Source organism: Zootoca vivipara, chromosome 5 (assembly GCF_965207765.1).
Source record: "Zootoca vivipara chromosome 5, rZooViv2.hap1.1, whole genome shotgun sequence".
Lineage (NCBI taxonomy): Eukaryota > Metazoa > Chordata > Lepidosauria > Squamata > Lacertidae > Zootoca > Zootoca vivipara.
In genome coordinates, this window is record NC_142588.1 from 78,199,030 (window position 1) to 78,259,977 (window position 60,948).

General features: G+C 41.2%; 4 protein-coding genes, 1 long non-coding RNA gene and 1 other non-coding gene across 8 annotated transcripts in view; 3 read left to right on the forward strand and 3 right to left on the reverse strand.

Annotated features, from left to right (window-relative positions):
- Positions 1 to 6,631, forward strand: part of SMC4 (structural maintenance of chromosomes 4) — a 31,286-nt gene extending 24,655 nt beyond the window's left edge. The window contains exons 16-19 of the mRNA XM_088669152.1: positions 424 to 606; positions 2,353 to 2,585; positions 2,998 to 3,181; positions 6,168 to 6,631. Of these exons, the coding sequence (XP_088525278.1) occupies positions 424 to 606; positions 2,353 to 2,585; positions 2,998 to 3,181; positions 6,168 to 6,332 (765 nt within the window). The 3' untranslated portion in view covers positions 6,333 to 6,631. The remainder of the gene's footprint in view (positions 1 to 423; positions 607 to 2,352; positions 2,586 to 2,997; positions 3,182 to 6,167) is intronic.
- Positions 6,632 to 8,044: 1,413 nt separating this feature from the next.
- TRIM59 (tripartite motif containing 59) lies at positions 8,045 to 19,371 on the reverse strand. Of its 3 annotated transcripts, none has more exons than XM_060274420.2 (4): positions 19,209 to 19,371; positions 16,225 to 16,298; positions 12,177 to 12,349; positions 8,045 to 11,220 (listed from the first exon to the last, which is right to left on the reverse strand). In XM_060274420.2, the coding sequence occupies exon 4, from the start codon at positions 11,215 to 11,217 to the stop codon at positions 9,994 to 9,996; it is 1,224 nt and encodes a 407-aa protein (XP_060130403.1). In that variant the 5' UTR covers positions 11,218 to 11,220; positions 12,177 to 12,349; positions 16,225 to 16,298; positions 19,209 to 19,371; the 3' UTR covers positions 8,045 to 9,993. The 3 variants fall into 3 exon arrangements, with proteins under 3 accessions (XP_060130403.1, XP_060130405.1, XP_088525280.1); XM_060274422.2 differs by having other exon boundaries at positions 12,238 to 12,349; positions 19,209 to 19,339; XM_088669154.1 differs by lacking the exon at positions 12,177 to 12,349 and having other exon boundaries at positions 19,209 to 19,350.
- A 6-nt stretch (positions 19,372 to 19,377) lies between these two features.
- On the forward strand, positions 19,378 to 23,149 carry LOC148685744 (uncharacterized). The gene is made up of 2 exons (XR_015949889.1): positions 19,378 to 19,485; positions 22,781 to 23,149. It is a non-coding gene; the product is annotated as an uncharacterized LOC148685744 (long non-coding RNA).
- Positions 23,150 to 24,993: 1,844 nt separating this feature from the next.
- LOC148685745 (uncharacterized) lies at positions 24,994 to 29,660 on the forward strand. The gene has a single exon (XM_088669158.1). The coding sequence runs from the start codon at positions 26,412 to 26,414 to the stop codon at positions 27,327 to 27,329; it is 918 nt and encodes a 305-aa protein (XP_088525284.1). The 5' UTR covers positions 24,994 to 26,411; the 3' UTR covers positions 27,330 to 29,660.
- Positions 29,661 to 30,374: 714 nt separating this feature from the next.
- KPNA4 (karyopherin subunit alpha 4) lies at positions 30,375 to 58,210 on the reverse strand. The gene is made up of 17 exons (XM_035132891.3): positions 57,877 to 58,210; positions 49,460 to 49,504; positions 47,381 to 47,470; positions 47,272 to 47,301; positions 47,139 to 47,191; positions 44,940 to 45,035; positions 44,760 to 44,845; positions 42,987 to 43,073; positions 41,495 to 41,664; positions 41,369 to 41,413; positions 40,263 to 40,394; positions 38,139 to 38,267; positions 35,901 to 36,005; positions 34,870 to 34,941; positions 33,182 to 33,344; positions 32,858 to 32,952; positions 30,375 to 32,297 (listed from the first exon to the last, which is right to left on the reverse strand). Exons 1-17 carry the CDS (start codon positions 57,943 to 57,945, stop codon positions 32,199 to 32,201), a joined length of 1,566 nt encoding a protein of 521 aa, XP_034988782.3. The 5' UTR covers positions 57,946 to 58,210; the 3' UTR covers positions 30,375 to 32,198.
- LOC118094122 (small Cajal body-specific RNA 7) lies at positions 36,866 to 37,170 on the reverse strand. The gene has a single exon (XR_004693731.1).
- Positions 58,211 to 60,948: the final 2,738 nt, after the last annotated feature.

Genomic DNA, 60,948 nt, shown 5'->3' on the forward strand with positions numbered 1-60,948 from the left:
AAATTAATTTCTTCTGTGTCTTGTAAAATAGGGAGGACATGCCTTGCATTGTTACAATGTCTGTTTGATATAGTTAAAACTCCATACTATCCAAAATTTTATTGTTTGTTTTCTGACTTGAAATGGATCATTATTCTTATTTGGATCAACACTCAAATAGTGCTTATATCAAGTTTGTTAAATCATAAAGTTGTTTAGTTATTTCTTACCACTAGGCTGCTTTTTCATCAGAAGACCTTTAAAGTGACTACATGTATAAATCTTAAAATATCAAATAAAAACGCACAATTTCTAGATGGATGTGTGACTAAGAATGCAAACTTGTTCTATTAGCATACAGTTAAGGTACAAGAAAGTTCCTTAAAGTGTACCTGTAGAAATGTGAATATGACTTGTTCATTAACTACTTAAAATGCATTTTAGATATCAAAAATATCACTGCATTCTCTGGAAGATGAACAAGTGGAAGAACTTCCAGTGCTCATCCAGGAAGAACTTGAGGCTATAAGAAACCCGGATAGTATAACCAATCAGATAGCTCTTTTAGAAGCACAATGTCATGAAATGAAACCAAACTTGGATGCCATTGCTGAATATAAAAAAAAGGTAATCATACTTTTTAAAAAGCAGTTTCTTGAATTCGTACAAGCAATTACAGATCTGTGGCAAGACTGTTACCTGAAATGCTTGTTCGACTAGTATTTCTTTTTTGTCATTGAGAGAACCTCTCCTTATAAAGAGCTAAGTGGCATTACTTCTTGAGGAAATTTTAAAATTTATAGATTCCTTACAAGTGCTCACTTCAGCTTGCATGCTTTAGCAGGAAGAGATTGGATGAATCCCATACAGTGGTGCCTCGCTAGACGAATTTAATTCGTTCCACAGGTCTTTTCTTATAACGAAAAATTTGTCTAGCGAATCCCATAGGAATGCATTGAATTTTTTTTTTTTGCCCATAGGAACACATTAATTGAATTTCAATGCATTCCTATGGGAAACCGTGATTCGCTAGACGAGTTTTTCGTAAAACGCATTCGTCTAGCTCTAGCGAGGCAACCTCCGCTAGAAAAAACCTTTCGTTAAGCGGAAATTTCGTTAAGCAGGGCATTCGTTAAGCGAGGCACCACTGTACTAGAAACATTTCCAAAGGAAATTGTTATGTGAATTCTTACCTACGATTTTCAGGAGAGTGCATTGTGTTCAGGAAGCAGGACCTGTGTGTATAGCCCAGGCATAGGCAAACTAGGCCCTCCAGATGTTTTTGGCCTACAACTCCCATGATCCCTAGCTAACAGGACCAGTGGTCAGGGATGGTGGGAATTGTAGTCCCAGAACATCTGGAGGGCTGTGTTTGCCTATGCCTGGTATAGCCCAACTTCTAGATACCTTCTCAGAAAGTATCTTCTTTCGCACTTTTTGTATGGAGCATTAATTGATGGAAGGGGAATGCTAGGACAGCCTGCTTATGTCCTTCCTTTGCACAGGTGCCAAACATACAATAATAATAATAATAATAATAATAATTTATTATTTATACCCCGCCCATCTGGCCGGGTTCCCCCAGCCACTCTGGGCGGCTTCCAACAAAACAGAAATTCTAAAATACAGAGATCCATCAAACATTAAAATACAGAAATCCATCAAACATTAAAAGCTTCCCTAAACAGGGCTGCCTTGAGATGCCTTCTAAAGGTCTGGTAATTGTTGTTCTCTTTGACCTCTAGTGGGAGGGCATTCCACAGGGTGGGTGCCACTACCGAGAAGGCCCTCTGCCTGGTTCCCTGTAACTTGGCTTCTCGTAGTGAGGGAACCGCCAGAAGGCCCTCGGAGCTGGACCTCAGTGTCCGGGCAGAACGATGGGGGTGGAGACGCTCCTTCAGGTATACCGGACCGAGGCCTTATGAAGTCAGTTACTTCATAATCAATGTTTGAAACTCCCATTGTTCTAGACACATTTGTGACAGTGAATTTCATCAGCGTGAGCACTTTCTGAGTTCTGGGTGCAGTACTGCACCTGAGATTTCAGTTTAAAACTGCAGAGTGGAAGGAAAGGAGGACCTTTTTCTGCCTCCCCACTCTCTGAAGACTGGATCCTCTGAAGAGACCCTCTTAAGAATATTAGGGGGTGGGGTGGGCCAGAGAAGGAGTAGACCATGTGAAAAATGAACTTAATATTTTAACTGCAGTTCATTTTCAGCTTTGTATTCTTGTTATTTAAAAAGTGAGCCTAGACATTTCGTTATTGCACCCATAACCTATGTTTAAGGTTCCATTTAGCTCCTAGTTTTCATATCTCAGTTTCTAAGACTGTTCACAATGGCAACAGAAACTCACCTTACGTTCAATTTTTAGGAGGAACTGTACTTGAAACGTGTGGGAGAGTTGGATGAAATAACCAATATGAGAGACAAATTTAGGGAAGCTGAAGAAGGTCTTAGAAAACAAAGACTTCATGAATTTATGGCAGGATTTAATGTAATAACAAATAAACTAAAGGAAAACTACCAAATGCTTACATTGGGAGGAGATGCAGAACTGGAGCTTGTAGATAGTCTGGATCCTTTCTCTGAAGGAATCATGTTCAGGTAGGCATTTTCTGTAAATATCTTGAAAGTATTTTGATGGTCCTTTTACGACCTATATGTGGTATATTTATGCTCATTAAATGTCTCCAGAACTAACCAAACTTGGCTGACTCACATGTAATGCTAAATTATAGTTTAGTAGCATTAGAAGGATTGTAGCCCCCTCCACTGGTCTACATAGTTGTTAAGATTGTGAACTAAGATAAAATTCACTAAACTTACTTTTTGTATATAGAGCAGCCATCAAATCCTAATTCGAAATACTGAAGTGGCATAATAGTGCTCTATCAAACATCACTGTTGTAAAATTTCTGATATAATGTATATAGCATATACTTCTAACCTGCTTTTAAAAGCTTGGTTGTGGAGATTGTAAATTGTAAGCTCATGAATATATTACTCTTTCTTTCAGTGTTCGCCCACCAAAGAAAAGCTGGAAGAAGATTTTCAACTTGTCAGGTGGCGAGAAGACACTTAGCTCGCTGGCTTTGGTGTTTGCTTTACATCATTACAAACCAACTCCTCTTTACTTCATGGATGAAATTGATGCAGCCCTTGATTTTAAAAATGTATCCATCGTAGCATTTTACATATACGTAAGTAGTACAGAAGCCAATAACCAAATTTTACATTTTTAGTATCAAATTAATGCTAGTTTTGTGTAAAATAATTAGAAAAGGTCTTGGGTATGTCTGCTTCTGGTGCATGTCAATGAAGAGCAGTGTTTCTCTGACTGAAGTGAAGTTACCCAAAAGCAAAAGGGTTAAAGTCCCAGTACTGTCCACAAAAATAAGGAAAACGTCATTAAGTCTTTGAATTTACATCTTGCTTGGAGTCTTCCGCAGTTTGCGCTTGCCTTTACTCCAGGACAGCTTTTTTCACAAGCTCTTTTCTTCAGCGTTTGACAATACTTGCATGTTACTCCTTGGCTGCCTATCTCTAAAGAATTCGCTTCCTCAGCTTTCTGCATTCCAGAAAAAAAATCTTCAGCATCTTCCTTTCTCTATGGCACTACATTGAAAAGACAGCATCTTAGGGTGATCAAATAAGCAAGCCTAAAGAATGCTGTGGAGCCTAAACCTAGGACTTTCCAATTCCCTCCTATCAGTCATTTAATGCAACTGTTGTCTGCTGCCATTTTCAATCCTCCACACAGCAACAATGCAGATTGCAAACAAAACTTGACTATTCATTCACTATGAAGAGAACCACACATGGCAAATCTTTTGTCCCCTTCTACTCATCCCAGGTCAGAGATTCAACAGGGGCCCTACTTAAATAGTCTGACTGCGTAACTTATCAGACCAACAACACATTAGATGAACCAGATCTCTGGAACCAACCTGTCTGCTGCCAGTAGCCTCAAAACAGGCTCCAAACTCTAGGTCATTTATCCATAATTCTTCTTCTTAATTAACTACTTAATGCCATCAGTTCTTTGACAACCTAGAAAAATAGGAAGGAGAAAATTCTGGCAGCATCACTGAAGAGCAGTCAACCACTTGACATGTTCATAGATTTGTAGAGTTATAAGGGAGTCTGAGGATCATTTAGTCCAACCCCCTGCTTTGCAGTACTATGCAACTGGGGATTGAACCTGCAACCTTGGTGTTATCAGCACCATGCTCTAACAAGCTGAGCTATCCTTTAATCATTATAGTGATTCTTTTGTAGCTTTACTCTCAAAAACTATTTCTTGCTACCAGTGATTCTCCAGGGCAACATAGAAAGCCACTTTATAATGAGTCATAGCATTGGTCCATCTTGCCCAGTATCATATACCCTGACAGGCAGTGGCTTTCCAGGGTTTCAGATAGGAGTCTCTTTGAGTCTTACCTGGAGATGCCTGAGACCTTCTCCATGTAAACCAGTTGTTCTACCTCTGAGCTAGGGCTCTTTCCCCAACTTCTGTATTTCCAGAATCCAGGTCAGCTCCTAAAGAGGTTTCCTTCCCATCCCAACAGGAAAGGCAGAATGGTTTACTCGCATCAGAATAAGAAATCTTCACAGATAGCACAAAGGCTTTACATATTCCCCTCTCGACCAGTGGAGGATCTCAAAGACCTAGTGGTAGACGTCCCAGTAGAAACCTTCCTTTCTGGTGCAGTTCAGTCTATAAAGTTCATGCTCCCTAAAGAGAACCCAATGATAAAAATGAGGTTCTTTCATTAATAAAGTCTCAAAGCTTCTGTCCTCAACCTTAGGACCCTGCTTCCACTTTCTTTCCTTCCTATGTCTAGAGGATTTACTTTTTAACAAAGACCGAGATGACATAACTCATCATAGATTATTGTCTAGACTTTCTAAAGCTTCTGTCTCTATTCCTGATGCCAGTCCTCAAAATTGCTGCGGAACCCAACCAACCTTGGCTAGGGCACTACTCTAGGAATTTGACAAGTCATCTCAAACAATGGAAGAGATTCAGGCAGGTAGCCGTGTTTGTCTGACACAGTAAAAATATATTAAAATAATAATAATTGTCCAGTAGCACCTTAAGAGACTAACTAAGTTTGTTCTTGGTATGAGCTGTCGTGTGTATGCACACTTCTTCAGATAAAGTCAGACCTTTATATATAGTGAGAAGGTGGGGGGGGGATATTACTCAGAAGGGTGGTGGGGATGGGTGATTGCCTGATAGGTGTGGTTGACGACTGTTAACAACTGCAATTGGTCTTTGAGATCTTGTAAAGAATGCCCTGGGAGATTGAAGTGTTCACCTACTGGACATAAATCTGACATCAGGAATCACAAGACAGAGAAACCAGTAGGAGAACACTTCAATCTCCCAGGACATTCTATACAAGAGCTCAAAGTAGCTGTCATATTACCAAAAAAAAATCAGAAATAGACTAGAAAGAGAAGTTGCTGAATTACAACTTACCAAACTTAAAACCATGGAGAGACCTGGTCTGAATAGAGACATTACATTCTTATCTCATTATATATGATAAAACTACCGTGTTTCTCATATTATAAGACACGTCTTATATTTATTTTTTCCTCAAAAAAACACACTATGGCTTATTTTCAAGGGATGTCTTATTTTTTTCCTCCTCCTCCTGCCGCGGCCGGCATTGCTGCTGCTCCTATCACTATGTCTTATTTTCGGGGTATGGCTTATATTCCTTGAATGCTTAAAAATCCTGCTATGGCTTATTTTATGGGGATGCCTTAAAATATGAGAAACAGGGTATTTGGCCATCTCATCCCTTGCTTTTTCCTCTAAGACCAATTGTAGTCGTTAACAGTCGTCAACCGGTTTACCACACCTATCAGCCAATAATACCCCTCCCCACCCTCTCACTATATATATACTGTATAAGGGTCTGGTGACTTCTGTTTCAGTGTATCTGAAGAAGTGTGCATGCACACGAAAGCTCATACCAAGAACAAACTTAGTTGGTTTCTAAGGTGCTACTGGACAATATTTTAATTTATATATATATTTCTAATGGAAGAGAATGTACTAGTCTTGATGGTTGTTAATTACTAGCACTACTGCTGGAAAAAACGGGGAAACTATTGTTTGTTTTTTGCCAGCCTCATTACAAATCCTAATTGAAAATATATTTCAATTTCTAGGAACAAACAAAAAATGCACAATTCATCATCATCTCTCTGAGAAACAACATGTTTGAAATTGCGGATAGACTAATTGGGATTTACAAGACTTTCAATACCACAAAAAGTGTTGCAACAAATCCCAAAGTAATTGCATTGAAAGGACTTGCTGAACTTGGTTCCTGAATACAGAAATTACTTCTATTTAACCAGTAGACTTTTCTAATGAACATTTCCTAATATGCATTTTTCACCAGTTTGTGTTTTTAAATGTGTTTAGCAACTTTTTCAAAGCTAACATGTTGAAAGAAAGAAAAGGAAGTTCTAAACTGCAACTAGATGTACCGTAGTAGTGTCTGTGGTGCTTAGCAATCACAGTCACCATTCCATGCCAGTACACTTTATTTTTGAGGTAAAGGCTGTAATTGTTTTTAAACCATTTAATGCTGTTTTTATTTGTTAAAATAAAACCATAAATTGACTGAGCTGTGATTTCCTTGTACTCTTCCAAGGGTAGTTATTACATATATACTAACTTCTAAAGAAAACTGAAATGCGTGAAAACTATAGATTCATATTACATATACATACAGTTGCAGAAGCCCTCACCTCCTTAGCATTGTAAGGTTGCCAAGTTGCTTGTATTCTCCAGCGTTTCTGTGCTGCAGCAGTCTGCTTCTGGACAAATGCTGGCCATGGTTAATAGGGTGGCTTCCAGCAACACTTTTGGAAGTTAAAATGCTGTATAAATTTTACTTCAGTTTATTTCTCTTATGGGACAGAGGCACCATTTCAAGCCTCATTTTTGTTGTGTGACAAAAAGAGCATCCCTGACTAGAGATGGTCTCTTTCTCCTGGTTATACCTTCCTGCACTTAGCTTCCTCCTCTAACAGAGTGGAAAAGGAGCTTCTGCCACAGAACAATTTAAATGTGTATCCCTTTTGTACTACCCAAACGATTTGCTCCTGGAGCAGCTGAAGGTTTGTCTGGGTACAGAGGCTACATCTGAAACATGAAAATGAGAGTTCTAGTTTCTTTGTTTTTAATAAAAATATTAACTGAAGGTGTGCAAGCACAGTTCAAAATTTTTGGTCCTCCACTATAACCATTAGCAAGACTGTTGCTAATGACACCCTCAGGTCCACGAGATGTGTTTACTTGCAGGCTTCAATCTCAATGAGAATCCATTGTTGAGGTGCTGGAGGATATCTTAACACCACCACCCTTTCCCCCTCTGGTTGGGAATGGGATGAACTCCACCAAAACAGGTCTCATAAAAAGATATTTTGTTTTGAACAATTGATGTTTTCTTCCCTGGTATGGGTGAGGCTCAGGAAAGCAGACATGACTTTCTTGAAAGAAGGCAGATGCAGCAAACCACATGTAGTGCAAGACTGTAGGTAGGGGGTGAAGTTCTCCTGGTTGTCACTGAATAGTTGACAACCCTCCACCTCCTGGGAGATGTATTAATTACATTTAAGCCTCTGCTGAATGTATTTTTTCCTTTTGACCTAGATTACTAGGTACCTTAAAAAGATCTGAGGTACAGGCCCATACGGCACAAATAAGTGCTACTGATTTCAATGAGATTTATTCCCAAAGTACTCAATATATGTCCAGTGGCAAGAACATTTATAGATTCTTACTTGTTCATTTTACTCTGAATATACCCTTTGCAACCCAATGATATGGATATGATCATTGGTCTTATGGGAACCTGAAATTTACAGGCCTCTCTGTTTCCTAAGTGGAATGTTTCCTGACTACATTATATGTGCACAACTGATTTTGAAATGGCTGAAGCCTTTCTGGAAAATTTTATCCTTAATCACACACACACACACACACACACACACACACACACACACACCATAGTGTGAATGGTATACAAGGGCAGCAGAGTTAAGTTTTTTATTTTATTTAAAATACCTTCAGAAGTAGGTTTGCGATAGAGATGTGGCAATTGTCAGCAAACGTTTGCTGTAATGAAGATTAAGATATTAGTACATGGAAAGTACAAATTCTGCAATCCGAAAAACTGGAAAAACAACTTCAATACTTTTTTTTTTACATTTTAAAAGCATGAAACTGAATACGTAATAAAAAGCCCCACAATTCTTAGGAAGTAAATTACAGGTACAAGTTACATAAGGCCATGGTGGGTGAACAACCAAAATATAAATCCCATAGGGACTGCTCCACTAGGCAAGGTATCGATGTGTAGCTGCCCACCATCCAAGTCCTAAGCATTGTAAGTTTAGTTTTCAGTTCCCATTTGGCTCTTGTGATGTGGTCCAAAGTAAAGTAGAGCAATATATTTGGCACCAACATGGATGCAGGAGTTGCCAGAAAGAAGCGTACAAGGCGCCGCCACCTCCTACAGATACCATATTGGCCCGAATATAAGCTGCACCCAAATATAATCCACACCTTTAAAAGTCAAGGGGGAATAGACAATACCTGACTATAAGCCTATCATCAAAGCCAGCTTTTGTAAGGTTGTGAATTCATGCCACACTCTTTTTACGGTTGGAATTTGGGGAAAACGTGAGGCTTATATTCAGGCCAATACAGTATTCTGCAAGGCAAGGATTTAGTATGTCTTCCTTCTCCCAGGTGGGCTGCCTTCCCAGGTCGATGAGCCACATTTGCCCCTCAATTCTCCCTCTACAGCAACATGCAAAAAAAACAAAACAAAAAAACCTTCTTGACCATTGGACCTACTATTGGTCTCATCCGCTCAATCCACTGCAGCCTGTCTTTGCATGCAGGGATAGTACGGAGGGGACCGTGAGTTGGCAAACTACCCCAGGAGCATGACGTCCCCCACCAGAAGTACTACCCCTCACCTAACACCCTATAGATATGGAATAGCTTATACCAAATGCAGCAGTGCCTATTTAAACATACAATCCACATCCAGGTGTGTGCTGAAAACTTTAGATGATCAGTGCAGGACACATATATACACTTGTCCAAAGGAACATTCATTTCCTGTAACTTACACATTTGGAGTGACATGACATCTTGGAACTTAGATGGGGCTGTTGCCTGTAGGGGTTATGTCTAGTCTTGAATCTCAACAGGAGGCACTTCTAAGGTATTTATAAGAAAAATGTTCCAGCGCCCTTCTTAGAACTGACTCGTTCAAACCTCTGTTGAGCCATAAAGGTAGAAATCCTGTGAGATTTGTAATAGATTATGATCAGCCCACTCTGTAATGCAAACACCTTCTAATGTTCCCAGACATGCTGTTTTGACGCTTTGGGATTTATTGGCAGCTATTTTTCATACGAGTTAATAATTAACTTTGTTTTCCAGGAAAAAATGCATTTTGAAATCTTTGGTACTTAAAACATTAAACACAGATGGGACAACTAAGAAAATTAGTGGAAGGTTATAGGGTACTTAAGATTAATGTGTCACTAAAATACTATGACATTCATTCCAGCTCTTTTTGTACTAAATAATACTTTGGAAGTAGCGTTTATAAAATCTGTAAAAGTGTAAGACAAACGAGGATTGAAGGTCACAAAGATGTGATAGCAGAGGATGCCAATTCAAGGGAAAGTCTACTATAGCTCCCAGACTGCCTTTACAGGACCCTTTAATCTTTCCTACTTCTTTTTTTAATACATTATTTACACTTTAATCTTTACTTATATCAGTCTGTGAACATAATCTGAGACCAGAAATTCCCAGGTATTGGTTTCATTTTAATAAAAATTTCATCCCCTTATTATAAATTGTTGCTGGTAAATCGGCCAGTAGGCTCAATCATCTGATCTTAACGGCTACCATTCTAATATAGACCCTTAATATAGCACAGGTTTCTACTTGAAATATTCACATGGAAGTAGGAAATATTCTGTATAGGTATTCAAGTAGAAAATTGGAGGTATACCACAGGTTTTCCACCACTATCTGAAACCTCTTACTAAAATCTTGATAGACTGTTTCCAAGGAATCCATAACAAAGGGGAATGCTACTTCCTTTACAAATGGAAAGAAATGTTGGCTAAAGATAATAGTAGCCACAACTAAGGAAGTCAGTATAACTGCCAGAGGTTTTAAGGTCCTGAAGAATTCTTTACGTGGTTTCTTCTCCTTTTCATAGCCATGGCTGCATATTTTTTCTTTTGAAATTAGCTTTATTTTGGGAATGAGAATCTTGTTGACCTGACTAATTTCACTTTTGGACCACACATCTTTCAGCACCTGCCCTATTCGCGGGTAGATTTCAACAGGCTTTATATTTGGTAACTGCTTTTCCTTCAAAGCTTTAACACGCTGGCGAATATCATCAACCTTCTCCAGAAATAAGAGGGGAGATTCCTCCTCCTGAATGGCTGTATTCAGTGACATCAATTCAAGTTGTTCTTCCCGAATGCCCTTCATATTTTCAATTAGAGGTTCGTATTCTGTCTCAATTTGCATGTTCACTTCTTCCAAAGCTGCAAGCAAAGCTTGTTTTTTATGATCAAGTAAATCACTGAGTCTCTTGAAATATTGCAAGACAGTTTTTTTATCCTCCTGGACAATGCTCTCACATTGAGCTTTATGTTCTTCCAGGTTTTCAATAAGTAAACACACTTCACTCCAGTGTTTATCTGTCAGCTGCTCAAGGAGTTTGCCAGGAGTTTCCTTTTCTTTCATGTAGGCACTTTGAAGGTCGTCTATGGGATGGCCATGGTGTTTTCCTATTGTAAGACAATGGCCACATACCAGTTTTTTGTCTTGAAGACAGTAAACATTTAGAGGTTGTCTATAATGTTCACTACACGTAGCAACATCTGGATGGTCCTCTTGCTGATACTTTTCAATTATAGCCTTTAATACAAAGTTGACAGGCAAAGATTCTGTGCCAGTCGGTGGAATTTCAACAATGCTTCTACAATTGGGACACTTCAGTGGAAGTCTTAAGGGTCTCCATATGGAAAAGCTGCCTGATAACTGAAGAACACTTTCCAAACAGTTTCTACAAAAAGTATGTGAACATGGCAGTACACGAGGGTCATCAAATATACTATAGCAAATGGAACAAGTTAGTTCCTCTTCAAAATGATGCATTTCCTAAAAATAAAGGGAAACGTTTTTCAAATTATATATATGTAAAATCTATTGAATCAAGTCAGTTTAATTAATCTACAGTTTTTATCACATGTCTATTTCAACATGGACGTGGGTGGTGCTACATAGTTTAAGAAAATAATAAAGAAATTATTTTTTCTTTTTAAAAAATGTGGAATTGGCCAAAGACTAATCAGTTATATATTACGGATTCCCACTTACTCTATAAAACGATGTGTTGCCAAGCTATAATCAGCACAACCCTCTAATGAAGCAAGAAAGGGGTTTCTGTCAAACCATCATACATGGACCATATGATCAGATAAATCAGTGCTGCTTATGACCTATAAAGTATATATCTAAATTATACCCCCCACTCATACATACAGTTTACCATATATAGGGCTAATGTCATAGGTTTTCTATATATATTTTTAGTCAAGTACATTTCTGTTCTTAAATAAAAGTATACATTAGCTATGCAAAAAGACACTTAGAAAACATTTCCTCTTAAGCAATGGATGTATTACCACAGATAAACTAAAGAGTGTATTGAGGTTCATTTATGTCATCAGCAACATTTAAGCCATAAATGCACTTGTTCATCATTGCAGGACTTTTCTTGTCAGACTAGGGCTGCCTACTCATGTTCAAATCCCTACTCAGCCATGAAGCTGAGTGGGTGGCCTTGTGCTGGTCACCAATTCTCAGCCTAACCTACCTAGATCACTTATAAGGATAAAATTAAAATGAGATGCTATATGCCCAACTAAACTGATTAGAAGGGAATAATAATAAAAAGGTAATAAAGCTGCAAGCTTTAAAGGAAACAATATGTTTTAAATAACTTTCCCACACTGATCTGTATTAAAACTGAAGACATAGTTCACTCAGACTCAAATAAGGCTTCCTTTTAGAGAATGTTAGGATAAAGATTTCTCACTCTTAGAGGAGCCCACCTCTTGAATTTCTGCAGGAGCTAATGATCAGTATATGCTACCAACTTGGAAGGAAGCAAGCCTGGAGCAGTGACTCAAGAGATGCAACAGTACCCTCCTTCAAGTGCAAGTAGTTCTGCTCTCTTTCTGAATCAAGAGTGATGGAGTGGCCCAAGTATACTCAGTGCAGCAGACTGAATAATAGGAAACAAAACGGTAAATCATACAGAGTCAATCAAAGGAGGTATCTATTCCTTATAGCATACCAGCAGGAACAGCACACACTTTGGAGATGACTACTTCAAAAAGCTATATAGAACTGTTTTCTGGGAAGGAGTGCTTAAAGAAGAAAATAAAACAAATGCCATAAGGTAACAAAATGTTTCTTTTTAATTTCCGCTCAAGGAGGATTTATGTGAAACTGGAAAGCAAGAGATGAAGTATATTAACCCAATAAATAGTATTGTTCACTTTAAAATAGGTTTGTATCTCCTTCAATGGGCAAAGGGAGAAGTAGGACAGGCAGGATCAGGCATCCCCAAACTGAGGCCCTCCAGATATTTTGGCCTACAACTCCCATGATCCCTAGCTAACAGGACCAGTGGTCAGGGATGATGGGAATTGTAGTCCAAAACATCTGGAGGGCCGAAGGTTGGGGATGCCTGGGCAAGACAAAACAGACATTTCCCACAGCTCACCCATCCAGTCAGCCAGTGTTGTGTAGTGGTTACAGCAGGAGTGCACAAACTGCGGCCCGCCAAATGTTTCTGGACTACAACTCCCATCAGCCCCAGGCAGCATAGTGATCAGGGATGATGGGAGGTGTAGTTCAACATCTGGAGGGGCCACAGGTTGTGCATCCCTGGGTTAATGTTGGACTAGGGCGTAGGAGACCAGGGCTCAAATCCCTGCTTGGCCTTGAAGTTCACTGAGTGATCTTGGGCCAGTCGCTGCCTGACCTACTTCACAGGGTGGCTGCAGGGATTCAAAGAGGAAGTGGAGAACCATGTACACCACCTTGAGCTCCTTTGAGAAAAAGGTGGGATACAAAAGCAGTAATAATAACAACAAGCAGGCCAGTGACACTGGTGACAAGGTCCTTGAGGCACTGCCAGTCTAAAGGTGCTGCAAAGGTCTTTGGGATGGGAGGCTGGAGCTGCAGGAATCTATTCTGTCATGAAGTAAGACAAGGTTTACATGATTGCAGAACACTTCAACTGTAACTATGATTAACTATGTTTTAGCCTTTTCTATTTTATCTGTAAACTATCTTCAGTCCCAGTCTGGGGGAAAGGCTGTATGTGAATAAATGTAAGAACAACTACTATGGTTACCACCAAACATGGCTTAGTGCTGAATGTTGGGAAAGCCTTTGAAATGTACCTTGCCAGGAAAAATCAGTATTGAAAATGACATGTTCATTGGCATTGATTGTTTAGAAAGGAGGAATCCTTCAGAGGTGGTGCCATGTTAAGTGTCAGCTTCAGCATCCTGCAACCTTGAAGTTTGTTTTTTATCACAAGGTTTTAAATATATAGAGCAAGATCACTTATTTTTGGTCAGTCGTGATTTGTGAACATTCCTCTGACCTCTGCTCCATCCAGAGAACAGCAGGTTGATAAATTACCTTCTCTTAACTGTGTTTCCTTCAGGCAAGGAAGGGAGCTCGAGTTAAGCAGCTATTCTCTATCCCATGGCCACACCCCTTCTCCAAAGAGTCTTTTGGTCTTGCAAATAGTCTAGTTGTCCTGTGATTGAAGTATGGAACTTAATCCACAAACCATTGAGTCTGACTTCTCTCCTGGTGTTCCAGAGGAAATGCTTCATCCTCACTGCTGAGAAACAACATTGCACGTTTACCATTGTCATCTGAGCAGTGATCAGGAATCTTGGCAATGGGGTAATTTGCTGCAATGTTGTCTCCAGCTTGCTCCCTGAAAGCTTGTGCAGGAATGTAAACACAGTTTTGTGACTGCAGAATTCTTGCCTCTTGCACAAGATAGAAAGCCCAGCCTTCATCCCATAGTAATGGAACAGGCTTCAACAGCTTCATTAAGTGCCTGTTGCAAGAAACTCAAGTTATATACTAGAAACAAAATCCCTTGTACAGGTGTTACACCAAATGATCAGTAAATACAGATATTCTTTTGCATGTGCAATGATGTCTGAGGTGTCTGTTGCAACTTGATCAGGATTCTCCTTTGTTTTGCTTCTGGGAAGCTGAGATTGCCAGAGTTAACTCAGAGAACAAGCTTTTAATGGAATCTGACTGACGTGATGATGCTCATAAAATCTGAAAAAGTCAAGCTGTTCTCTGGAGTTAACTGAAGTGAATATCCACGAGTCATAATTCTGAAAAACAGGTACAAAAGGTACAGGAACTTGCTCCTACCTGGCCTCCCAGATTGTGCTGTTATCAATATGTTTTCTTTCAAAAATATTAAATTAGTGTCAGTCTCTTCCCAAATACTACATTCATTGTTAAGAAGTTAAAGTTCCAGCATGTCCAAGATAATCTGAGGATTCTTCTTCTTGCAACACCCTCCAAAACCGCATTCCTTTTTGTTCTGCTGGCAAAGAATGCCAGGAAACAAAACAAAAAAGGTCTGAAAATCACTTATTTGATTTGTAAAGCTGTTGGTTTTATCACAAGTTCACTTGAAGGGCACAGCTATGAACATACTGGGCAGCAGAATATATGTCCTAGATCCTCTTCTGCATTCCTATGTGCTCCCCACAAATTCTGATTGCCCCATTGGAGCTCTGAACAAAGAGTTGCTGCTTGTTACGTCTCCTCCCAATACATCTCTTTCAGCTGCTAACGCACAACTATAACAACAGTATTCCTTCAGTGTGAATCCATTGAACCAACATTGGTTGCGTCCCCCATTTCAATAGTCAGAAAATGACTTTAAATCATCACAAAAAGCTTTCTGACTTCTGTTTAATATGATGCTTCACCAGCATCTATATGCAGTCAAGCATATTGTTTCTTTCACAGACCTTAGAACACTCTGGAACTATGAACGTGAAGTTCCATGGATGAGTCAATGGACGTCCAAAGAGTAAATATTAGTTGAATACAACCATGGATTTCCTGAATCCGGCAGGCAGAATTCAACACTGCACTTTTCCAATTGTTCCGTATGCACAAACACCCCACTTCCTCCTGAGCACTGTTCTGAACGTTCTCCCACACCTCCTCCTGGAGGCAAATTTCAGGGGACATGCAGTGGGGGAAGAGAGCTGGGTAGAGCTCCATGGTACAAGTGGAAATCCTTGCACACGACTTCCACCAGTGGGACTGGTTAGGTAAATTCTGCCTTGTGTCTTGTCATGACCACTAAGCATCAGTTAAAAAGCACCCAGAAAGGCTATTTCTGTTGTTCTTTTCATGATTGCGCTCTCTTACACACAGTTGCCTTTGTCCACCAAAGAACATAAGAAGTGTCACACTATGCTTCAAGGAGGGACAACTGTAGATTTTGGCCATCTGCGGCTGCCATGGGTGCTTTAGTTGAGATTCCTGCATTGCAGGGGGTTGGACTAGATGACCCTCTATGTCCTTCCAACTCTACAATTCTATGATTTACATCTCCCCAACAATCTGGCTTAAGGTTTGTTTGTTGCTGGCTTGCAAATGATGGCTTGTTAGGGAGCCACAAACTAGAGTCCCTGCATTGCATATCCCACACATGCAAGGGGAAGAGCGAAACAGGAGTAATCAGGCAGAGCGTACCAACATGCTGCTCATTCACAATAAGCCACGGGTCATAAAGTTTGGTTTGTCATTCATGTGAACACAGCTATTGTTTAGGAAACATATGATGTAGTATCAGCGGGACACAACTGAAATCAATGCTTTAAATTTGCATTTTTTTTCTGATTTAAGTAACTGACTTGATATGACTCAATTTTAATCAATCCACACTGGTTGCATGGCTAAGGAAACAGTAGTAATGTACATTAAAAATGTAAACAAAACTCATAGGATTTGGAGAAAATTCCATTAGATCCTACAGAAAAATATAATAAATACAAACAGCAAAGTACAATATTCAATACTCACCGAGAAGATATAGTGAAGTAGTATTTGTCAGCCCTGGGATTGGTATATTCTAGAAATAACAGTTTTCTATTTATCTGGAATAAAAAGTAAAGAATTTGGCAATTATGTTTTCCAAGCTAGACATTTAGGGGTGATAATAAGCAGTAAGGCATATTTTCTGAGCTGAAGTAGTGATGCAGAAATCCTATAATTATAATTTATTCACAATGGGCTGAACCTGTCTAAGAAAGGCAAAAAGTTTGTTCTCAGCAGGGAAACCTTTACCTCCAATCCTTAGTTCTCTACCACTCTGATGACTACTAATTATATGAAAGGGAAAATGCACTCCTACTTACAAAATTTTATTGCCCAATCACTGATGTTTCTCAGCAAATAAAACAAAGAACTTCTTTCACAATGACCTGTAACTCCAGCATCAGTGAAACTTGTTTTAAAAAGAAAATGCTATGTATTGCATGGATATTTGTTGCACATCACACAAAATAATATGAGTAGTCTTCCAATGATTATAATACAATTTCTTCATAAATTAGGAAAGGGGTGTGGCTCAGTGGTGCACATTTCTAGCAAGCAAAAGGACCCAGGTTTAAACAGCAAAAGCCTCATTTGAAATCCTGACAAGGTACTGCCAGTCAGTGTAGACCAGGCTTCCTCAACCTCGGCCCTCCCGATGCTTTTGGCCTACAACTCCCATGATCCCTAGCTAGCAGGACCAATGGTCAGGGATGATGGGAATTGTAGTCTCAAAACATCTGGAGGGCCGAAGCTGAGAAAGCCTGGTGTAGACAATACTAAACCACTGAGCCTCTTGGACTTGCCGATCACAATTTGAACGTGTGTGATAGGGTGAACTCCCGTTGCTTTGTCCCAGCTCCTGCCAAACTAGCAGTTCAAAAGCATACCAGCACAAGTAGATAAATAGGTACCACTGCTGCAGGAAGGTAAATGGTGTTTCTGTGTGTTCTGGTACTTGTAATGGTGTCCCGTTGCACCAGAAACGGTTTAGTCATGCCGGCCACATGACCCAGAAAGCTGCGGACAAATGCCGGCTCCCTCAACCTGAAAGTGCAGCTGAGCACCGCGCCCCATAGTCTAATTTGACTGGTTGTCCAGGGGTCCTTTACCTTTACCAATGGGCTAATGCTCTAGCATGGTACAAGGTACTGTAGTTTCCAATATTCTTATTATACTGACCCTGGGAGTGGAGCCAATTTTTTTTCTAGCAGATTTTTCCTTTGTCTCGATTCATGTTTCTAAAAAATCTAATATTGTGCCTATTCTTCACAGATGTTCCTTCCTATGTTTCTGAGAATTCTCCTGTGAAACCCACTTGGAAACACATAGGAATTGCCATAGATGTGTAAAAAATACCCAGTTAATTGCTACTATGGTCATTTGAATTTAAAAGTATACAAATTATAGTTCCCTTATCAGATATCCATCTAGGAAATGATGCCAGGTTATAAAAAAATGTGACTATAAACCAAACACTATATAGCTGGAAAGTTCAGCTGGTTGCATGGGGCTGACAGTGCCAATGTTGCAGGTTTAATGCCTGTAAGGGAGAGCTGGATATTCCTGAATTGCAGGGGAATGAAGATGATCCTCAGGGTCCCTTCCAACTCTTATGATTCCATGAGATATCTGCTTAAAATGGTTTAAGTCACTGAAAGACAGGCAAGCTTATTTAACTCAAGCTTTTATTATTCTGGTATGTGTCAAGCATCCACAAGTTCAAATGTAGGAAAGGATGTAGGTGAACAGAAGTGAAATACTTTATGGAAGAAATACAAAACCGAATCTGAACTGAGTTTAAGATGGAAAGGAGAGATCAGTTCCCTGGTACTTGTTTCTTTTTAAACACAAGTTTGCAAACAAAGTCTAAGAGTTTCTCAATATTTATAAATGCAAGTCAATGTGAACTACTAACATTTTATATTCTTAATCAGAAATGAATATAAAGGGATTTAAAGTTAAGGAAGTTTAAATAAGGTCAAGCTGTATATGCTTTAGAGCTGGAAGCCTCTGGTCATTTATTTGCCAAGCAGCCCCGCTCTTGAGTAATGGTATTGTTTAGATACAAATAGCTGGAGGATCGGGACCCAAGAACAGTCACCAGAAGGGGCATTTACAACTTAAGGGATAAATCAGTATAGCAAGAAGTTTTGAGTTTTCTGGGTCTTAGGACAGCTATATTGTTCCGATTTCCGATTTCCTTCAGAATGGATAGGTTTGATATTCTTGCAGTTGAGAGTCCCATGGACTGCAAGAAGATCAAACCTATCAATTCTGAAGGAAATCAGCCCTGAGTGCTCACTGGAAGGACAGATCGTGAAGCTGAGGCTCCAATACTTTGGCCACCTCATGAGAAGAGAAGACTCCCTGGAAAAAACCCTGATGTTGGGAAAGATTGAGGGCACTAGGAGAAGGGGACGACAGAGGACGAGATGGTTGGACAGTGTTCTCGAAGCTACGAACATGAGTTTGACCAAACTGCGGGAGGCAGTGGAAGACAGGAGTGCCTGGCGTGCTATGGTCCATGGGGTCACGAAGAGTCGGACACGACTAAACAACAACATTGTTCCGATATGCATCCAAATGCCAGAGTAGAGTGGTACTAACAAAAATGCCACAAAGTTCTTGGTGGTCACACTGTTTTCCCCCTCCCAAAAAGAGTTATCTTTACTGTTGCTCTTCTTTTTACCTACACGAAAAAGGAGCACTTTTCAAGGCTCTCTCCGCCACTCCCTTAATTTCTCCCAAAACACTTCGGCGACGGGGCAGTCACGATGGCAACGACCTAGTACCATAGCTGCCAAGTTATCCCGTTTTTTAAGGGATTTTCCCTCATGCTGAATAGGCTTCCTCGCGAGAAAAGGGAAAACTTGGCAGCTATGCCTAGTACGCCCATAAAAGCCTTACCCCGCGCCCTCCATTTTTATTCTTATTCAGAATAATACACGTATCCAGCATTACAGGCTCACCTCCACCTGCAGCAGCAGATCGCTCGCTCCCCGTAAATTCCTCTCAGCTTCCACTGAATGGATCCCGGCCGGGGGCTGCTAAACCCTTCTTCCCCTCCTCCTCCAATCAGAATCGCCGGAAAGGAGGAAAGGGAAGCAGCCACGGTAGCTCGCTGCTGCGCATGCGCTTGGACAAGCCGGCTGTCTCGAGCCAATCAACCGCTTCGGAAGATTCAGTTCAAAAGTAAACGGCCGGACGAGGGAGAATTTTATGAACACGGTACAACCGTTCCCTCAGGTCAGCCGTTAGCGGTTGCTGGAGCGGGCTGCGTTTTAGAACATATTCTGTGTATTTTTGCCCTTTCTGTTTCTTTCTCATCCCCAGCCCCGCTAAAAAACTTTTGATTTCTCTTCCATAAACGGTGGCTTTTTTTAAAAAAAGAGAGAAATTAAAAATTAAAACCTTACCAGTCAGGCATACTTTTCAAAATGATGTGATTTTAAGAGGGGGGGGGAAGAGTCAACAGAATATCGGCAACCTAACCCTAGGCATGCAAGTTCAAGCCACCCCAAATTAAACACTGCTAGGCCCCATTGATTTCAGTAGTAGGTATGTGCTAATAACTATGAATTATTGCACTAAGGTTTTGTCTGGGTTTGAAATATATATATATATTTTTTAAAAAATTGTCCAGTAGCACCTTGGTATAAGCTTTCATGTGCATGCACACTTCTTCATATGCATATGGTTTGTCTGGGTTGTGCCTAAAAGCAAAAGCTCCTGATTAGGGGAAAATGAGCACTTGTGCCATCTATCTAAAAATACAGAAATTCACATTTGCAACCAGTTGTCAATGTAGAATCTCAATCTTCCAGAATTGTCTGACATAACCAAGAAATGAACCCTATGCTACTATAAGCTTAGCTCACTAGCTAATTCACAACTAATTAGTTAGCAAGTTCACAGGCTGTGCTCGCTCATAATGCTAAATCAAACTAGCTTACCTGTGTGTTACCAGAGCAGAGATTTCACCCACTGTTCCCACACTACCAGATGCTAAGCCATGGATTGGTTTACCACTACACCTGGACCCAGGCTTGTGGTTTATCTCCCCTAGATAAGCCACATGTAGGAAAATAAGGACAAACTCTTAGATAAGTGAGCACTGTTCAACATTTGCACTAAAACAGTGCTCACTAACAGTTTCTCGCCATCCTGGAAAAAAGTGACAAGTGGGGTGCCATAGGGCAGCGTTTCTCAACCGCTGTTCCGCGGCACACTAGTGTGCCGCGAGACGCTGGCTGGTGTGCTGCGACGTGCGGCGACGAGAAGGGCAATTTGCATTGTCACGTGCCTGGCGGCTGCCAATAAGAAGCGCTGACCCGCCGGAAAGCAATATTTCTCCTCTTTCCCAAGGCTCAGTGCAAACGAGCCTGGCGGCCGCCAATGAACAGCACTAACCCGCCGGAAAGCAATATTTGGCAAGTGTTTCTTACAGTCATAATTATAATATAGGGCGGCACAGAGTTAAATTTTTTAACTTTTTTAATGGTGGTGTGCCTCGTGATTTTTTTCACGGAACAAGTGTGCCGTGGCCCAAAAAAGGTTGAGAAACACTGCCATAGGGTTCTGTGCTGGGTCCATTGCTGTTCAATGTCTCATAAACAATTTGGATGATGGAATTAAGGAAATGCTCATCCAGTCTGCAGATGACACAAAAACTAGGATGGGTAGCTAATGTCACAGAAGACAGAATCGAGAATCAATATTCAGGATGACCTTAACAGATTGGAGAACTAGGCTAACAAACTAACAAAATGAATTACAATAGAGACAAATGTAAGGTTCAGCACTTAGGAAGAACCAGTTGCACACCTTGATGGGGAACACATGGCTCACCAGGACTAGATGTGAAAAGGATCTAGAGGTCTTGGCAGACCACAACTTTAACGTGAGTCGACAGTGTGATGCAGTAGCAAAAAAAGCTATTGCTATTCTAGGCTGCATCAACAGCAAAGTTTAGTGCCCAGCTCAAGGGAAGACAAAGCACCTCTCTAGTCTACCTTGGGCAGACCACACGTAGAGTACTGTGTCCAGTTCTGCTTTCCACAATTTAAGAAGGATATTGACAAGCAGGAACGTGTGCAGATGAGGGCAACAAAGATTAATGTCTGGAAACCAAGCCTTATGAGGAATGGTTGAGGAAGCTGGGTTTGTTTAGCATGTAAATGAGGAGACAGAGGAGATATGATATGATAGCCATCTTCAAATATCTAAAAGGCTGTCAAGATGAAGCATGCTCATTTTCTCCTACTCTGGAAAGTGGGGCATGAACCAATGTATTCAAGTTACAAGAAAAGAGATCACAACTGAACATCATCAAGAACTTTCTGACAGCAAGAGCTGTTTGACAGTGGAACAGACTCCCACAAGAAGTTGTGGACTCTCCTTCCTTGGAGGTTTTTAAGCAGAGGCTGGAAAGCCATCAGCCATTAATTATCTAGTTGAGATTCCTGCACTTCAGGAGGTTGGAGTAGATGACCCTTAGGGTCCTTTCCAACTACAATTCTATGATTTATGATTCTAAGTTTCCAAGCACCTTGTTAAAGATATGTTAACTGAGCATTAACAGCAGCATACTGATGTCACATGATCCCAAAGATACAGATTACTTTTGTGATCTTCAAATATATATTAGACAGCATCAGTAACACAATCTCTGATTATGGCTTACGTTAAGTCAAGTCAAGACCTGACCTGATAAAAGATTTGACTATGTAGATAAATCTCACTAATGACCTGGGCTAATCTAATATAGATATTGGGCTGGCATGGCAGCTGGCTGGTTTATAATCCAATCTCACAATTTCAAAATGTACATTTGTCAATAGAAAATACTTACCTACTTCTACAACACAAAGTGTCAGAAGTTATACTTTGGACACTGTTAAGAGAGGACAATACTGCAGCCAGACAGTCCTGCAGTCAGGGACTAATGCCTGGAGGGAGGGGCTTCAAATAACCACTGGCAGATAGTGATATCATTACGCGTAAAACAAAGAAATATTATGTCATACGGGCTACATAACATGATTTGGTCTTAATATTTTACTGAGAATGATTCACACAACCATTATAGAGGCATGGTGGTTGCATAGAGTTGGTTTCAAAAGTGACATTTTTCTCAGACAGTACTGAATTAAATCCCGAATCCTGTGGCTGTGTTGTTAAGACCAAACACCCTTACAAGATATGTAACTGTGTGAGACTATAGTTTAATAGAATCACAGTTAGTTGTTCTGCTCCCCAAAAGGGAATTCTGGTTTAATTTCAGTTTACTAACCAGGACCTTAAACTTCAGACTATAAATTAAGGTCCTGGTTAGTAAACTGACATTAAAACACAGCTCCCCATTTTGGATGTAATGGGTAACTGTGGTTTAATTAAACCAAGAGTTAAGTCCTGAGAAAGAAAAGGAGGGGGAGCATGTGGTCTTCTTGCTTGTCCTGCTTGCTAAATTAGCAAGCCTGGAAATGAATGCCTTAACCAGGTCAGTACCATACTCTCACCACCTTTTCACTCTTTTCTTCAGGTGGCAGTGAAGATTCTGATTTCTAAACAAGCAACCCTGTTCAACATCTGCACTAGACTGTCCTGGATAGAAAACCAAAGAAAATAATGCAAAACACTCCCTCTTTTGGACACTAGAAAAAATTGATTTCAACAATGAAGTGGATATGTTATATAGCATTGAGTGATTGACATTGTGATCCACCATCTGTTCCACAGATAATCCTCAAGACTTCATAAGTGAAAGAGCTCATGTATATTTTCCTATGAACTAGAGTATTTATAATTTATTGAGTCATGCTGAAGTAAAAATTCAAACATACTGAGATATGTCTGATAAAGTAAGCTTGAAAAAGCAAATAATGATATAAATTTGCCACTGTGTCATAAATAACGTTATGCTTATCTTTCCAGGAGACGTAAACATCTGTCTATCCTGATAAAATTAAATTTATATTTTACAGCCTCTCGTGTAAACATCTGGGAAATGTCTGGAATTGTGTCTGGAAAGATAAAATCCCATTCCCTGCCTCCCTAAATTATACACAAACTTTGACAATACAAGCCTTCCCTCCCTCTAATCAGTGTTGCTTCCAACAGTTTTTTCCCCTTTAGGTGACTTTATATGAAACCAAATGCATTAAATTAGTTTTCAACTCATCATCACATAGCAGAATGAAACAGTGAGCGTATTTCACATAAAATCAGGAATGGAGCCATTCTTATTAATTTTTTATACATGTCTGTACACCCACTTTACATAAATTCCTTAAATGAATAATCTAGTCACAGGTGCCAAGTTTCCATTATCATGGTGGCATTTTTTTAAGCCACTGCAATCATTGGAATCAGTAGTTTCACATTTTGTTATTCCATATGAATCATGGATAATCCAGGGGCCAGATAGCTTGTGTGTTGAAAACATGTGTAACCCTTGCTTTTTGTTTTGTTTAAATACTTTAGATCATGGTATGAGGGTCTTATTGTGCTGGAATCCAAACTGGCATTTGTAAAAAGGTGCCAACCTGGATTCCAGCAATAGTGGTGAAAATAATACCGGAGCCTTAAGAACACTTCTTTGAAAGTTGGTAACAGTTTGATTGCAAAGGTCTGGAGCAGGTTTTTGCTTTGCAGGGAGGTAAGGTAAAGGTAAAGGGAGCCCAGACCATTAGGTCCAGTCGTGACTGACTCTGGGGTTGTGGCGCTCATCTCGCTCTATTGGCCAAGGGAGCTTCCAGGTCATGTGGCCAGCATGACTATGCCGCTTCTGGCGAACCAGAGCAGCGCATGGAAATGCCGTTTTGCAGGGAGGTAGACCTGACCAAGATGCAATGGCACAAGTTACTGCTTGTGCCATTATCCACTTGGCCTATCAACAATATCGAATCATGTTACATTAACTGCTCACTCAACATTCTGTAATAAACCTTAACAAGAGAGAACAGAGTAGATTAAACTTTCAATGGGGAAATACCTTATTACTGTTTTCCACATTCCATTTTATGTCATACTAAATATGGTAGTCATGTGCTGTTATATTTTTCCATATATACACTTTTAATGTGTAAAGTATTCAATATCAGGCTCACCTTGGAGCAGTATGATAGCAATGCTACCAATAAAAACAAAAGTAAAATCATGCCATGGCTAGAAGTATATTTATTTGATTATCAATTTATAGTTTAGCAAATATAGACTGAGCTTGCAAAGCTGCTTGCAAAGTTCAGGCCAGCTGAAAGTGCACTGCTTGTATTATTTTTATTAATTAAATGTCTATACTGCCCATCTGAGTAAAACAGGGTGATTTACAACATGCAGTGTCTCTAGCTGTTACAACACAACTACTGTGCAATCCTTAATATAGCCTTACCTTGTATTGTTCAATGTCTGTTGAAGAATGGTCACAAGTTTGGATCTCTTTCTGCTGAAGGGGTGTGGGTTTAAATTATTTTAAGCAAAGTACATTTGAGATTAGGAGAAGGGGACGACAGAGGACGAGATGGTTGGACAGTGTTCTCGAAGCTACGAACATGAGTTTGACCAAACTGCGGGAGGCAATGGAAGACAGGAGTGCCTGGCGGGCTATGGTCCATGGGGTCACGAAGAATCGGACACGACTAAACGACTAAACAACAACACATTTGAGATTGCCAAGAACCAGCTAAGACAAACAGATACAGAAAACAGTGTGATGTAAGCCGAGAATGGAAAACATGAATTATACATCGTCAGTGAAAGAAAGCATTTCATTTAATCAATATTTTTTTTGGGGGGGAGTGTTAACATAGTCTTGAATAAGCACCCATTTGTCCACATTGCACAGGGCTCCCAATACTGTTAGAGTGCACTTACTAATGTGTGTGACAAAATTTGTAACTTTATAAATCTGCTTTTGTAAATTTACAATAGGACACTACAGTACTAATTTTCTGAGTGTTTGACACTGGTGTCCTTAATGGAATTTAAGGAGCTTTCCCTTCTCATTAACTCTGGTAGTTGTCAGTACATTGCCTCATCTTTAATAGTGGCTCTCATGGTTTGTTCTTTCTAAAATTGTAACTTTCATATAAGAACAAAAAATTCTCAACTGTATTTAATTACTAAAAGGCAGGATGCCAGATCAGATGCCTGACAACAAATCACACTCTGTCCCTAGAAAGCAGTTAAGTTTTTCATCCTATATGTGTGAGCTACCATTAGTCAAGGATGGTAGGAGATTCTGCACATGTGTGTTGGAACATGTTCACAACATGTTAATGAATGAACTCTAGCAGTGTAAAATGTTCTGGATGAAAGAGCTCTGGAAAACCGAGTTTTCTCCTCCCTCCCAATCGGTTTTTGTTTTGCATAGTGTCTTTTCAGATTTGAAGTTTAAGGGGAGGCCCCAGTTTGTTTGTTTTTTTTGGTTATAAACTGCCCTCAGAAGTTTTTTAGGCCGAAGAATTGGATTTTAAGGGGGACGACGACACCCAAACACTGCCTTTGGCACTGGGGACAACACATAGTCCTGATGACTAGTAGCTTTTGACAGCCTTATCTTTAATGAATTTGGCCAATCCCCTTTGAAAGCTGGTGGCCTTCACCACAGCTTTTGAGAACAAATCCTTTAGCTTTAACTACCGGTATGTGCTTCATTTCTTCTAACGGGATGGCTCCGGATTCCGACACAACGTCGATTAATAATAATAATAATAATAATAATAATAATTTATACCCCGCCCATCTGGCTGGGTTCCCCCTGGGCGGCTTCCAACAAAACATTAAAATACAGAAATCCATCAAACATTAAAAGCTTCCCTAAACAGGGCTGCCTTAAGAGGGAGAAAAAAGCTGAGGGAGAAAAAAAAGTTATCCCTTATATACACACATTCGCCACACAGTGCATTATTTTACACACCTGCGTGGCGTGTGTTTTACCTTTTAACAAAACGCTCGAGCCCTCAGAAAAATCAGGCGGGAAAAGCAGGGCGCCATTTTTGCGCCTCGCGCCCCCCTCCCCTCCCCACCCCAACCGTCAACTACCCTTACGAGACTAACGGGTCTCGGTTCCCTCAGAGGCAAGCGAGGGCAGAAGCCGCCCCTGAGGACACTGGCCGTCCTAGGCGAGGCTCCCAAAGTTTTTCGCCTCGGCGCGTCTCCCGAAGTTTGTCGCCATGGAGAAGGCCAGCCTCGGGGAGTCGAAGATCATCCGGCTCATGCTGCTGAGGCGAAACCGGCTCCGGCGCAAAGGGAGCCTGGCGGCGGCGCTGGCTCAGAGCATGGCGCTGGCGGTGCTGGGCACGGCAGCCGCCTACCCCATCTGGGTGCTGGTGGAAGACAAGAAGAGGAGGGCGATTGTGCTCGGGGCGTCCTGGGCGATACGGCAGGACAACCCGGCTCCGGGCACGCCGCTGCTGGGCCCGTCCGGTGGCCCGATCATGCTGGCCATCGCCGCCTGCTGCTTCTTCAGCGTGCTGACGGGCTCGTTGGCTCTGGCGCTGGACTTCATCGGGGCGCGCGCGTGCCGCTCGCTGGCGCCCCTCTTGCACTGCCTCACCGCCATGATGATCGCGTGCACGGCGGCGCTGGGCTCGTGCCTCTTGGCGCTGATACGCGAGCGGCTGCACAACGAGCCAGAGCTGAAAGGCTTGTCGGCCAGCCCCGGGCAGAGCCTCTTCTTGGCTTTCCTGTCGTGCACTTTGGCTTCCACCGCCACCGGATTCAGCTGCGTGTCGCCGGCCCGGCTGGAGCCAATGCAATCGTCGTGGGACATTGGGAGGGCCAAGTCCTTCCACGGCCCGTCCGCCACTTCCCTGCCGCCGGTGCACGACGAAATCCACCCCTCGGTTCCGAAGCGCGGGCACGCGAGCAAAGTGCAGTGGCGCGAGTACGTGAACCAGCTGCCGCCCATCTTCCGGGAGGAGCTGAGAAGGCGGCAGCAGCATCAGCAAGCAGAGCATGGGCACAGCTCAGGGGAGCAGAAGGGCAACGTGGAACAGGGAGAGGCCTTGTCCAGCGCGGGGGGCGCCACACGCCAGGCACACATGAACGAATCGAACGAATCGCATGCAGACACTCTGTTTCTAGGGTGAACGACCTCAAGCATCCAAGCCCAGCAGGAGAACGAACGCCAGCGGGAAAGGGCAACAAGAAAACAGTTGCAAACTACCTGTCGATTTCCTTAAGATGGTGCTGCTGCGAATAAAGGAGCACCTTAAGATGACTAGTTATACTAAAACAGGGTTGGTTGGTTAGTTAAGAGAGTGACTGCCTTATTTCTTTCGAAGCTGTCATCCCCCTTCCTCTCACTAAAGGAATATCCTTAGTTTAACCTAGGAAAAACCTGCATAAAACATTTATTTACATGTAGGTATCAAACTGTAACCCTGGAAAGGAATGCTGAAATAACGTTGCTTTTAGTTGCCCCTTATTGCACAGTGAAACTTCATTCATATTGCTACTAGGATGCCTTAATGTTTCAGCACAGTCTGTTCTCAAACCTGAAACATCTATGGAAGGGGGAAACAAAATTCATGACCTCTATATTAGAAACCATCTTCAAAAGCAGGGGATAAGGAACCTATGGGCCACTAGATGTTTGAATCCTAGTCTTAAAAAGCACAGGTAGCATAACCACTGGTCAAGGATGACTGCTGTAGCCTTTCTTGCAATGCATTATCCATGATGGTTGCTTATGTGCTGAAGCCTTCATCCAAAATTCCCCCAAAAAGTTTGTTGCCATTTGCTCCTGGCATTTGCTCCTGGCTATTTTAGCCTCCTTGCATACTTTCTACCATAATTGCTCCTTTAATTCACCCATGCCTTAAAACAAGTGTGGTGGGGGAAATCTCTAATGAAAATTACAAAGGACAACTAAATGCAAAATTCCCCAAATAAGCCTGTTTTACAAAATGCTGGAAAAGTTTGGACATTTAAAAATGTTTTGTTTGTATTAAGTTTAGTGCAGTTGCTTCAGCTGAACAAGTCTAGATGTGCAAGGACTTAGCCATTTAAAATGGCAGCCAAACTCTAGATATGCACATGCAAATTACATTTTTAGATTAGATTGTGGCTACTGTGCATAACACCACAGAACCATTTATAAATTCTAAGATGAAGCAATATTATTGTATAGTTTAAAACAAAAAAATTGCTAGTTCTTTCCTAAACCCTTAATAAAAATCCTTACCTCTCAAATATTATTATAGTTTGTATGTATAATTTAGAATAGGAATAATTGACTGGTCTACAAGTTCTTCTAGATAACTACACATTCCAAAGCTTCACTAGTGTTGAGCATTTCCAAGCCATAATAGGAATATACATAATAGGAATATACTATTCTTGATGTCCTTTTAGGCCAAGAAGTTGTTTTCAACCCCTGCATTTCTTGCAATGCATTATCCATGATGGTTGCTTATGTGCTGAAGCCTTCACCCAAAATTCCCCCAAAAAGTTTGTTGCCATCTTTTACTTTCTTCACAACATTTGCTCCTGGCTATTTTAGCCTCCTTGCATACTTTTTACCATAATTGCTCCTTTAATAGAACACCACTAAGGTGAACAGGATGCTCCACAATTTGCAGTGGACCCAATTCTCTGCAATTCAGTGTCTTAAAATCCAGAACTTGTGACATGTAGCTTCAATGCATTCAGGACGGTACTGCTCATACCCAACTTCAGAACTGTACCGGTTTTTGAAATGGGTATTTTGATTAACTATGTTATTTGTGCTTATCTGTGTACCACTAGAAACATTTATAAAATGGTGGTGGTATTCCCCACCCCACCCCCCAAACCCTTTTTTCTCTGCTTTCAATTCTTGCTTGTGCCTGAAACTAACTTAGAAGTGTTTCCCATCTTTTCTTAAGTTACCCAGTACCCAAGAAGTTAGTACATGAAGGTTAGCAGGACTAATGCACTTCCCCTCTGCTTCTGTCCCAATTCCTCTCCCTCTTTTCCTGGCTTGAAAAACCGTAGCTTGCCACCCAAAATGACTGTGATTTACCTAAAACTGAAAAAGGAGAGGGAATTGCCATGCACAGGCACATGTGTTGGCATTATGTTTGAACAACGCCAATAAATTGTTTCTGGAACCTGCTTACTACGCATTAAACACAAGCATCAGCAACGCATACAATTTCACACCTAGTCATTCCACAAAGAATAGTTTTAAGAAAAACTGAAGCTTAGAGAAAGACATGTCAGATGAGAATTACTATTTGTTGTAGAGTATCTTCTGGTAGAAATAACACTTTGAAACCCAAACAATTTCAGTAGTTTCTTATTAAGGGAAACAATACTGCTAAAGTGTTCCCTGTGGGAAGGGATAGTTGTGAAAGTTCTAGGACAACGGCTATGTACGGTATGTGACAATGCATTTTTACAATTGATTCAGTAATAAAGGAGCAGAAAGGAGAGTATTTCATTGCAGATGTTTTTCCTTGCTTTAATAATTTGTGGAAGGCATGGTCTCAGGCCTAAAGAGGAAAAGAACATATTGAAACTATGTTGCTGAGTGAATGGGACAGAGGGTCTACATCAGGGGTCCCCAGACTACGGCCCGGGGGCCGGATGCGGCCCAATTAGCCTGCCAATCCAGCCCGCGACGACCCCCGCCGCCCGCCCCCACCGCCCGCTCTTACGGCGCGCAGCGCGGCAGCGCTCTTCCGGGTTGGGAAAAAAGCGCCGAAAATCCTTTGTGTGCATGCGTATGGGCCTCTCCCGACCCGGAAGAAGTCATTTCTGGTGCACTTCCGGGTCGGGGGAGGCCCACGCGCATGCGCACAACGGATTTTCGGCGCTTTTCCCACCCTGGAAGTGCGCCGCCACGCCAGTAAGCGCCCGCGCGCATGCGCACGGGCGCGCACTCCCCCGCCCACCGGGCGATCGGCGCGGTGGGAACCGGCCCAAACGCCGGTAAGTCTGGGGACCCCTGGTCTACATTCAAATATACGGTAGTCAATTTGTGTGTGGCAACTTACAGTTGGTAAAGGCTAAGAGGCATGATTTCAGAAAGGGTGAAAGGGATTACCAAATAAAAGCAGCATAATTTTGTTCTACTTGCTTAATCAAATGATGGCACACAAAAGCAGGTTCTGTAAATATTTGTATAGACAAAAATGCATACACCAATGTAACATTGTTGTAAGTTTTAATGTTTATTTTCCCAAGACAGCCTAGCCTGCATTCTACTTGGATAAATTTCACAAGCTAGTTTTCTGCTGCATCTAGTTTTTAACTTTTAACCATGTTTCTGATGACAAGGAATGCTGCAAAAATACTCTAGTCCAACAAAGAGTTATGATCACAAAATAATCTTTATCCATTCTACTGCGTTTCAGAATTACCAGCTGATTTTAAAAAAACACAAGGTAGATATAGATGCTAATGGTGGCTAACCTGGTATGTTTTCTTATAGCAAACTGTTGTTCATGCAACACTTGTGCTCAAAGGGGAAGGCACAGCATTTCCTACAATGAGCCACCTTATAAAGAGTTCTTATTTTTACATATTTGCAATGTCACTTTTAATTTAGTGTGCATAACCTCAAAACTGAGGTATTATTCCAATTATAAAAACCACTTGCATTTTGGATGCAAGTTAAGAATACAAAGTTCTCTCTAAAGTGGCTCAAAATAGATTGTTCATGGCTGCCTACATCTAAAGATAAAAAGTCTAGAACAATTGGACAGATTAGGTGGTATTATTAACGGTGTTCAAACCATGACTTGATTTGTACATCTATTCACATCTCCAATCTTTTCAGCAGTACATATGCACCAAATTTTATTTTGAGGTTTCCATATCATTTTCATAGAAAACAAAGTTTGAAAACAAATAACATTGAAACACAGCACAGTATCCTACCACAAAAGAAACAGCTGGTTACAGGACTCAATAAAATCTAAAAATGAGCTATGCTGTAAATTACCACATGCAAAAATAGCTTTATGTCGTCTCTGAAAATGAAAAGGATGGTGTTAAACTTGTTTTATTGTTTTCTAGTATTATATGGCAATTTGTGTACTGCAACACAATAGTTGGAAGAGGGAAACGTTTGTATGAGTTTCATGCAAAAAATCTACACAAATTAGTTTTGATGATATGGAAAGCTTTTTTGTAAACAATGAACAGTCATCTGGTGCAAATGCACAGGGAAGCCTTCCTCAAAGTTTTCTGACTTTACAAGCAACTAGTAATAAGCCATACAGGAAAGAAAATAACTAAAATAAAAGGGGTGGGGAATAAAACAAAACACAGGCTGCAGGAGTAAAACCATAGTCTGCTGCTAAACCGGTCTCTGTTTTTTGTGTCCAGTGTTAACACTTATACACTCCTTTTGATGATTGACTAGGGTTATTATCAGCCCCCTGAAGGCGAATCAAGCTTGCATGCGTTCACATACAGCATCACAACCATACTCTCGTACACACCCCACTCCAAGACTAGAAGTCTGCTTCATGAGCAAAGAGCCCCAGATTTGAAACACACACGTGGCCCCACAGCACTGAGTCCAGACATTCACTCAATGTTGTCCATTCACACGGTGCTTCATTAGCAAGACCTGGGCTCATTCTCCTTGGACTTATATGGGCATCCTATTCTCCTTTATGCTTACATGGCTTGATGATGGAATAGTACTGCATTTCCCCCCCACAATTGCGCTAATTAAGTCAATGTTCCTCCTCAGGCACTGAAGATCTTTGACCTGTAGCCCTTTTCCTTTGAACAACCTATATAAGCATTCAGTGTGAAGTTTTTCATTACATTTTGCCACTCACTCTCACTCGCACCCACTCGCCATCTTGACTTCATTCGGGCTTTTCTGTGATTCCAAATGAAATCTTCACCATTTTCTTCCCCGATTTAATGCAGCAGCGGATCCCATGAGCCAAGCTTGATGGATCAAACCTTATTTTATTCAGTGCTGCATTGTACCTAACTTCCAAAATACCACTCTAGAACTGGAACCCTTCTGCAGGTACATTGGCAGATGAATTGAAACCAAATGTTCCACCTTGTATTGCCTCTGGAACAAGGCTTGGATCTTCATCTATCTGTAAATGAACCACAAAGACCAGAAATAAGAATCTTCCGGGCTTCCAGTCCCACCTGCCTTAATGGAGGCAGCCCCCACGATAGCAGGGGATCATCGGCGAACGAGCAGAATAAAGATAATAGTTTGAGTTCCTCACTTGAAGCTTTATAAATTTATATATTGTAACATCACGAATGGAAATCATTGTATCTGTTGACTGAGGGATTATTATTATTATACTGTAACTGAAATGTAACTGACTGATTAAGATTATGGAATGCAGTGACGTAAGATCAGAAATGCACCCAAACCACCATGCGGGGAGCCACTTTAACTAAAATGTATTAATTGGAAGTTGATTGGCATTGTCATAATTGTATAATTTGGGAATTAATTGTTATTGTTTTAATTTGGCTATTATTGGGGGTATGTTGGAAAACAAAGTAAAAAATAGTATCTATATCTATATCTATATATATAAAGAAATAAGAATCTTCCAATCCAACCAAAGTCGACTACCAGGTTTTCAACAATTAGTACTTTACTTCAAAATACTCAGTTTCACAATTATGTACTTACATCATCTGAAGAGAAGAACTGATCAATGATCTCATAAGCCAGTTTGTAGATGTCTTCATTTTCATGATTTTGTAGCTGTTCAATTTTCTCCAGCCCTGTAAGGTTTAACACAAAAAAGTTGAAGGAACCCTAGACTAGCTGTAAAAATGAAAACAAAGTTTTTTTCAAAACACACTGTTAACCAGTATGTCCACAAATCATATTTCTCCATAGAAACTATGAAAATATTTCCAGATCTGTGACAAAAATACAAAAACAAAAAACTGAAAGATCACTTTATCAAATCTAAGACCTTGGCATACAAAGCCAAATTTTTAAACATACCTCCACATTCTTCAATAAGGTTGGCTATGGTTTCTGCCTCCTCTTCAGCCATTTTTAATATATTACTTAGCCCATCCAGCACTACTTGTACAACCTGAGCATCTTTTACTGTTAACAAGTTGCAAAAGGGAGGAATTACATTTTGTTGAATTAGGTATGCCACCTAAAAAAGGGATAGAAACAGACATTAATCCAATTAGGATCAATACAATTTACATAAACTGCTTGGAGGTTTATATGATTAAGCCATAAACAAATTATGAAATAATAATAAATATACTAAGTTAAGAGTATGGAGAAAAAGGAGCGTTAATTAAAACATTTTCAAACCTACAGAAATTCAAGTAAAAGGATTCTCACTATACTCAAGAAGTATTATGTCATCTAATAACTCATAATTGGTTTTGACTTTAAAACCAATACCAAAATATGAGTTGACTTTTAAACTCATATTAAATATGTATTTAATGAATCTGGACATAATCAACTATTGTATGTTGGTGGATTCTAGCTCCGGATATTGAGGGGGCTTGGCTTTTAGAATAGAGTATCAATCATGCAAGACTCACCTGTGAGCCTACTGATTTAAGTTTTAAATCTGCAGGAAACACCAAGTGATAGCAAAAGAAACCAAACCAAACCTTGGATCCAAAGGTGCATTACAGAAGCAAAACTTGATTTCGCTTCATTTTTGCTGCACTCTCCCCTATTTCTCCGGATTCCACATCACCACATCCCATACTATTCTGGAAGGTCTCTGCCCCTCAGAGGGGTGCACCAGTGGCGGAGCTTCATGCTCTGGCACCGGGGGGCGGAGTGCAGGCAGGGCTCGCGTGCGTCCTGGAGGCGGGATGTGCCGCCCGCAGGGGCATGATGTGCATCCCAGGGGCGGGGGGCAGCCGCGGCGGAACCCCACTGGGATCGCGCCGCCGGGGGCGGGGTGCTCCCCACTCCTCTTCCTCCGTCAGTGGGGTGCACAGGACTTTAGTGCGAAGGGCAGGAAAACCCTATTGCAGGAACATCTACTGTGAAACAAGCTTCTCTTGAGCATAGAAATGCTTATAAAATACTGATTTATTCCTCTCCCCACCCTCCACCAGTTGAGAAAGAACGTCATTGCTAGCCCTACGTTCAAGGCCTACAACGCAGCTCTCCCGTCTGTGGCATTTTATATGCATGTGTGCGCTCAAGAGAAATCCAAAGGATAGGACCCATATCAATGGCTTCAGGTTACAAGAAAGGAGATTCCAACAAAACATCAGGAATGTTTCGACAGCGGAATGGACTCTTTTGGAAGGTGGTGGACTGGAGGTTTTTAAGTAGAGTTTGGAAACGTAAAAGTTCTACACTGGTCTGGATGAAATTGATCAGAATTGGTTCAAAGTGGATGAACTGATATTTTAAAGGCAAGTATCAAATAATCAGCACAATGTGGTATAAGGCGATTCTTGCAAGAGGACCCAGCTGTGGCTTTGATCTAGTATAATCCAGTGAAAGTTACACACTTTCAAGTCCCACTGATGTCAAGGGAAGAATTAAGTGTTTGCTTAAAAACTCTCCCACTGAAATCAGTAACACTTCTAAATGCTATTATTTGGTTGAATTGTGTTTCCTGTTTTGTACGTTCCTTTACTGTTTTAAAACAGCCAGCCAGTCAGTCAGTCAGTCAGTCAAACTAGGTTACTTACTTGATCTTTTCTTCCACTGATTGTCAGGTTGCTTATAGCCCAAGCAGCTTCTTTCTGTGTACCAAAGTCACCCTAAAGAGAAGACAGTTGAAGGAGTATATTTATTGTCTACACAGGGGGTACACTCAGGCAAGCAACATTAGCTGATTCAGGCATCAGTCTTGTGACCACAGAAGAAAAACAGTGGATGAGCAGTCTCCATATTCCAAAGCTAAGACATACAACCGGCTTCAGGACGCCAGCATCTGAGGTGTAAGTCAGCCACAGCAGGAAGAGCTGGGACCCTTCAGAATTTTTTGGACTGCAGCTTCCATAATCCCTCATGGTTGGCCATGCTGGCTGTTGCTGATGGAAGTTGGGTGTACACACCAAGGACTGAAGAGATGCTACAATACCTGATCTTTCATCTGAAACAAGGACCTAAGCACTGCTTATCTGCTCCCTATCAAATGGGAGTACAGTGGTACCTCGGGTTATGTACCTGATTCGTTCCGGGGTGCGGTACGTAACCCGAAAAGTACGCAACCCGAACAAGCACAAAATGCGCAGAATGCTTCTGCGCATGCGCAAACTGTGCAGAACGCTTCTGCGCATGTGGCGAACCCGGAAGTTAATGCTTCCGGGGACGCCAAGTACGTAACCCGAGGTACGCCTGTACAGGGAGAAGAGGAAAGTACTGAAGAAAATCTCTTTGACTGGAAAAAGCCCAGCAGAGGAAAAAGGTAATAGGTGGGTGGGGATTTTCAGGGGAGGATTGGTGGGCATAGGAAGTAAGTTGAGCACTTCCTATCCAACCTGGAGGCCTCTGCTGCTTTAATTATTACTTTGAATTACTCAGACTGTGGGTCTCTTGGGGACAGGCACCTGTCTAGCTGGAAAAACCAGCTTACTGGGAAGAGTGGCCTAGAACCCTCCATCAAGCATACGTACCCAACCAGCACATTTTATCTTACTAATGTTCCACGGCTGTTTCAGTACAAAACACACATAGAACAAGACAAAAGCTTAGTAAAAGATTGGTTTTGTCTAACCTTATCTAAAAGGTGTATTATCATTGGCACTAGGTTAGCATCTATCACCGCCTGGACTTGCTGCTGATTTCCTGCAGTGATGTTAGATAGGAACCAAACAGCTTCCTGCAACAACAACAAAACCGTGATTTTAAAAATATCAACAAGAAATACTTTGAATAATGAAAGTATTAATCAATCTCTGCAGAGCTAGACTTCTCTTAAAGGTGCAATACAAGCACAACTGAGAACTATTTAAATTTGTTTAACACCACCCAGGCAGCGGAATTCTGCATCAGCTACAACTACTGGACTGTCTTCAAAAGCAGAATGATGCAGCCTGCATTTCAATAGTTTATACAGAAGTTTATTAGAGCACGGATAAGAGAGGACAAGTTGTTTCACTCCAGGAATAGCTGTAGCTATAATACTAGTTGGAGTGGGGCATAGTTGCTTCTTGGCACGGAAGCTACCTAGTCCGACAGTGACAGCTTGGAATTGAAGAGCCCTCTCAAACTATGAACCTGCTCCTTCAGACGGAGTGTCTCTTACTGGGATTCAGTTTCAAGTAACAATACCCAAGGATAACATGCATTTTTAAAAATTGGCTTTAACACTACTGCAGCTTAGAAGAAAGATCAGTATTAGATGGTTTGTAGTATAACAGGTGCCAGCTGTAGCATTTTGTTTATATTTTGACAATTTTATCTATACTTGTTTAACAGTTGGTGGATTTTACCAGTATTTTATTCAGAATTTTATAATGTACTTTATGTAAGTATATTAGAAAGTTCTGTGGTTAAGTAACCTATAAAACTTACTTTTATAAAAAAAACTACCCACAGAAGCATAAATGAAGTTGCTACTAGTGCAAATATTTTTTGCTAAATGTAGAACCCAAAGAATGTGTAATTTTTGTTTCCCATTTAAATCTTGATGATTCCCTAATCCAAATCATATGTTTTAGGTGTCATTAAACTGAACTCTTGGATCAGATCACATTCCTTTTGCCTAACAAAAGGAACCTGTTAGAGGTTTAAAATGTCTAGATGCAAACTGCGAGCTTATTTTGGGCTCTAATCACTGGCAATGTTGCAGTAAACCCAGATGATTTAGCAACAAGGCCTCAGATGCACTGCGAAATCAACAGCTTCTTTATCAGTGCCCACAGTTTACATCACTATATAGCTTTTACACAACCAACCCCTTTTACTTCAGACTAAAATTTGCCCCCCTTACCTAATATACACACCCCTTACTATTCCCTATTACCTCCATTTCATCATTTCCAAGAGTCAGTTTATAATTCAGGTGTAGGCAAAAGACAGGCTGCAGAACCACTGACCAATTTTTGATGAGCCACCTTATATTTAAAGGCCACCAATTGCTAGGATATTATTTGTAATATTTATTTTAGGTCCAGCCCTTCATTATAACTGATCTTAGGGCAGGGCACAAAAAAAATCCCAATTAATAAAATAACCATAACCAAGAACAATGCTGGACTAGAAACGGTTATATCTGATGCATCACGATACATTTTATGTTTTATGCTTTCATATGAAAGCAGGATTTTGCATGTTAAACAGGGGGGGAAACATTATTCAGTGCCACTGTGAGATGGCAAAGCAAAAATAATGGACTGAATGACCACCTCAAACTGTCAAGTTATAGGAGGTTGCTACATTATTCAGATAGTTTTCTTGAAGTTTAAACTACTTGTGGGATTGCCTCACCCTGTAAGTGTCCACTTGAATGCTTTGATCTGTGAAACTGACACTGTTACATAATACTTGCTACACAGCTGTAATAAATCAATCTTTCAGTGTTGCAGCACTTAGACTTTGGAACTACCTGTCTAGACTCCTCAGGCAGACATTTCCGTTGTACTCTTTCCAATGACCGTTTAAAGCTTTATTGTTTAGGCAAACCTATCCAGACTTGTAGATGTTGATGTGTTTCATTCTTTTTTACTGTTGATTTTAATTATCTTCAAATTTTTTAAACTGCTTTTATTTATAATTTTGTATTACCTGTAAATTGCTTAAGAGATTTTACTGCAACCAAGCAGTATAATTTTTGTGAAACAAACAAATATGCTCCTTGCAAAGGAATTGCTACATTACAAATTCTACAAAAGTCAGAACAACTTTTCAAGTAAAGAGATTGACGATTATCCTGTACTTTTGTTTGATAGATATGTCACATAGTCCCCTGGTATCAATTTTCATGCATTCAGCATCATGCCCATTTTCATACCTTATTAATTTTTTCTTTGGGGTGAGTCAATAGGGCAGGGAAGTGTGAAAGAGCTTCACAATTCAGAACTACTTGGGTCTGTTCATCAGTACCAGTAACAATATTTCCTACAGCTCTGAGTGCGGCAGTCTGAAACAAAACATTTCAAAAGTTAAAACCTGATAGCTTGAGTAGCATGTTTTAAAATCAAGCATTATAGTATTAAGACTACATGATTAGACTGAGGCATAGCTGCCAAGTTCTCCCCTTTTTTAACGGAAATTCCCTTATGCTGAATAGGCTTCCTCGCGAGAAAAGGGAAAACTTGGCAGCTATGGTTGAAATCCTATGCACATTTACTTCTGAGTAAGCATGCATAGGATTGCACTACACAGCTTTACTAGATTAACTGTACCACTTAAATCAGGTAGAAGACATGGTTCTGTGCCCCACCCCCACCAAAAATAAAAACTTGTAACTTTACAAATCTGACAATGAAAGATTTGAAGAATTATGATTTATGAAACAGCTACTGTGCTGAGTAGCAGATTCATCTTTTTCCTGAGCCAAATTTGATGGTGAAAATGGTAATGGGTTGAGCTGGTATTACACAAATAAACCTTAGAGCCACACACTTAGTAACTTCCTGGCTCTCAGTGAATCAGTTGGCCATTGCATCTAAATTGAGAAACAATGGTTTGTGCAAAGCCTGATTTGTTGTGTCAGATTGAATGATAAGCAATGGCTTGCTAAAAGGCAGGTTACAAATCAGAGTCCAAAAAAGAACTCAGCCCCACCTCTCCATATACTTCATTACAGTGGTGCCTCGCTAGACGAAATTAATTCGTTCCAGGACTGAATTCGTCCTACGAAAATTTCGTCTAGCGAGGCACCGCTTCCCATAGGAATGCATTAAAAGTCAATTAATGCGTTCCTATGGGCTCCGGGGGGGGGGGGAGAGACTGTTGGCGGCGGCGCTTGTTCTCTTGGCTCGGGGAAGGCAGGCAGGCGCTTCCCCGAGCCAAGAGAGCAAGCGCCGCTGCTGCCAACAACAGAGCCGGATCGGACGAAGCTTCAGAAGCTTCGTCGGATCCGGCTCTGTCGGGCGGGGTGGGGGAAAGGCGAAGGAACGATCCTGCGCCTTTCCCCCACCTCTGCCAAGCCCCATGCCGGCGAGAAGCCTGCCTCCCCCGACATGGAGCGCGGCCTCGGAGACCTCCGAAACCGCGCTCCATGCCGGCAAGCAGGGGACACCTACCTAGCCCGCCCCTTTGCCTTCACCAAGAAAGCGCCGCCTCGGCGAAGGCAAGCGGGCGGAACCTAGTTCCTCCCCCGCTAGTTCCTCTTTGTGTTCTGCTGGTCTCTGCCAAAGGGGAACCAGCTGCAGCAGGGAAAGAAGACAAAGGGAGATCAGCTGAGAGGCGGTGACAGCTGTCAGCGCCTCTCAGCTGAGCTTCCTTTGCCTTCTTCCCTTGCTACAGTTGGTTCCCCTTTCGCTAGATGAATGCCCTGATTTTCTGATCGGAGGTTTTTATGGCCACGCTTCGCAAGATGAAGCGGTGGCCATAGAAAATCTCGTCGCATAGCGAGGCAACCTCCGATCAGAAAATCCTTTTGTTAAGCGGAATTTTCGTCTAGCAGGGCATTCGTCTAGCGAGGCACCACTGTATATCTGAACCAATCTACAACGACTTGCAGTTTGTATCCAGAGCTGGAAAACTGAAGTGGAAGGACCTAGCACCCATTTTCAACCATTTTGACACTAATCTGATAGCGTATCCCATATTCCTAAATCTAATAAAATGAAATATTAAAGAATACCTCTCTTTTGCAATGAGCATTAAACTTGCTAGTTAATAAAAGCTTGCACTCAATAGAAACTAAAGAAAGCTACTGTCCTTTTATTTTTTGAATCTATTTTGTCCTATGGGGACAGCAGCTTTTAAAATGTTTATTCAAAACACGATTCCACGTTCCACAAAATATGAGAAACATTCAAAAGTCAGAATCCCCCCGCCCATTTCTGAGCTTGACAAGCACAGTGACTGAACACAGTAAGAATACAATGTGCTGCATACTGTAAATTTCTAATGTAATGTTGTCAGTAAAATGCTTCAAATAAAGGAAAAATGGTACAAGACTCACTTGCACTTTAACTTCCTGATGGCTGAGAAGAGGAACCAAATGAGGAACTATCCCAGAGTCTATCACCATCTGAATCTGTTCATTGCCTGAATCTGTTAAGTAGGAGAGGGCCCAGACTGTATCTACCAATATCTGTTCAAAATCAACAAGACACATTAGAGTAATACAAAGGAGGTTCTGCAAGACACAATGAGTCATATATAAACAGAAGCATTTTCCCTTGAAAACAGTGGTGTTCTCAGCCTACTTACTATTTTAAGTTTCTGCAACATACCACAAAATAAAGCACAGAGGGTATCTGACCAAATCCCTTGCAAATTTTTGTTTCATTCTTCCTTTCAAAAACATTTCCTGCTGAATCTTAAAACATGTTATGCTGCCAACACCTCAGTTAGCTATGACACTTGTCTAATTTCCACCAGCAAGTATATACATTATATCAAAATGCCTCTGGCCTCTCCTATGTATTGGCAGAGTGGCTTCTGATTTTGTTGCAGGTTAAGTCCCAACCCAACTAAGAACAGAATGTACAGAGAAGCAGGTTCTGCAGATTTATTCCTGAACTGAATGGGTGCTGCATACAGAGCACGGCTGTCCAGATAGCGCCTCAAACGCTAAGCCCTTCCAAAAAGGCTAGAATTGTTCCACTCAGCAGATCCAGAATGACAGTTCTATTCAGTCTTTAGGTATTCTTATTTTAAGGGAATGATCCAGTCCATCACCAACTCAGTGCTTGCCTATGGATATATGTTAAGAGAACCAGTGGGAAATCCATGCAAGTCTCACCAATCCGTGTGGGAGATGAGATTTGTGCCAGTGCACATAACTGTTCTGCAAACAGTTACCGGGACCATAGCCCCCATGTAAGCTGCAAGTTGTCTGTATTTGTGAACTGTCCCTCAGTTTTGTGGGAGCACTGACTTCTGAAATATGTTTTATTCCTTTGAGAGACTTTTGCTTTGTTAATAAGACTGACAAGTATCCACCAATATAACCAAGGAGGCACAAATTGCTTTCAGGGGTAACCTGGCAAGGTTGTGATTTGTTTTTTCAATAGGTGCTTATAATTAATCAGTAAACAGGCTGTGCAATATTGAGATACTCACATTTACATCTGTGTGATGAATTAAAACACAGAGTGCTGGGAGGATCTAGGAGAAAGAGGAAAAAGGTATTCAAAATTCTGCAGGAAAGCTCAAAGTGATAAAATTTCAACAAAGAAGTAATTTTACCTCCTGGATCGTTTCCATTGGTGGAGGCGGGTCTTTGTGGCGACACAAGTTGACCATTACCCAAGTAACATTTCTTAAGAAAGTTATGGGAATAGATGGGCTGATGAATGACAGCAGAGGCTTCACCACTCCAAGACTAATGACATAATCTCTACACTGGGGTCCATCACCTGTATAAAGATGGAGGAGCTTGTGGGTAGAAGAAATATAAACACTGATCTATCAAAATTTCTTTTCCCCATTAGGATAGCTCTCTCTGTATGTGAACAGTTTGAAATAAGCAAAAAGGATGGCTCTACAGCATCTGTTTGAAGCCCTCTGGACAGAGACGCCACTCCCAAAAACTGAATCCATTTCTCCAGCAATACATTCTCCATTGCTGATGAGAGAAAATAACTAAGAAAACCAGTACTTTAGCGTAGCTGTAAATCAGATTTAATTTTGTGCGGTGGGAGGGGAGATTCTGCACTCCACCCCTAAGCATGAAAATTATAAATCCCTTTTTGTTACAAAAAAGAGAAAAGGGTACCTATCAATGTTCTGTTAACACAGCTGTAGCTATTTATTATGAGAGAAATAACTACAACAAATGCTCTTAGAATACACTGCTTGCTTTTAAACAATTTAATCTTGAATTTTTCCAAGTTTGGGCATCTGAACCTTGGCTGCCATAAATCTTATGCCTCATCTGAACTCTCCCCTCCACATACTCCAAATACCATGCTAGGTTATCCACTGAAATGTGGTATTTCCAATCTGTGAAAAGCCAACAGTAAATTCAGGAAACTTGAATGCTTTGCATCATTTGGGGAGGTGGGGGGGGGGGGAAGCAGGAGTATTTTTTGTCACTAACAGCTATGTTGTAAGTAGACATTCAACAGGTTAAGCCTTTTCAAGGAGTTTTGTTTTGTGGGTTTTGTTGCCGGGGGGGGGGGGTTGCTGCTGCTCAGCAGCAGAAAAGCTATAGACTTCTGATTCTTAACTGTGCTATAGACTTCTGATTCTTAACTGTAATAGTTTAAAGCAGGCATCCCCAAACTTCGGCCCTCCAGATGTTTTGGACTACAATTCCCATCTTCCCCAACCACTGGTCCTGTTAGCTAGGGATCATGGGAGTTGTAGGCCAAAACATCTGGAGGGCCGCAGTTTGGGGATGCCTGGTTTAAAGAATGTAGCTGGAGACAGAGAACTAGAAATGCATATGCTATGCATAGGTATCAGATATTCCACCAACTTGGCAGCTTTGCTTGCTGTGTGATGAATACCGACAATAAGTGCACCATGACCTGAATAACTCATGTAATATTCTTCCATGTGATTTACTTGTCTGAACCTTCATGTGCCTAACTAAAATATGCTTTGGGAAAACACTCCCCCACACAGATTTGTGTACAAGGAATTGCTGGAGAAAAACAGCTTTCATTCAGTAGTAAAATTCTAAGCAGTTCTCATTGCCATAGTAGTGGAGTTTCTACATGGAAATGCAACAAACCTATGATATTGCCTAAAGCCCATACTGCTTGCTCACAAACATTTTGATGGGGCGAATGCAGCAACCTCAAAAAAAGTGGGACAGCATCTGCAAAATAAAGAAAATGATCATTATGACTCTTTTTTTTAGTTTCCATAGCCCCATGGCTAAGATTTAAACTTTAAATCATGCAATATATAAACAGCCATTCCTCATTCAAAGATATTCAGATTGCATATCAGGCAGTCGTAATTTGTCTAATTATCACTCAACTGATACAGAATTTCAGGGGCTTAGTGCATGGAACTGAACCTCTTGAGAAAAATGAAGAACCTTTCTGAGCCTCCAGTTCTTAACTTCTTCCACAGCACTATAATGTTCAGAATAAATCTTTCCAATTTTGTCAAAAAGGAAGATGCACAACTGTGTCTGGAACTTAACACATCTCCCCAATGAGATGTAGCACACTCAGTTTGCAGACAGAACAATGATGTGTAAAAGTGGAATTACCACACACTTATTTATGTTCCTTTTGCATTATGGCTGAAGGTAGCATAAAGCCTCCATCATTGCCACTTCAGTTTTGCAAAGCTCTGCAAACAGTATCCTTCTCCTGTAGAAAACTCCTAAGCATGTAAGGCACTAAATCCCACTGACAGCACATTTTCAATTTTCTGTAATTTTTATCTTTAAGCAGCCATTGGGTTGGATCCAGACCTCCTGTGAACACTGCTGAAAATCTCTCCTACTTTCTGCATCCTCTTGAACAGCTATTAAGGGTTGGGAGACCTTGTGGAATAGCATGAGAGGTGTCACTGGGATGATGATAACAACAACAACAACAACAACAACAACAACAATATATTGTTTATATCCCGCCCATCTGGCTGGGTTTCCCCAGCCACTCTGGGCGGCTTCCAACAGAAATATTAAAATACACTAATTTCTTAAAGATTAAAAGCTTCCCTAAACAGGATTTGCAGAGGCAGCAGGGAAATTGGTGGAAACCACCTTTCCAGCAGGAAACCCACATTGGATCTTTGTCCCCTCTGAGAACTGACGAAGTCCTTCCACTCTGGTAAGGGCAAGTCTGGATCCAACCCATTATAAAAGAAAACTAGAGAAGTAACTCTTTTTTTAAAATATAAAGAAGTCTTTTATACCAATCAAGAAACACTGAAAACAGTCATATATCAGCAGTGGATAGTTCCAGAGATATTCTTCAGATTATACATATTTTAAAGGCAATGCCACATATTCAAAACGATGTCCAAACCCTAAACAGCAGTTAATCTTAGCCACAATTAGTGAAAATAAGTCAGCTTCAAAAGCTTGGTTGGCTTGTTTCCCACTAATCACAGTTTGTCTAGGTTCAGATGTCACAAGCTGAAGTGAAGATAAAGTTTATGGATGCGTCTTCATAGTAGTGCCAGAAGGAAGGCGGGAACTAGGCTTATTATTGTAATGCTAAACTATGGTTTAGTGTTACATGCAAATTTGGCCACAAGCTCCAAATCAATTCGTTACTTACTAAATTCCATATTTCTAATCACAAAGCGGGAACATCTTCAGTGCTATCCAAATTTAATTTCAATTTAGCGAGAGATTATGTACATGTCTTCCTTTTCAGCGTATGATTCATTGATTAGCATTTAGATTTCAATCAACCTGGCTATAGCATCAAAGAACCAACTCATTGGCACATGTGAATACCCAAAGAAGAAATATAACGTGTCCATAGTTCTACTCGATCAGCAAGGCATTTTTACACGAGTTAAGTACTGATTAACTTACTGGATTGAACGACAGCTTGCGTTTGTTCAGAAGTTCCGGAAGCAATATTTGTCAGTGCCCATGCTGCTTCAAACTGTAAAGATGGACTAAGAATATAATAAGAAACAAACAATAGGTTATTACAATATTTTTGATCAATTGCTTGAGAAAACAACTGTTCCTTTAAAGGCACATACTCACTTGTCATCTCTTTCAAGGCAGTGCACTAATATGGGTAATATTCCAGATTTTATTAAGTCATCAATAGGCGGGTTGCGATCACTGGAGAGTAGTTTTCTATTCAGAAATATTTGGAAAGTAGAATATCAAACTTTCAGGCAAAGCTGAAATGGCTCCAATTGATTATTATAGCTAAAACACGAAGAGCAGCTAACAGGGATTTCACAGCATACTAAATCTCCTATCTTAACATAAAAATTAAAAAATATGGTAGTAATTATTCTGATATTTCATAAGTAACTATCAAATACAATTTAAATTTAAACCAGTAAGTCTGAATGCATTATCTTATTTTCCCCCTTCTTGACATTTGTGAAATATTTTTCGAAGTCAAAAATGTCTTAAATCAAAATTAAACCGAAAGGAGATCAAAGGCAAGCAAATGTGCCCATTTGCCTCTTCTTAAAAGAGAAGATAAAAGAAGATACCTGGGCCAGAGTGCTAGACAGTACAAAAAGATGCTCATTATCCTGCTACAGATCCTCATATACAAAGATTGCTGGTGACTGAAAGCATTGAATAAGACTAGTTCTCTCCTTTTTTGGTGGGTAAAGTTCTTGTCAGGATGGAGAGAATGGATGGCTGGAGAAATGTGGAATGCTCTCCCCTGGGGAGGTTTTCCTGGTACCTTTGTTACAGATCTTTAAGCGCCAGGCAAAATCATTCCTCTTCTCTAAGGCCTTTGGCTAATTAAACAATCTATGGCCTTTAAACTGGGGGAGGGGTGGGGGTAATTGTTTTCATTTATTATTGCATTGTGCATTCTTGTGTTTTTATATTGTAAACCACCCTGTGAATGAAGGATGGTATATAAATTTTATAAATAAAATAAAGAGGTACATGTGTGAGCGAAAGTATGAGGTGCCAAGCATTTTGACCAAAAAGGTATAGGGTGGCTCTAGTCCTGAAGCACCACCCCTGCCTTAAACAGAAATAAGGTTTATTGTATACATTGGAGAGAAGAGAGTTTAGAACTTGACAACTGGCTGGTCAAGTATTTCATGAGGCCAAACTACACATGTGAGTCTAACTGCTGTTTATTTCATTATCAGGCCATGTGTTAGCAAGAGCAGTAGTGAGAACTGCTTTTCCCCCTGAAGCAGTCAGGTTCATACCCACAATACATTAGATAATGCATGAAGACAGAACAGGTCAAGCTGCTGCCACTGATATATGGAAGAGCTGCCTTTAAAAACTGACATTAAGTATTTTAACATATTAATGAAATATTTATAGACCACACTTTATCTATCTAAGTTACTAGGGCAGAGTGCAGAATATAAATCAAAAAGGCAAAAAAGGCAGTTAAAACTATGACATCAAAATATTGAAACCATGGGTAGCCAACATGGTGCCATCCAGATATTGCTGGACTATAATTCCTATCAACTCCATCCAGCCTAGTCAATGATCAGGGATGATGGGTGTTGGGAGTTCAAGAACATCTGAAGGACACCAAGCTATGAATAAATATAACCCTGGGATAATCACTCACTTAGAAATCCTTAAAATAACCTTTGAAAATAAATCAGCCTTGATCACCAGCATCAATTTTAAATGATGGGTATTTTACATGTCAGGTGCAGGTTAGTTGACTTCCCCTGACAATGGAACAAGGAGAAGAGCCACTCTGGCAACTACTTCTTATACCTTGAACTGGGCTCAAAAGCAGCCAATATAACTTTGAAAATTGGCATTAAGCAACTCTATCTAGCCGTACCCATTAAAATTCTGGCAGCTGCATTCTACACTTATTAACGCTTCCAGTTTGTCTTCAAGGCAGTCTGGAAGTTACAAGAGCATGGACTGCTGTGGTGAAATGGTCCCTGTCCAGCCAAAGCTGGTTACTTTCTTTGGCTCTTTTTAAATTCTCTCTTAATTTAACTGTTAAGATGGCCCTGGTATTCCAAGATAAAAGTGAAATATTTGTGAAATATTGCTTTCATCAATATTTGCATGTGAAAAATGGAATTCAATTGTTGATCAACTTGTGCTCCAAACCATTTTAGAATATGTCAAATACAGATTATCAAAGTAGAGTTCACATTAAGAGCAGCCGAAGAACCAACATTTCCAGTCATAACACAGTACAGCTATCAATTCCATTAACAAACTGTACTACCGTAGAAGAAAGCATATCTGAATAAATTATTCTCTTACCTTGCAGCCTGCACTGCACTTAACTGGATACCTTGGTTGTCACTTGAAGCATTCTAAGAAATAAATATATTTAAAAATCAGGACTTTCACAATATAAGTGAATTTTAAAAACAGAAGTGAGTAAGATACTTACCTGCACTATTGCCTCTAGAGACGTGTTTTGCTGAAACAAATATCAAAGCATTAGAAATGCATTCAAAAAGACATACGTATATAATATTTAATCACCAATTAGTTCTTACCACTCTGAAGTCACCATCTATATCAGAATCTTCACAGATATCTTCATGAGGTACGTTTCGTCTCTTTAACAGATGCTCATCTCTTTTGTTCTTTTAAATACAAAATACAAATTACATTCAGACAAGGCGTATATGCATTCCCCAATGCTTTAAAGGTATATTATAAATATTTGTAAAATTTAAAAAAATGCAAATATAGGTAATGTAAGAAAAATGCAGTGTACAAAGCAATAAAAAATATTAAGGGTAGAAAATACCATAAGAGGCTTTTAATTCATTTTACAGTATAGAAAAAGTAAAGGTGTTACATGATTTACATAACCCGACACAGTACACATTTATAATCACTCTTGATCATTTGCCAACTAAATTTTATGTTCATATAGGTAACAGTTTTGTATAATTCTAAAGCTTGCATATTCCAAAGTTTTAAATGATAAAGAACATAAACTTTTGGGGGAGGAACAGAGTAATGGAACTAAAGAGTGGTCAATTCATGGAGTTTTACATGGAGGAGTTGAGGAATGGCAGCCGTGGATGAAAAAGAACTATGCAGTTGAAAGGTTACTGTAAATCACTTTAGAAAAACCTAGAATTCTGAAAAGCAGCATAAAAGCTAACTTAGAACAGTACCCAACAATGTAGTTCCATTAGTGAAAGGAACTTCTCCTCCCTCTCATCTCACAGCACATAACTAAATCTTTTGAGAAGATCTGGAGAGGGCATGGGGCGGTGGGTAGTTTTATTGTGTAAAAGGAAATCCTGACACTAATGTAAGCACTTTGTTGGGTACCAACCTAAATAAATAAAATGCCCAATACTGTACCAATCAATTTTTTTGGCCAATTATATAGATAGATGCCAACCTATTTACTCTCAAACAAAATTCTTATAGGTATGCCAAGGAAACTGGCATTCTACAATTGGATTATGGATTTTACATTAATATGTATATATGCATTTACTTGATATGGTTCTTTTCCCACTCCAAAGTTTCAGACTTTTGGGGAGGAGCAGAGTGATGCAAGCAAAAAGCAAGTTGTCTGTGCAGAAATGTGCCTTACATGGCAATAATCAAGGAACAGCAGCAATGAGAGAGAAAGGAGTATGTAGAGCAAATATCCATCCCCGAACATTGGAAGCTCTGTAAACCTCCTCTAAATTCTGAGCACGCATCATCACACATGTATTTTAAAACTTTTTCTGCAGTCATAAGGGTATTTTTTAAAGTGCAAGCCAAAATTCTCCTAATTCATTTAATAAAATAACCCCAATTATTTCTGAAAAGGATTTTCCTTGCTACACATGCCCAATTAAACTTAAGTGCAATTTGTATCTACACAAGGAAAAGAAGTATTATCAGTGATATACACCAAAACAAAAAAGCAATTGTACAGCAAGGAAATTTCAGGACAACATAAATATATTAAGCAAAACATACTAAGTGAAAAGAGAAATTGAGCAATTTCTTAAAGCTGTCAATAAAAAGGCATGATTGTTACATTACTTTAAAACAATGCAATTCAGGAGATAATTGCTAGAGATTATGGGCTTGATCCAGTCTAAAATGGGCAGAGCTTCTGTGGCTCATGTTCCTTGACTGATCAGACAATTCTTTAACATGGGGGAAGGGAACAGAGCACATCTCTTATTCTTTATGGCAGTGGTTCACAAAGGTATGGCGCGCCACACTGGTGTGGCAGACGATGGAAGAGTGGTGGGAAGATTCAAGGACAGTCAAAGGAACATTTATATAGTATAGTATAGTATAGTATAGTATAGTATAGTATAGTATAGTATAGTATAGTACGGTATAGTACAGGTATAGTAATATTTTTTTATTTGCAGAATATGGATAGGTATTTTTTCAAAATCAAGCACTGCTCAGAGTTTTTTCTTTTTGTTTTCCAATATATTTATTATCAATATTTTGTGTGTGTGGCATAAACCAATTTTTATTCTAAAAGTCTGGCCCTGAGAATAGAGTTTGGGAACCACTGCTTTATGGGGACTGCTGCACCTGCAGTGGATTGGATCAAGCCCACACTAAATTAGGTGATAAATAGCATTAAATCTTACCTTTCTTAATTCCACAACGACTTCATTTCGTTGTCTTCTCATAGTCTGGAAAGTTAAAGTTACACAAGAAAGTTACATCTAGCTTCCACTGTTTATTAAGGCACAAACTACAGTGTCTCAAGAACTAAATGTCAATGTGGGGCTCAAACAATTCCCCACATGAAATTCTAGGTTAACTATTTGAAGCATGAAAACTGCATACCCTTTGTTGTGGCTGTCTGAATTGGCTGCCTTAAAAATGAATATTTAGCATTAGAAATTTGATGAAAGAAAAGTAGGTATTCAAAAGTAGGTATTCAAACCAATGTAACTAGTTAAGGAGAAGCCTGGGGCCACATTTTAAATTGTCTAGTTAATTAATTGTTTAATTGTTAATACATGGTGTTTCTTTTATAGCTCTCATGTCTATTTTTCTTATTTATATCTTACTTTTCTTCCATCATAGAACCCAAAGCAGAGATCACCCATCTAGACACTGACCAGAACCAGACCTGCTTAGCTTCAGCCAAGGAGATGGGTGATGCTTTTAGAGATCATACCCTCATCCACTATGGCAAAATGAAGTAACCTAGCTATTGCAGAATCTCATTCTCTCATGAAAGTGAGTTTGATACAGAAGATACAAATTCAGTCTCTCCATCTGACTACTACGTAATGTTAGCAGTGCTTTTCTTCTAGGAAAAAGAAAGGTGCCAGTACTACGTATCCTTGAGTACTTGCAGAAAAGAAACACTAACTGTTAGTAATTGTATACAGACCAGTGAAACCTGCAACAATATGAATAACAGTAGCCCACCTGGCCTGAAAAAAAGGATAGCATGATCAGGTCATGGGTGTGAGCAGCAGGGAGGAAGAAAAAAAAATCAATATTTTTTGTTTTCTAAGCTTCCTGAACCACCTTCTGCTGTGCTACAAAAAAACCAAACCAAAACAAAAAACCCCAGAAGGATCAATTCTAGGGCTGGCTGTCAGACCCGAGCCATTTGGGGGGCCAGAACAAGAAAGGGAAACTGCACTTTTCCTTTCCTTCCTTAAACATCCCTGTACATTACAGGGGGTGGGGGTGATTTCTAAAACATTAGGCGACATATCCTCTCAACCCTAATCACACAACACCCTTATTTTCTTCAGCTGGCATCTACATCTATATTCACTAGGAAAGCCAAACTCAGCCAGTTCCCTGAGCAGACTGAGTATACATGCATCCCGTAATGCTCAAAGTTAGAGAATTGTGGGGTGTGTTCTGCTGCTGCTACTTAGCTCAGGGAACTTGCCTACACTGTTCCTTGTCTACCATCACTGTGGTACTTTTAAGAACGGGGAGAAACAGCTAAGGAAGCTGTATCACCCTGTCCCAATATTTTTAGGGAAACTTTCAATTGTTCTAAAGATAAGAATGACAACTGCTTTAAAGAAGCATATTTTCATACCAATACTATGGCTTTCAAAAATTAGCATAGATCTGTGCCAAATTAAAAAGTACTTTAAAAGCAGTGACAAAAATAAGCAATGCATAGAAAGATTATAGAGAAGGAAAACATCTAAAAATACAACCATATCCAACACCTAACCAACAGTACTGTTGCTCAGTATTTAAAATAAATATTTCAGGCATGTCCATTCATGTTCTATTGTCCAAAACTGGCATTGACGGCAGCCAGAGGTTTCACACCAAGGATTTCCTATAGGAAGGCATTTCTAATACACACCCATCTGCATACAAAATATCTGATTAAACTCAGACAGGGTCAATAGTTCAAGCAGGAATGAAAATGTGGGTTATAAAATCTGAGAATATGTTGAGAGCCACTGCACAAGCAAAATTAAAAGGGACAGCAGAAAATCACTAAGGCATCCCCTGTAGCACCGGTATGCAACTGCTAGACTGGTGACTGGGAGTGGAGACCATATTACACTGGTACTGAAAAACCAACACTGGCTCCAAGTAAGTTTCCAAGCACTATTTGAAGTGTTGGTGCTGAACTTTAAGGCCCTAAACCAGGCATCCCCAAACTGCAGCCCCCCCAGATGTTTTGGCCTACAACTCCCATGATCCCTAGCTAACAGGACCAGTGGTCAAGGATGATGGGAATTGTAGTCCAAAACATCTGGAGGGCCAAAGTTTGGGGATGCCTGCCCTAAACTGCCTTGGCCCTGTATTCTTTGACATTTCCACTGCAGCAGAGACAAGTTAGTTTAAATTTAAAACAAAGTGAATTGCCTCTTCAGCAGGTGGCATGAATCTTAAAGATAACACAGCCCTTCAATTTTCTTCTGTATTTTCATGGTCTCAGGGATCACTTAAAACAATACCATGGTACACTGAATTGCTACAGACTCTGGCCAGCACTGGGGCCTAACACTTCTTTTTGCCATGTGTGTTTTCTTAGAGCAGTCCTGGTTTGTTTTCTATGGGAGAGGGCAATCGCTGAGGCTCTCGTTTTGATCAGTAGATCCCGTGATCCAGAACCCCCAGGTCAGGTAAGTGCAGGGGTGGAGTGGCAATAGGTAGGCCAGTGCGAGTCAGAGCTGCTTGTTGGTGCCGCCAGTGCTGGACCCAGTGGCAGCCTGGGCCTGGCTCTGCACGGCGCAGGGTGCAATCCACCCCAGCACCTAGCTGAGCGGGGTTGTCTGGTACTGCTGACTTGCATCTAGTAAATAACTAAGTGTCTACACAAAAGAAAGCCACACTAAGTTCAGTGAGCCTTACTCCCAGGTAAGGGTTTGTGGGGCTATAGTGTTTTATCTAGACAGCCAGGGCTCCTCTGGACAAAAATATCTTTTTGCACCAGGTCAGTGAGATGAGGACCACTTGCTTTTTAAAATTATCCCATATAGAGTTCTATTTACAAACAAAATATTAAAATAACTACTTTTCTACCAGTAGGACAGGGGAGCATGAGCGTAGCCAAGATTTCTGTTAGGGGGGCAGAACTGCCCCCAGGCTATGCTCTTGGGGGTCCACAGGTCGGGAAACGTTGCTTTAGGTGACTGTATTTTTGTAGCAGTAAGAACAGTGCATGATCTAAGATTATGTCCCAGGATCTCTTGCAATGACTACATGTAATCAGAAATGTGGGTCAGCATCCTCTGAAATATTGTAGAACAGTGGTTCCCAACAGGTAGTCCGGGGACCCCCAGGGGTCCGCGAGCTATGCCAGAGGGGTCCTCAAGATCCTATTAGAATAAAAAATATATTAACTATTTTTTGTTTTGGCCGCTTCCTGCATGAGCAGAGTCTAGCGCAAAACTAGAATTAGATAGAGGCAGTAGTTCTGCTGTATGCCGCAAGGACTACAAGAAACTTGGAGATAAGGCAATGAAAAAGATCCTTCCATTTGCAACCACATATCGGTGTGAGCAAGCATTTTCTTCCATGTGTTTCATGAAAAACAAATATAGGAATCGGCTCGACATGCGGTCGGATTTCAGAGTGAAAGTTTCAAGTTTGGAACCTAATATTTCAGAAATAATGGACTCAAAGGACAGATTTAACTCATCTCATTAAGAACTGAAAATTAAAACTAACTGTATACTGATGGAGTACTCTGTTGTAACTGTAAAAAATGTATAAATATAAAATATAAAAAGACTCTTAATTTGGCTCTTACTTTTTAATTTTAGGATTAGGAATTAATGGGGGTCCTTGTCACAATGGCAGCTCGACGAGGGGTCCTCGAGAAAATTTTGTTGGGAACCCCTGTTGTAGAAGATCCTGTGATGCATCTCACTCAATATGCACTTGAACTATGTAGCAAAATATTTCAGGAAGGTCCTAGATCTTCCCACACTCCAACTACAAACCAGCAGAGATTTCAGAGGTGTAACATTCAGAATGTAATGTCCCTAAGCTTCAGCATCAATACAAAATTGCAACATTATACAAGTAGGATTTGCTGATGACAGCAGGGCAGAACAACTTCTGAAGGAACTGTTGAGCATAATGACACTTGAAAAAATTCAAATCACACTACATAATGCATCTATGACATGCATTAGGAGAGAACTATAGCAAAGGTTAGGGATGCGAGTGATGGTGTGGTCTAAACCACAAAGCCTAGGGCTTGCTGATCAGAAGGTCGGCGGTTCGAATCCCCGCCACTGAGTGAGCTCCCATTGTTCGGTCCCAGCTCCTGCCCACCTAGCAGTTCGAAAGCATGCCAAAGTGCAAATAGAAAATAGGTACAACTCCGGCGGGAAGGTAAACAGCGTTTCCGTGCGCTGCTCTGGTTCACCAGAAGCAGCTTTGTCATGCTGGCCACATGACCCGGAAGCTGTCTGCGGACAAACGCCGGCTCCCCCGGCCTATAGAGCGCGATGAGCACTGCAACCCCAGAGTCGTCCGTGACTAGACCTAATGGTCAGGGGTACCTTTACCTTTAATAGCAAAGGTTGCTACAGGTCAATGTCAGAGAAACACCAATTTGTAGAGTTGTGCCCCAAGGGTCATCTAGCCCAACCCCTTGCAATGCAGGAATCTCAACTAAAGCACCAATGACATATGGTCATCCAACCTCTGCTTACAAACCTCCAAGGGACGAGTTCACAAGCTCCTGAGGGAGTTCCACTGTCCATACCACTGTCAAACAACTCTTACTGTCAGTGTTCTTCCTAATGTTTAGTCAGAATTTCCTTTCTTGTAACTTGAAGCCATTGTTGAGGGTCCTACCCTCCAGAGCAATAGAAAACAAGGTTGCTCCATCCTCCATGTGACAGCCTTTAGTTATCTTAAGATGGCTATCATATCTCCTCTGTTTCTTTTTCCCCAGGCTAAATATACCCAACTCCTTAAAACCATTCCTCATAAAGCATGGTTTCCAGACCCTTGATCATCTCGGTTGCCCTCCTCTGCACATCACCTTCCAGCTTGTCAATATCCTTAAGTTGTGGTGCCCAGAACGGGACACAGTACTTCAGGTGTGGTCTGATCAAGACAGATTAAAGCAGTACTTTCCTTGATCAGGATTATTATACTTCTGTTGAAGCAGTCTAGAATAGTATTAGCTAAGCATGTGGTCTAGGTAAGACCAATCTTTTTCACATGTACTACTGGTAAGCCAGATGTCCCCCATCTTATATTTATGCAGCTGGTTCTTCCTGCTTAAGTGTAGAACCTTACATTCATCCCAACTGAAATTCATTGTTAGTTTGGGCCCAGTTATTCAATCTGTTATGGTAATCTTGAATCCACATTCTGTCTTCTGCCACATTAGCTACCCATTCCAGTTTGGTACCATCAGCTAACTTAATTGGACCTGCCTCCATTAACCCCAAACCCCACTACTCCAATAGGTTTAAAAGAAAAAAGAAAAAAAGACAGCAAGCTGGTTGTTCAACTCCACAATACATCTAATTGTTTAAAACACAAAGCTAGTTTAAAAGCCTGTGTTTTGACTTTACAAAATAGGTTTACCATTAAGTAGTGTGGAACTGTGTTATTGATTTGCTCCCCTGATAGATGTTATCTTGTATAACCTAATGGTCTTATTACTGTGACATAACTCTATGTGTGCTCAATTACCCCAAGAAATCCACAGAATGTAGATCTGAGCATCCTAGGCTTTTTCAAGGAATATATGCAGTTTGTTGGATGGAGGGGGACTCTAAATGCACATTAAATATCCTGCACCCACAGCAAATAATTGGATCAGGGTGCATGAATACTTTGGCAATCAGAGCCTCAGAGACACTAATTTCTAAATGACAGCCGGTATCTCGTACACCGGCATAAATAATGTTTCCCCCTGTCCTTTTCATTACTTTATCTTACAACGATCAAAAGTTATCTGTAAAAATACTGCTTCATAGAATCATAGAATTGGAAGAGACCACAAGGGCTTCAAAATTTATCTCTGCAAAAAATGGGTGCTTTACAAACTCCTGAAAATTAAATCATGTTAGATTTTCCAAGTGCACCTTGGAAACTAAGATTGCAATTCTAAACATATTTATTGGAGATCAAGACCAGCATAATAGAATAAGAATTAATTCTAAGTAATAAACACATGTGGGATTGAACTGTAAAGCTTATTAGAATTAAAAGTGATCCAGTGTAAAATATACAGTGTTATAAAGGCTTAGGTTAAATATGCCTATTCAGAAACAGCAGATCAGTAAGTAAATCCAGATCATGGTCACAAAGACAGATGGATTTTGGATGACTAAGGAATTTGATTCAATACTGGGGATCCCTTTGTCCTGGGAGCACAGGACTCAGGCAGAAGGTCTGTTTTTCAGGAGAGCAGGAAAGTGGAACGTACCGTAGGGCTACCATGAAATATTCAGTTCCATATCCCATAGAGTGCTGTACAATCCTACTCTACAGAAAAGCAAAGTGGGAAAGCCCTCGTTTTAAAAAGCTGTATAGTTACCATGTCAACAGCTGACAGACTAATTCCAGTATTTCTCATGTTTTGAATGAAAGCTTTAAATAAGCATACCACAGAACAGATGCAAAATGTTCAGCAGTTGCTGCCTAGAATACATGACATTTATGAAGAATTGAAAAGTTATGCTAGCTGCTGGTAATTATGCAGGTAAATTATCGAAGGGCAAAAATTTAGGATATTTTCCCATCTGATTATTCAAATACACAATATTTCTATGAAAAAAATGAAAAGCAGAGGGCAGCAGTATACAAGTCATGGATTCTTCTGGGAACTCTTGGAACTACAGTTTTTTCGGAGAGATCAAGGCTCTTGAAAAAAATCCTCAACCTCACACAATTAAACACTTTCACTTTAGGAAAAATTGTGATTTTTAGGCCTCTCTAAATGAAACATGAAGTGCCATCTTATATACATTCAATGGGATTTGATCCAGACAGGTGTATATATAGGATTGTAGTCTTAAGTTAGAATAATAGCTATACTGTGACTATCTTCTCAATTTAAACATAAGGTTGAGGCTAAAGGACTGTTTACCTGCCAGCAATTCCCAGGGCAAGAGAGATATAAACTACCGTAGGACATATTGCTTTCATGCACTTAACAAATGCATGTTAAGTGCCATGGGTGGCCAGACAGACAAGTGATTGGCATGTATCTGCTCACCAGAACTGTGTGACTGCATGTTCCATAGCTCAGCATCTAGGGGCACAAACTATCTCATGGCACACCAGGGGGTGGGGTGGGATTGGCACATCCTCAGAAATGCCTTGTGGTGTATAACTTGGGACAGAATCCTGAGCTGCTCCAACCTGTATTGATATTCTACACTACTGAAAAGTGGGGTAATTATGTTTACATGCTTTTGCTCTCCACAGCTGACTATATCCAAAGCCAGGTCTTTGACGAGACACTTGAAGTCATACCCTTATTTTATTTTTAAACACAGGGAAGACAGACTGTCAACTTGGTGAGATATACTTGGAAATATTTCCCATTTAACTGCTTTAAGTTTAAACTAGCATTTTAAAAAAAAATGCATGTGAACATGTTTCTGCTGAACACAGGTGAATGGTTCTGGGAGCAGTCGCCACCTTTGAAGAAACACTGATTAAAATTTGGTTTTAATATGATCAACTTGGGGCTTTTACATATTTTAAAATGCTGAATGTGTATTCTGCCTGTTTGCACCGTGACAGTGTGGCTAAGGAGGCTAATTACATCGAGTTCTGTCAAGTAACACGGTAGTTTGTTTGTATATATACTGTGTCTATGTGTGTGTGTGTCTCTCTCTGTGTGTGTGTGTCTGTGTGTGTGTGTGTATACACACATATACATATACATGTGGCGCCCTAAAAGCTATTTTTGCCGTGGTGTGTAGCTCACAAAGTCTGGTTCCTACGGAGAAAACGCGTGTCACGGGAAGCGGAGAGAGAGAAAACAGAAGAGAAAACATGTCATCTGACAGGCAGTTTCCATGTCAGGCAGCTGAGTGGGTGGGGAGAGAGGGGCGCCTCCATCCGCTCCAGCAGGGCTACTGCCCCCTCCCTTTTCCCGCTCTGCTAACCTGCCTGGCCCCAACTACTGTCCCTTCCCACCCGCCTGCCGGGAAAGTCCGAGGCCCAGGACGGAAAAGGAGTAGCAGAAAAGGCCTGCCCCGCTTTCTCCTCCAACGCCCCCCCCCGCCAAGCATCCCCGCCACGGCGACCAGAAGCGGCTAGGCCTAGGCCCTCCCAAACCCCGCGGGTACAGAGTGGCAACGCGTCCCCTCGTGAGGAAAAGTCAGCCAACCCCACCCACCCGCCGGCCGGCCTTCCCTGTCTCTCCGCTGACGGAGCGGCAGACTCCGGCTCAGGCCTCGCCTCGAGGTAGGTAGGCCCCGCCACGGGAGATTAGCAGAGACGCCACAGCCAACCGCCTTTGGCGCGGAGGCCTTGTCCGAACTGATCCCCGTCCTCGCTTGCCGGCCCACCCCTTCGCGCGAAGCGGGCTGCTAGGCCGCTGCCCGGGCTAAGGAGGGAGAAGAGCTACCTCCAGGTCTCGGCCTTTGTTCTTAAAGTTCTTCAGCCGTTGGTTGTCCAGCTTCTCGTTGTCGGCCATGGCGGGAGGTAGGGAGCGCGGCCTCTCCTCTTGCCTCTCCTCCCTCCTCTTTCTCCGTCGACACCCAGGCCGGACCCAGCCGGGCCCCTTCTTCCCGGCGCCGCTTCCGCCCCTTCGCCTCGCCCGCTCGCCTTCCCTTCGGCGCCGCGGCGGGTCTCCCTGGCTGGCCTGGCCTAGTGGCGGGCTGGCGAGCCAAACCGGCGGCCTCCTCCTCCTCCTCTCGCCTGCTCAAGTCGCTCCCCGCTGGCTTAGGCCTTCCCAGGGCGGCGGAATGTGCCGGTAGCGAAGGGAAGAGAGAGAGAGAGAAAGATGGGGGGAGGGAGGGGAGGGGACGGGCATGGGGCAGGGGAGGAGGCAACAGCCTCGCTCTCAGACGGACGGCAACGGCCACGCCCACTCTCCCTCCCCTCGCGCGCGCTCTCTCGAGCTCTCCACCCCTCCTCCCGGCAACATCCCCCTCCGACAAGCGCTGGCCTGATTGGCTGTCTCTCCGTGATGGGCAGAGGGGAGGCTCGCCGGCACACTGGAAAGAGTGGAGGTGGGTGGGAAGAAAATACGCAATTCGAGGGTGGGGAGGAAGAGGAGGAGGAGAGGAGAAGAAGGCGGGGCCATGAGGGGAGCGAACGGTGCGAGCTCGTGTTTCGCAGCGCATTTCCTTCCCCAACCGCCAGGGGGGAAGCTGCTCTTTCCCCGCCCCCTCACACGCGCGCAGACGCCCAGGCAGCCATTTTGGGGGCCGTGAGGCCGCTTCGCCTGCACTGTTCACGGAGCAGGGCAGGAGGAGCTCTTAGGCTGGCCACTTTTGGCAGGGGAATAAAAGGCATGCCCGGGTTGTTTTCGGCAGATTTATCCCTTCCTTCCTTCCTTAGTTTCTTTCCTCCCCCGCCCACCATCGTATCGGAGAAGAGCCGGAGAAGCTCGCGGAAAGCCCTGGCTCAGTAGTTGCGCACTAAGTCGCGTTGAGTTCAGTGGTGCGAGGTTAACCCTCAGGAAAACGGGGCGTAGGATCGCAGCCTGTGTGTGTGTGTGTATCTCTTTTTTGGAAACCGAGTCGCCAAAGTCAGCAGGTAAATCAGGCATGTCCCGGGGGAAGGCACGAGAATGCTCCTTCCCATCTCCAGCGGCTCCTGCCAGAAGTTCCTTTCGGAGCGGGGGCGCATTCAGCCTCGCGCACCTCGGATAAAGAAGAGCGTTGATCCAGGAAGGGAAATCGGGCGCGTCCTAATCTGAACGTTTGAAAACAGGGAAAGAGGACACGGCGCGGTTTTATTGCGCCTGCTGGGAGAACCGAATACAGAAACAACTGCCCTCTGTGCGGTTTCATTGGCAGTTGCCAGGGCTGTAATAAACTTCTGAACTCTTGTTACAGTTGTCATAATTGTATTATTCTCGACTTTGGTTGTTTTTTTTTCCGGGCAGGTGGTCTTCCTATGTAGAAATTGTGCACGTGATAATTTACTCTTAAGACTGGTTCCCAGTTATTGGGGTCTGCGGAATGCAACCAGGGGGGCCCACAGCTCCATCCCTTTCCTCCCCGCCCCCAACTATTTTTTGTTTGGTCATTTTTGCATGGTAATATCACAGGTGTTTTGGTCTGTTTTAGTGCTCTGTGGTTTTTCAACATATTGGCCAAAATCAGTTTTGAAGTCATACACAGTAATGATTTTGACCGGCAATACGCAGCAATATACAGTATATCGCTCCTTGCATGAGGAAGAGCAGGGCAGCTGATTTCAAGGCACCATGGATATCACACAACGTTTCTGAGCTGATGGGAGACCAGGGCAGCCGACCTCACTTCAAGGCATTGTGGCACTACCTTCCCCCTGGCACCAAGGCTGAGCAGCTTCTCAGTCAACAGGAAAGCAGCAGCATCCACAGTGAGAGTGCATCTTCGCTAGCTGCACCCCCCATTCCCTCCCACTCAAACCATGTAGAAGAGGTGACTCCGCTTCCTCTCCTCCCCCCACTCATCCGATCTCCATGACTAATCCTTCCCTCATGCCTACATCGTGATATATCGGAATATTGTGATGTTTAGCTGCTGATATGATGTTGAAAACATCTCTCAGCCCTAGTCTGTTTTCTTAATATACCTAAAATCCTTTGCTGATTAAGGGTTACCCCATATTTTGTTCAAAAACTTGCTTTGCAGAGGTAATTACCGTTCAGTTATCAAAACTTTCAAAAGTAGGGGGGCTGTGGCTTGGCTTTTAAAAAATAGTGGTTCCTCAGTAATTAGCTAATTGGGAACCACTGATCTAAGGCAATAACTTTAATAATTTTGTACACACAAAAATGCAAAACAGGAGATGCAATATTTTCTACTTTGGTTTTTTGAATATTGATGGGAACTCTCCTGCTTAAAATTCTTAAGTATTTAGTGTGAAATTCATGCAGTCTCCCCACCTGCTGCTCTTGCATAATTGTTAACTGCATGTAAAACCATAGTATGTGTTCTGTTCCATTCAATGCTGCTTTTGGAACAAAACGGAAAATGAGCATTGGGAAGAGAATACATCTTAGTGATGGAATAGGTGCTAGCCAGTTGATGCCAGTCAGAATTGGCTTCTGCTGCTAACTTTAAAAAACTAGTTTATTTTTTTCAAACAAAAATAGCAGCTAGCTATGCTTGTTCATTAAAACAACAACAACCAAAAGCAACAGTACTGAACACTCCCATCCCCAAGCAGAACCGATGGTAGAGCTTGATACACTGGCAGGTCTCTGGGTGATACACAGTAAATCAGCAAAAAGTTTCTAACTCTTTAATCGTGACAGCTAAAATACTTTTTACACCCTACATTACACTGCTGAAACAAAGGTTGCTTTGAGGAAAACCTGGAGTAGATCTTCCTATGAAAGGGAATACAAGCACAGGTCCAGTAATAAAATCAAAATCGTGGGCTGGCACATGCCTCATAGATACCAGGTTCCTTAATCCTACATGTGTTATCTCCTTCAAAAAAGAAAAAAAAAAGATAATGGCCTGGACATTTTTTT

Bases quoted from the DNA above. Each gene is read 5' to 3' on its own strand.
- TRIM59 (XM_060274420.2), bottom strand. From the start codon at position 11,217: ATGCATCATTTTGAAGAGGAACTAACTTGTTCCATTTGCTATAGTATA.
- LOC148685745 (XM_088669158.1), top strand. From the start codon at position 26,412: ATGGAGAAGGCCAGCCTCGGGGAGTCGAAGATCATCCGGCTCATGCTG.
- KPNA4 (XM_035132891.3), bottom strand. From the start codon at position 57,945: ATGGCCGACAACGAGAAGCTGGACAACCAACGGCTGAAGAACTTTAAG. The intron at 47,302-47,380 runs GTAAGAACTAAT...TATTTGTTTCAG, and splicing joins TAGATGGTGACTTCAGAGTG to CAAAACACGTCTCTAGAGGC. The intron at 40,395-41,368 runs GTGAGTATCTCA...GATTTTGAACAG, and splicing joins TTCATCACACAGATGTAAAT to ATATTGGTAGATACAGTCTG.